Below are 72,089 nucleotides of genomic sequence, written 5' to 3'. Positions count from 1 at the left end.
CTTTTTACAATGTCTATCTATCTCTTTTTGGGAGGGGGTGTCCCTTTCTTTAGAGACTATTAAGATGCCAAGACATGGACTTCTGTTCAGTATGAACTAGTGGATCTAAACCCGGGGGTATTTTGAGAAAATTTAATCATTAAAATTACTTCTGTTTTCCCAGCCCTAAAATTTTTTTAAAATGACCATTACAGCCGAAACCGGTTTGGCTCAGTGGATAGAGCATCGGCCTGCGGACTGAAGGGTCCCGGGTTCGATTCCGGTCAAGGGCATGTACCTTGGTTGCAGGCACATCCCCAGTGAGAGGTGTGCAGGAGGCAGCTGATCGATGTTTCTCTCTCATCGATGTTTCTAGCTCTCTATCCCTCTCCCTTCCTCTCTGTAAAATATCAATAAAATATATTTAAAAAAATGACCATTACAACTCCAGCAATTTTCTGAATAAAAAACTAACATTTGAGGAAACCACATCAACTTGCTTGCTCAAATTTGCTAAAAGCTTTTACTTTCAGATAGAGGAATAAAGGCAAGCTCAGATCTGCCACTTCTATGATGAACACACGTGCATACACACACGCACACACACATTGCTGACATTTCTTGATCACCACTATCTTCCAGTACTACTCTAAACCCTGTAAGTCACATATAGTCTTTGAATATATATTCTTGGGGTCCTAAAATTTCTGAGATTAAGAACATTTAAGGTTTGTTTGGTCTAATCCTGAAAGGGGATAGACTTCTAATTTCATGCAGAACTCAAGACAGGATTGACTGAAATAAAAGTATAGAAAAGCACTACCCATGATGGCTAACACATGAGAATCAATCTATAAATGTTATTTATTATTGTCATTTACAATCTTCTCTAATTAATACTTTAAAATCTAGTTACATGTGTTGCTTTAGATCTATGCTTTTCCAAATGTTTGTGCTTTTTCACTCATTTTTTTTTTTTCATTCACCCAATAAATATTGAGCACCTACAGCCACCAGCTGCCCAGCTGCTATGCAAGGTATTGGGAATGTGTGAGAATAATGCAGCCCCTATCTTCATGGGGCTTACAGAACAGCATGTGTGCTTGAATCTATGTATGTACTATGTATGCATATGGTTGACATTTATATTTTTGATAATTTGCTTAAAGTAAAGCATTTTTATTTAATCCTTTAGAGTACAGTCACAAACTATTTTGGGTTATTTTACATGTGGCAAAAAAAGGGAAAATGACCTCTCTATAAGTATCCTTTTTAATATCCTTTGATTTTCAGAATTTTGCATTTTGTTACTTCACCTTCTTCTTAATGAAATAGCCAATGACTGTTGAATAGGATGGAATAGAGGTCAATTTAGATAGTCAAAATAGTATGTTTCACAGAAGGACAGCTGAGATAAGGCAATCTGGAAAGCTGCCTCAATTCGTACATCACAGTCCTGAACCAATTCACATCTCATTGAAATCTCTGACCTGCCAAAATTGGGTTTGTCTTTCTGCATGAATAATTTATATTTTCTGGAATGAAATTGGGGACTGCTTAGAAGAGAGGGTCAGTAACCAATGATGCTATTTTAGGTAAATGATACAATCTACTGGGTTGCATTTCTATTTCTCCAAAAGGAATAGACAGAATTCTGCAATCTGTAAATAATTTCACAACTCTGTGGTTTTATGGTTCTAAGTAATATAGCCATACCGGGAGCTGGTGTACTAGCTCTGAAATTTATTGGCCGTAATTTGTATTGTGCCAGTGATTGCTTGAACTAATGCTAAAATCAAAGGCCTCATTTCCTCCTTTATCAGTAGGTTTCCATTTCAAATGTTTCTAAACTACATGATTTCTACTTATAGAATGCATATGCCTTATTTCTTTTTCAAGTACTCTATCCATATAGCCAAGTTTTACAGGAGAAGACAGTCTGTAAATCTAGAAGACCTGAGGTTTATTCTACCTGCTTTTTCTACCATTACTGGTTGTTTTTTAAGCATTCTCTGATAACTCTGTGACTTTAAACTTTCCCATCTGTAAAATGGGGAAAATTATTTTCATCTAATAGAGATATTATAATTGAATAAGATAGTATATGCGATAACATATAGCACAGCACCTGATATATAGCTGGTTTCTCAATAAATATGATTTTCCTTCTTGTAGTGAAGACTAGACTCATACCATCAAACTTCAGAGAAAGTATAACAAATAAGTAAAAACTTGGGTTTCAAATAATCAAACAGATTTGAATCATAGCTTGTTATGAAAATGCCTCCGTAAAATAATCTAACAAATCCAAGCCTCAGTTTTCTCATCTGCTTGGAATTTGTTGAGCTTTCTGAATCTGTGAATTTGTTTTCAACAAATTTTAGGGGGAATATCAGCCATTATTTCTTCAAATATTATTTCTGTCCCCCCCCCCCTTTTTTTTATTCTGGGACTTCAATTACGTATATGTTAGACTGCTTGATGTGGTCCCAAATGTACCCGGTCCTATCTATAACTATTTTTATTTTTTATCATTGTGTTTCATTGTGAATAGTTATTATGCTACTTCCACTGATCTTTTCTTATACAGGATTTCATTGGAAGTTAACTCTATTTAGGGCACTTTTTATTTCTGACATATTAACCTCTAGCTCAAGAGTCAGGGAACTATTGCTCATTGATCAGACACACCCTTTGTAAAGACACCATTTATTGCAGCATTCATTTAGATATTGTCTGTGGTCGCTTTTGTGCTACAAGGAGAGTTGAATAGTTGCAATGGAGATTATATGGCCCATAACCTTGAGATATTTACTATCTGCCCTTATAAGGAAAATTTTGCCAGACTTTCTAGAGCCAACCCATTTCTAGAAGTTGAATTTGATTATATTTTTTAATTTTCCATTTTTTGAATCAGAATATTAATATTTTTCTCTACCCTAGTTCCATCGTTTCTATCTTTTTTTTTGTGTCCATTTATAATGACCATTTTCTCTTCATTATGGGTTTTATATTCCTGTATGTGTGTTTTTTTAACCTGGTAATTTTTAACTAAATGCCTGACATTTTGTTGGTTACTGTATTTTATTTTCTTCCTTTTAATAGTGTTAAAATTTGCTCTGGCATGCAGATAGGTTACTGGAATCAGTAGGATACCTCTGAGGCTTGATTTAAGCTTGGCTCAGATAGGTTTAGATTAGCTTGTGGTACAGGGCAAACTTAGGCTCACAACTAAAGTAATGTGCTACTGAGTATTCTACAGGATGAGCATTGCATGGCAAGGTCTTCCCACTCTGGCTGTGTAGGCACAACCATTCTCAGCCCAGTCTATATTTCAAATCTTTATGGGTGTTTCTTTCTCAGGCGATGGGATCTTTTTCTCAGGTATGAGCTGGTCAGTACATAGCCAGAGCCTCAAGTGGATTCCTGCAGACTTCTGCAGTTCTCTCTGTTTGGCTCCCACTTCTGTAGCACTCCGCCCTTCCAATTCTATCCATCTTTGCCTCCTTAAACACTGATCGCTGGTGCTTCAATTAGGGTTTCCACTACCTGAGCAGTGTGTGGCCTCTTAAAGCTGGCCTTCCTGAAAGCTGCCTGTAGGTCATAAGCTCAATGCAATCAGGACTGGCCTGGCCTGCTTTCCTCTTCTCAATGATTACAGTCCTGCTTGTCTTCTAATAGCTGTCTTACATTTTAGAATGATTGTTACTTTTTTGGATTCAGTTTTATAGTTGTTTAAAGCAGAAAGCAGCAAAGGACATCCAATCCTCTTTACTTCATATCTACCAGAACAAACATCCTTTCAAACTGGTTTCATGTTTCTCAACAATTCTCAAGAGTTAAGATCATGTGACCCCTGAATAAATGTAACATCAATTTTGTAATATTATGAAGTAGACTTGACTTTATACTTAAAATTAAGATGTTAACAGAGTTCTGTTCAAGCATCAAGTACTTGTGGTTCAAGTCTGGTATAATAATTTCTCAATTATTTTGTGATCAGTAATAAGTCAAACTATGTAGATCATTTAGAAAGTTCTTACAATGAAGACATCTGAAAACTTTCCTTTCAATTTCTGTTATCAAGTTATCAGTTGTGTGAAATTGGATGCATTTCTGTTTTTAGTTTCTGGACTTAAATTTCCCATCTGTAACAAAAATAATAATACCCACCTCATAGGGTTGCTATTAGGATTAAATGAGATGGGTTATTTTAAGTATTTAACACAGTACCTGGAACTGTAAGTACCAAACATCTGACAGTCAATGGTTTCTGTGAAATTATTTGCTATAGAGTCAAACTCAGAAGCTCAGGCTTAATACTGTTCCTTTGTCAGTGCTTATTCCTGAGTTCGCCCCAATTTTCATCAATGTAAGTTCTGTAAATCATCAATTTGTTATAATTTTTCAGGTTTGGACATAATGAGAAAGTATTAATGTTTTTGTTGCATGCCTTAGCGTGGGGAAAATTAATAATTGTTTATGTTTGACACAGCAATATACTCTGTTTCTTAATTTCAGTATATGTTGAATCATATTTTGTATTATAATATACAGAGCATTCATTTGATTTATAAAATGCTTGTAGAATCAAACTTTAGTGTATGTAATTAGTCTTATATGTGATGAACTCCAGATAACTGAATTAAAACTCTGTGCTAAATTGTTGGGCTATCATTAGAACTTCTGTTCCTTATTCCCTTTGTGACATGTTACCAGGGAAAATTCATTGCTTTGAATAGTAATGAGCTTGAGACAAATTTAGCTTTTGAAAGCTGATTAATTTATTCCCCTGTTATGAACACCCAATATAAAACCACCTTTGCTCCCTTTTACAAGGAAAATTTAATGTCCATTTTTCTATGAATTTCTACTTATTAAGTATTAAGATGTGCTAATTTATCTTTAAAATGTTAATATAGATCGTGAGATGCAAATGTACTAGAGCTGGTGAAATATGAAACCATATGTGAGATGATTATATTAATATTCTACTAACTATAATTATTTGAGTTTTATGAGTCATATGAACTAAAACTGTCACACATTCTCTAATAGTTTCAGATGAAATGACTTTTTCAGCTTTATATGTTAAAGGTATATAGTTTTCAAGGTATAATGAAAGGTCTTGTGAATGTCTAGTGACTTTTAGTGACCTTATCATCACAAGCATTCTTAGAGTACACTACAATGAATGGAAAGCAATCCCAGCATTTATGTTATTGAGATACAAATATTTAAGGTGAATTTATGTGCTGAAAGTTTATAAAAATGTATATGGGACTTCCTAACTTATTTTGGGTGAGGTGGTAGGTTTCTAATACTATTAATCATGATATTAGAAGTTAATAATTTGTTAAAAGCAATTGTGCTAATAACAAAGGTAGTGATTATGGGGTTATTTGGATAACAGTGGATAAAATTTACAGTAATAATAATCTGAAAGGTGATTTTATGCCATAGGCCTGTTAAAATTATGTAACACTGCCAAAACCTGTTTGGCTCAGTGGATAGAGCGTCAGCCTGCGAACTGAAAGGTCCCAGGTTCGATTCCGGTCAAGGGCATGTAACTTGGTTGCGGGCACATCCCCAGTGGGAGGTGTGCAAGAGGCAACTGATCGATGTTTCTCTCTCATCGATGTTTCTGACTATCTATCCCTCTTCCTTCCTCTCTGTAAAAAATCAATAAAAATATATTTTAAAAAAATTATGTAACACTGACTTATGAATGGAAACTTCATGAATGGATAAGAAAATTTTAAAATGTCTAAATAATACATGGCTGAAAATTGCTAATCAATCATCAGATGACACAGATCTTGAGAAATAGCAATACCCTGCTGGAATGAATTCCCTTGAGTTGGTAGATGGAGTAATTCAGAATCAACTGATACCACAGATATGATATAGAGACCTTCCACTGATTACTGATAGGTCAAAATGCAAAAGCATTAGGCTTTCAGTATCTACTCAAAACCTACCAGGGTTTCAAGACTATTAGTGGAAGTATGGTTTAAGGGTGAGTCCATAAATGGCTCTAAAAATTGAACTGTTTGAAAACATTTATCTGTGTCCACAGAAGATTTTAATAACTCAAACATCCCCTTAGAGCCAAGTATTCTATGTCCAGCTACCTAGAGTAATTGTAGGTTGAAGATATGTTTTTGTGTAGGTGTGGGTATATGTGTTTGAGTAGGTATATCTTTCTGTGGGGTTATGAGGATGCAGCCTTGGACCATATGACTCAGTTAGTTGGAGTGTTGTCCTGTATACCGAAAGGTGGTGGGTTCAAGTCCCAGTCAGGGCACATACCCAGATTGTGGGTTTGATCCCCGGTTGAGGTGTGTACAGGAAGCAACAGATCAGTGTTTCTCTCTCTCACTCTCCCATCCTCTCTCTAAAATCAATAAAAAAAATATCTTCAGGTGAGGATTAAAAGAATAAAGGAAGAAGATATTGGATATTTAAGTTCCTTCTTTGATTTAATAATTCTACTAAATCGCAATTCAAGACTTTTAAATAAATTTTCATGACCATTATCCCTATGTCAAATTCCAAAAGATCTTAGTGTTTTAACTTGATACCTACATGGACATATATTAGAGCTAATAAGTTTTAAAAAACACAAAAACTAACACTCAAAGGAAGACAGAACAAAACTGCATTTTTAGTATAGATTATCCCTCCTCTTCACTTCCACTACTTCTATACTAGTGTGGTTCAGGTCTGGTATAATAATTTTTAATTGTCTTCTTATTGCCATATTATCTGCACAAAAAGTTTTGCACCCAATATATAATCATCTTATATTTGGCTTTATTGTTTCCCTCCAAAATTCTCTATTGCTCTCCAAATCTTAATAACCATAGACTACACACCTTAATTTAGCATTTTGAGTATTCCACAAGTTGTCTTTTTTCCATGGGATCTTGGATCTTTCTAGAAAAATCTATGCTTCAGCCTCTTCAGACTATCTTATATACCTTAAATGTGCCTTATTTTTTTTTCAACAAATGGATCCTTTGAATTTTCCAAAAGACCCCACTTTACCCACTCCCCAACCCACCAACATACTGTACTCTTAATATTCCCCATTAAAATTTTATTTGTTGTTCAGACTAAATTTAATTTTTTATGTCTATGACCCCACTCCTAATAAACTGAGCTAATAGCAAACGTTTCTGTCTGAATTTTTAGAACATTTGGCAACACGCAGGGCTTAATACTAGGCCACTTGAGGTCTTTGTATAAATTGGAAAAACTCACTCCATTTGAGCCAGCAGTCCCACAGGGACACAGCTTAGTGAACAGACTGACTCGAAGTGAATTAGAAAAAAGGAACTCTTTTTTTTTTAGAGGAATGGATAAAGAAAGCTGTGGTACATTATACAATAGAATACTACTTGGCCATAAAAAAAGGAAATCTTACCTTTTGTGATAGCATGGATTTACCTAGATAGTATTATGCTAAGTGAAATAAGTCAGCCAGAGAAAGACAAATACCATAGATTTCACTTATATATTAAAAAACAACAACAGGAAATCTTAAACCTTGCATATGCAAGGATTAGCGAATGGAGATTCACTAGATTTTAGTTCTCTTTTTTGTCACTGTCTAGCTGAGTGACCTTGGATATATTGCTTTACCTCTCTAGATTTAGTTTTATCCCTTATAAAATAGGGATAATAATATGGAGTTCATAGTGTTGGTAAAAATATGACATGAGATAATGAATGTAAACTGTTTACTTGGATATTTGACATATACACGCCAATCAGTAAGTAGTACTGACCTTTACAATTATGTTCTATGCTGCCACCCTTAGTTTCAGGACTAGTCTGTTGTTTTTCATTGAATTGAGATTTTTGATATGGAAATGTAACATATTTGTAGACACAATGCATTCTTTGACTAAAATTTTTACTGATGATCATTATCAGGCCAGTACCTCTTAAATAAATATTAGCACAACTACATTTCTTAAACGGTGATGCATTTTTATCTGCTGTTGGCATTAGCTAGACACATATGTACATAAGAACCCAGTGAGAGACAATAAATATGAGGAAGCTAATAGTCTTATTAATACCCTGACCTTGACTTAAGATTATGATGAATTTTGAGAAAGACATTTGTTAGCATGATCAATTATCCCCATTCAACTAATGAGAACACTTTCCATTTTCTGAAAGACAGTTTGTGAAAAATTATCAGATCACTGACCACAAAAACGTCAAAACCACCTAGTTATCTGAGGTGTGTGTGGGGGGGAGGCAATAGAGATGATTCTCCATACAACACCAAAGTAAAGGGCTTTAGCTGTGACCGTGGAGACTGCCTTCAAGGCAATAAGGTAATTTATTTTTTAACCTAGACTCATTCAAATTCTTGTTTTCTCTGGCAATATAGCTGCAGGTTATATTCAGTGGACCAAATTCCTATCAGTCTTTTAACCTCTCCAGAGCACTTTGTAACAGCATATATCAGCTTTGAGTGGAGCTTTTCCTATTTCATAATTGGCCTCTATATGCTGAGAAACCTTTGGGGGATTTGGAGGGGCAGCCAGGAAAATTTGAATGTAGAAGGGAACTGGGAAAAGGGAAATGTCTGTTAAACATTAATATACTTGCATGTGCACGATGTAATTGACTTTGATATTTTGGCTAGGCTTTTATTTACAATATATCAAAATCTTTATGTGGAAAGGAAACATTTGGGCAAAATTGAAAATCCAGGCAAAAAAGATAAATATTTAAATGTTTACAGGTATTTAGATGTTTCCAAATTGCTTGTTATACAGTTGGAGACTACAGATAAGAAAATATGCAATGTGAGCATTGTTTGATTCCTCAGTGTTCTATCTGCATTAGGAATATGGTAGGAAAAAAATGAGTGTGATGAATGTCTTTAATCAGATATATGGAATTATTTTATTTTTAGTTTATTCTTAATTATAATGTTATGCTGTTTTATTATCCATTATTATTATACTAGAGGCCTGGTGCACGAAATTCATGCACGGGAAGGGGGTCCTCTCAGCTCAGCCTGCACTCTCTCCAATCTGGGACCCCTCAGGACCTCTGGCTCCTAACCGCTCACCTGCCTGCCAGCCTGACCCCCCTAACTGCTCTCCCCTGCTGGCCTGATCCCCCTAACTGTTCTCCCCTGCCTGCCTGATTGCCTCTAAACTCCTCTGCCTTGGCCCTGCCAACATGGCTTTGTTGGGAAGGATGTCTGGAAGGACATCTGGAAGGTTGTCCGGAAGATGTTCAGTCTAATTAGCATATTACCCTTTTATTGGTATAGATGCCACCTTGTCCTAAAAATGCAGGTTGTTCTCAGGTTTTCCTATCGTGGAAGGGGAGCCCACAGTAGCATCCTGGGTTCTGATCAGGGCTTATACGCTTGTGCTTTATCTCAGCAGATGCGATTCCTAGTAGAAGACTCTTGGATGTACCTTGAACATTTCTATTGAATTTACCAAATCATCCTCCAAAAATGTTGAACCACTTTAAACTCCCACTCGTAACCATGTGTGTGCCCTCCATCCCACTTGGATGCCAATATCATTGATTTCTCCCTAGAAGCTTCCCTCCCATCAGCCGGGACTGCTTGGTACTTGAGCCAAGCTCATTGTTCAGCTGAGGACTTGATTTCCTGAGATAGAATTATGGAGGAGGAAAAATAGTTTTCCTCTACCTTTCTGAGTTCTTAGTGGAGGCCCTTGTAGTGAAAGACCGATCACCCAGAGAAAAACAAAAGTTCATTAACATGTGTACCGCATGTATATGTGGGAGATCCCAGGGGAAAATGAGTAACTCCTCAAGGTGGCTTAGAATGCAGATTTAAATACCTTCTTCCTAGGGAAAGGGGATGGGAGATGTAGGCCTCTTAGAGGAGAGTAAATGATATTTAGGAAAGATGAATGGGGGTAGGGGAAATAGTTTGTAACAAAGTTTGGGTGTGATGTCTTCTACTCTCCTGTCCTGTGACAGGAGTCAGTCTTCTCTGCCTGATGACACTTCTCCCGTCAAAGGGACCTATGACATTTAAGCTCCTTTAGGGGGGTCCGATTTTAGGCAGATCAGGAGACTTCAGTGAAAGCCTCTGCATGCATTTGCTGTTTTTCAAGCATCTGCAGCTCAAGATCATCAATATAACAACACAGCATATGTTGGGGTAGCATGTTCTCTGACCTTCAGAATAAACCCAAGAAAAGCTTGTTTTTTCTCTTAGATGATTTGCCACAGTAGCATTATTCCCTGGAGACGGTATTCTGACCAGACCTTCCTGGGAGTGGTCATAACATACCCTGTGCTTGTAGAAAGGTGTGGGCCACATCACTAAATAAACCAGGGGCAGTTTCCTCATCTTGTGGAAAGGGAGATAAAATTATAATAGTTTATCTCCCTTTCCACAAGTTTCTTGCGGGTTTGTGTCTCCGCTGCCTCCCTCACCCCCCAGCAGCCCCAGCACTATGGTTGCGGATCTTGGGGCTGCTGGGTGCCGGCTGCCTGGCCGCTATGGGTGTGGCATCTTTGTTGGGTAATTTGCATACTCACTCCTATTGGCTGGTAGTGTAGCGGAGTGATGGTCAATTTGTATCTTTCTCTTTTATTAGTGTAGATTACTTCAGACAAGGTCTACATAAAGGTAGTGAAAGAGCTAAAGTTTGTGAGAACTTTTCTTATATAGAATCATTCTGTTTTATAAAACTCACCAACAGTTGAATATCAGTGACCTTGATACTTAACCATATTAAGTTCTTCATGTACTTCATGTTTCAAACCAAAATCAGAAGTTTGAATTACTAGCTTTTCATAGGTCATGTTCGGTGTGTATGAGTCAATGCATCTTTACAACTGAAAAATAAGTGACTTTAAGCTATAAAAATAACTCCTTTATTTTTGTCAGAAATGAAAATTTACCAACAAAGCGGTTCTAAACCACCAAATGTAGGAAGTCTCTTTCCAGTGAAATGAAATATTTCAGCTTTTTCAAATGCTTAGATCAATTGAACCTAAAGTAGCAGCCTAGCTTGGATAAAAAATTCAGTTGTAGCATTTGGAAAAAATTAAATAAACTGAAAATGTCACTTCATTATGGGTTACATCATATAAAATGTTTTACATTTTTAAATTCTTTGTGGTTATCAAATATTTTTCACATGCATTATTTTATATAGTTGTTATTATAAATCTGTAATATAGTTAAGGCAGGTACGGCTTAATATTTGCTTTATTCAAGCTAAAGCCTCTTTTAATTAAATTAAGTATCATACTTATATAAATGAAATTTAAAGCTAATTCTTTCCTGACATTCATTGCTCTGGCTACTGAACCTATTTTCAAATAGCTTGGATGAAAGGAAAATGCTGGAGGTATAATCATTCTATTGTCAACCTTTTGTTACTTCCACTTAGTTCTTTTTGGGTGTACATAGCAAGTTGCCTTCTGAAATGTGACCAGCACTCAGTAGGTGGCACTAATGAGACATAAAATACTGAACTGTCACCTACTGTCAAAGATTTATTTATTATTGTAGTTTAGTAATAAGGATGTAAGGGGTAAAGACAGGCTGATCATATTGTCTTCCATTTGAGGCATGCTGATGCCACATCAAATTATTTTAGAGATTTATTCAATTCCTACTTTATACTGGATTTGAAGATAGTGTTGTCTTTCTTGTTTACTTCATAATATTTGAAAAAATATATAATAAAGCACCTTCTTCCACTGAAAACTAAGCCTAGTTGTTTGCCTACATGAGCTGCCTTCCGGTCATATGTTGCAAGAGGGGGAAATAATTGATCACATTGTGGTGATTCCATTAAACACAAATATAAAATTCAAATGAGATTCTTAGGAGCTACTAACACAAAAAATTGTAATCCTGTTTACCTTTGAGAAATACCTAGCAGATTACTAGGCCAAGGGTTTCAAGTTGGAAAATTTCTTTTGATTTTTGGCTCCACAACATTCAGAATGAAAATCAGATGTATTGTGGCAATTAAAAGGACCTTTCTGAATAAGAAAATACTATTTACTATTTAACTAGAAAGGATTGAAGTATTTGCTTACTTTGTCAGTATAGCAACACAAATAACATGCTTTTGTATTAGGTATTGCCTTGGTGGCTTCTGAGCAAGTTCTTTGAGAGATATTCCACTAAGAGAGAAAGAGCTGAATTTTAAATGGGAATTCAGAGGAATTTTCTAAGAACAGACTAATGCATGTTTCTACACGAATTAAATTATCATTGACATTTCTGGTATCCTAAGGTTTTCAATGTTTAATTTTTTGCTAATAAAACCCAATGTCATTCCAAGTCTATGTTCTAATTTGCATAAGGTAATTCATTTCAATTTTTTGAATCTTAATTGAAACTAATGGATAGATAATACTATTTTAAATAACTTTCCTCTTAAAGGACAATGGTTAAGAGACTACTGCATAAGTGAAGGTCTAATTAATTTTTTTATAAGTAATGTTAACAATTGGAAAAAATCATAGAAATTGCAATATTATATAACCAAAGCAAATTTTTTCTTACTGAGAAAAGTATTTAATGTTTTGGGTTTTTATTAACATCTCGGAAATTGACTGTTGCATTTATTGCCTCTTCCCAACAGAAATGACCCCTTCCCAGATACCAGGTTTTGTTGTGTACAATGAGTAAAACAAAAGCCGCACATCAGTGAAGTCAAGGTACAAATATTTGTGGGCGTAGCTACATATCTTTTATCATTTTACAGGATTCATTTGAAATAGTTTCCCTTTGGGAGGGGTCTTCTAAAAGAGTCAACCAAGTTCTCAGTGGGATTATCCTATATAATAAAAGCCTAATATGCAAATTGACTGAACATCAGAATGACCTATGGAACAACCAGTTGCTATGACATGCACTGACCACCAGGGGGAAGACACTCAATGTAGGAGCTTCCCCCAGCCTGTGAGTGTGAGCAGGGGCCCTCTGATCGCCCTGCTGGTTGCCCCGCAGAGGAAGGCAACTGGCGGTGGCGGCGGGGGGGTAGGGCCGATGAGCGGGTGGAACCTGGTCAGCCAAGGCGAGTGTGATTGCCCCACAGATCAGCCCTGATCACCAGCCAGGCCTAGGGACCCTACCTGTGCAAGAATTTCATGCACTGGGCCTTTAGTCTGAAATAAATTTACTGTAATTCCTGTCCCACATGGTCAACAATTGTGTGTGACTTATTTATATTTATTCTTGAAACCAAGCTGGCAAGAAGAATGATGTGAATTACATCCCTAATTTAGAAACTTCCATAATTTAATGGCTTCATAAATTTTCTATAATGGAGTAAGCAGTAAATATGATAAGTTGATGACCCTCTTCTTTCTCCTCCTCCTCTTCTCTCTCCTTTTCTCTTAACACCTTTATTAATATATAGAGGCCCGGTGCACGAAATTCATGCACGGGGGGGCGGTGTCCCTCAGCCCAGCCTGCACCCTCTCCAATCTGGGACCCCTCGAGGGATGTCCAACTGCCCGTTTAATGGGCAGTCGGACATCCCTCTCACAATCCAGGACTGCTGGCTCCCAACTGCTCACCTGCATACCTTCCTGATTGCCCCTAACCGCTTCTGCCTGCCAGCCTGATCACCCCCTAACCACTCCCTGCCAGCCTGATTGATGCCTAACTGCTCCCCTGCCAGCCTGTTTTCCCATAACTGCCCTTCGCTGAAGACCTGGTCATCCCTAACTGCCCTCCCCTGCAGACCTGGTACCCCCCAACTGCCCTCCCCTGCAGCCCTGGGTTCCTCCCAACTGCCTTTCCCTGCAGGCCTGTTTGCCCCCAACTTCCCTCCTCTGCCGGCTTGGTCACCCCTAACTGCCCTCCCCTGTAGGCTTGATCGCCCCAACTGCCCTCCCTTACAGGCCTGGTCCCTCCCAACTGCCCTTCCCTGCTGGCCATCTTGTAGTGGCCATCTTATGTCCACATGGGGGCAGGGTCTTTGACCACATGGGGGCAGCCATCTTGTGTGTTGGAGTGATGGCCAATCTGCATATTACTCTTTTATTAGATAGGATAGAGGCCTGGTGCATGGGTGGGGGCCAGCTGGTTTGCCCTGAAGGGTGTCCCAGATCAGGGTGGGGGTTCCCTTGGGGCATGGGGCAGCCTGGGCGAGGGGCCTGTGGTGGTTTGCAGGCTGGCCACACCCCCTGGCGACCCAAGCAGAGGCCCTGGTATCTGGGGTATATTTATCTACTACAATTGAAACTTTGTAGCCTGGAGCAGAGCCAAGCCTTCTGCTTGCTCTGTGGCGGCAGCCATTTCTGTTGGGATTTATGTATCTTCTATAATTGAAACTTTGTAGCCTTAAGTGGAGGCCTGAGCTGGCCAGGGCTGCAGAAGCTTGGCTTCCTCCATCACCGGGGGCAACCCTAGCCTCCTGCTCTTTCCAGCTCCGTGGCTGCTGCCATTTCTGTTTGGGTTTATGTATCTTCTATCATTGAAACTTTGTAGCCTTGAGTGGAGGCCTAGGCCAGCAAGGGCAGGCGGAAAGCTTGGCTTCCTCCATTGCCGGGGAAATCCAAGCCTCCCTCCTGCTCTCTGTGGCCATAGCCATCTTGATTGGGTTTATTTGCATATTCGCTCCTGATTAGCTGGTGGGTATGGCTTGTGGGTGTAGTGGAGTGATGGTTAATTTGCATATTACTCTTTTATTAGATAGGATAATTAATATACCATACCACTAACACATTTAACTATGAATATATTATAGAGCATTTAATTAACAAACACAATTAAATGCTTTATAATATATTCATAGTTGTGTAACCATCACTACAATAAATTTAAAAATTGTTACTGCTCTCAAAACCAAACCTATACCCACTAGCAATTTTCCAAATTTCTTCCCATTTTTCCCCAACTTCCCAGTTAGAAAAATACTAAATTATTTTCTGTCTCTATAGGTTTGCTCATTCTAGACATTTTGTATAAATTTCATGCATTACATTTCATATACATACTAGAGGCCTGGTGCACAAAATTTGCGCACTCGGGAGGGGGGATCCCTCAGCCTGGCTTGCGCCCTCTCGCAGTCTGGGAGCCCACGGGGAGTAGGCCTAAGCCATCAGTCCGACTTCCTTAGTGCTGCCGCGGAGGCGGGAGAGGCTCCCGCCACTGCCACTGTACTTGCCAGCTGTGAGCCTGGCTTCTAACTGAGTGATTCTCCCGCTGTGGGAATGCACTGACCACCAGGGGGCAGCTCCTGCATTGAACGTCTGCCTCCTGGTGGACAGTGTGCATCATAGCAACCAGTCGTTCTGGCGTTTGGTCGATTTGCATATTATCCTTTTATTATATAGGTTATGGAATCATACATAATGTGGGTCTTCTCAAAAGTTTATTTTGTTGTATGAGTCACACTTTCCTAATTTTTGCATTTCTCATAATTTTGTTGAGCCTTGGACATTTTAGATAATATATTGTAGCCACTTTGTATACTAACCCTTTCCCTACCCATAACACCCACTTGTTATTGTTTGCTTATTTATTTGTTTAGTGACTACGTGGGGCCGTTTCAATGTTGTCTGTTTACCCTGCATCGTGCAGCCTCTGATGTCACTCCTTACCAGGCACAGCCTTTGGTGTATGTACAGTCACACTGGGATGAAGTGGTTTTAGCAGTGCTCTCTTTGGCGTTCTCTTTTCCTGATCCTTATGTTAAGCTATCTGCCTCTGTAGGTACAACATGGAGCTGTTAGCCTCCGTTAGTTGCTGTCCGTTTGCTGCCTCGTTTTCAATAATTCCTTAGTGTCATAAATCTGCCCACAGTATGTTCCAATTAAATCTGGCCTCTTTGCAAGAGCATTCTTTAAGACTTGCTTTTTATGTTTGTTTCAACTCCAAAAGGATCCTTCTTCGCTATCTTTCTCCAGTTGTAAACTGGTACCTGGGTTACATTTTATTTTCTTGCTCTTACAACCAGCCTCCTCTTAATTTCTTCTCACTATAATCTCCATTGTTTTCAGGAGCATTCTTTAGCTTGAATTTACCCATACTCTATTCCAAGTAAAGTCAGTTCCCTGAGGAAAAGCTTTGGAGTTCATTTTGGGGTCAGAGACTGTGACTCTTTTTCTTTGAGTGACACCCCTGGTCTATTAGCATGGCATTGGGCAGGGATGGTAGCTTCTGGTCTGCTTGGCTTGCCTCTTCCAGCACAGAATCTCATCTCCCCACTACAAGCTAGCTGGGGTGAGGGGGATTGGGGCGCAGTATTCATACCTGCTGCACGTGGGGTAGAATTTCTGCCCTGGTAGTAAGAGTTGAGTGTGATAAAGATAGGTCCAGACCACTCAGCTGCTTTTTTTGGGAAGAGAGCCTGGAAACGAGAAGGATGAGAATTGCTCCTGTCCTGCCTGCCCCTTTGGGAGGGATACCACCACACCTGATGGGGAGCTTTGGGGAGAGGAAGCCCTGTGTTCTTGGCTGCTCGCACATGGAAAGTAGCTTCTGTCATGCTGAGCTGGCAGTATAGGGGATGAAGTCTCAAATTGAGTCCTAAATGCCAGACTTTGGAAGTTTTTTATTGAGATTTAGTAGATATTATTGAATAATATATTTTTTTCATTTGCTATATGCAGTTTGGACAATTTCTAGAGACATTAAATAGCTTCTTATGTTTATTCATAATTTTAAACAGTTCTAGATGTTTCACTGGAGCCCTTTATGCTGCCATTCCAAAAGTTGTCCTCCCACCCTGAGCTGCCTCTGCTTCCATTTGTAGGGGTATATCTAACAGCCCTGCTGGATTCAGACTACAAGTGCCTCCCACCATTTTGTTCAGTCATGTTTTCTTAACATTTATTCCATTTACTAGTAGAAGAATTTAATTAAAGCTTCTCTACCAGACTAAAAAGCTTGCTATTATTTATCCCTAGAACAGGATAACCATGGGGCATCTTATCTTGGCAAGAAATTTCTATCCTCTTAATGTCTCTATATTAATGGTGAACTTTGTTAGTGCTGATTTTCTTATGCCTAGTCCTACCTTCTCTAAAAGTCTTTATGATCTGATATTCAATTTTGCTTTATTTACCACATATGTTGTATTCATTGTATGCTAACTGCCCAAATAAAATTATGAAATGTTATTTACACACAAAATTGTGTTTTCTAAGACAAACTCATGCAGTAGTGGTTACCCCAAAATATACATTTATCTATGTATGCCTGAGGGTCTCTCATAGACCACCTGAATTACAGGAGCTGTAGTTAGTCTCCATTTTGTGAGTCCAGTTGTGTTTCTCATGAATCTGTCTGCTTGAGTAATATTCATGTTATATATTCTTTAAAAAAAAAAGTAAGATAGAAAGTGTTTTGACATGTAACATTTATGACATGCTACATAAGTGCCAGACAACTTTCAACCATAACTTGGTGTTTTTGTAAGAGATGGTCATCAAAATTTATAGTTACACAATGATCTTTAGCTCAACTATTGAATAGGCCTCTTAAGTGTTGATCGGGAGAGAAGTCATTCCTACAGATGTTCCAGAAGGGTTTGTGGTAGTGCATGCCATCTGTAAATTGAGAGACAACAGGTAATCACATTAGTGTCTCTTCATTTAGCCAGTGTAAGAGTTTCTGTGGTTTTATCAAATAAACTAGAGGCCCGATGCACGGAATTCATGCACGGGGGTGGGGGGGGTCCCCTCAGCCCAGCCTGCACCGTCTCCAATCCAGGACCCCTTGGTGGATGTCCGACTGCCGGTTTAGGCCTGATCCTAGGGATCGGGCCTAAACCGGCAGTCAGACACCCCTCTCATAATCCGGGACCACTGGCTCCTAACTGCTCACCTGCCTGTCTGCCTGATCACCCCTAACTGGCCCCCCTGCTGACCTGGTCACCCCCAACTTCCCCCCCCGCCAGCCTAGTTGCCCTTAACTGCCCCGTCCGCCAGCCTGGTTGCCTCTTACTGGCCCCCCTGCCAGCCTGGTCACTCCCAACTGCCCCCTCACTGGCCTGGTTGCCCCTAACTGCCCCCCCCCGCAAGCCTGGTCACTTCCAACTGCCCCCTCACCGGCCCGGTCACTGCCAACTGCCCCCCCCCCCCCCGCCGGCCTCGTCGTCCCTAACTGCCCCCTCTGCCGGCCTGGTTGCCTCTCACTGCCCCCCCCCCCCCCCCCGGCAGCCTGGTCATCCCCAACTGCCCCCATTGTGAGCCTGGTCACTCCATGCAACCTGCTGCTTGGTCATTTGGTCGCCCTCACTAAGCCCTCTGCCGGCCTGGTTGCCCCACGCGGCCTGTTCAGTCATCCGTTCCATTGCAATGGTCGCTTAGGCTTTTATATAGATAGATATGAACTAAGTCACTCTAATAGCAATGTTTCACAGGTCTGCTGCCCCTCAGGCCATGGCATTTTGTTGCAGTAATGGCAGAGGCTTCCGCCAAGAAAGTAATTTGCCCTGATAGAAATAAAATTCAAGATTAAGAGACAAAATTATTAGTATCTTCCTAAACATATCTCACAAGGCACTGGAGTTATGTTTACTTTTTTCCCTTGAATAATTAATTTGTTAGCTCCCTTCTTCAAATTATAATTCACCTTCTTTCATTAATTTGCATAATTTATTTACCTAAACATTTCCTCCCAATGTAAGTCCAGTTTGTCAGGTAGATTTAGTTTGGCAGCTGAACTACCATCTTTTTGGTACCCCAACCCCTATACATTTCCTATCATATGCTTTAACAAATCTTTATGTCTTTTCACTGATTTTCTTGCCTTAGTGCAATAGCTAAAATCATTAAATTAGATGTATAAGAGCAGATACTCTTTCTCTCTCTCTCTCTCTCTCTCTCTCTCTCTCTCTCTCTCTCTACCTCAGGAGAAAGACATTTAGCCTTTCATCGATAAGTATATAGTGCTCACTACAGGTATTTTTTGTAAATTTTAAAAATCATATTGACATAGACCCCTTCTATTTCTTGTTTGCTGAGAAATTTTATTGTGAATAGACATTGGATCATTTCCAATGCCCTTTCTGCATCTATTCAGATGTTAATATGGTTTTTCTTTTTTTAGTCTGTTAATAGTGAATTGCACTGATTTTTGAAGTGATAAGCCAATGTTGCAATCCAGGGATAAACTCTACTTGGTCATCATGTAGTGTCTTCTGCTTAAATGCATAATTTTGAATTTGATTTACTAAAATTTTGTTAATAATTTTCATATTTGTATTCATGAGAAATTTTGGTCTACAGTTTATTTTATTTCCTTGTACTTTGTACATCTGATTTCAGTATCAAAGTAGTGCCAGCCTCTTAGAATGAGTTGGGAAATATTCTCTTCTCTTCCATTTTATAGAATATTTCATTTAAAATCAAGTCATTCCATCATATTTTCTTGTCCTGATTTATTTCTTGATAGGATTTTCTTTTTGTTTGTTTGTTTGTTTTACTTATTTGAATAATCTTTTTTTATTTTATTTTATTTTATTTTATTTTTTTAAAATATATTTTATTGATTTTTTACAGAGAGGAAGGAAGAGGGATAGATAGTCAGAAACATCGATGAGAGAGAAACATCGATCAGCTGCCTCCTGCACACCCCCTACTGGGGATGTGCCCGCAACCAAGTTACATGCCCTTGACCGGAATCAAACCCGGGACCCTTCAGTCCGCAGGCCAACGCTCTATCCACTGAGCCAAACCGGTTTTGGCTTGAATAATCTTTTTTTAAAAATTGGCATTATTTCTTTCATAAATATTGGTAAAATTTAGCAGTGATGTCATCTGGACCTAGAATTTTCTTTATGGCAAAGTTTTCAAATGTAATAGCCTATTTAATATAAGACTATTTAGGTTATTAATTTTTTTAATACTGTCTTTGGTAATTTGTTTTTTTCCAAAGGAATTTGTCCATTTCTTCTCAATTGTTTAAATTATTGTCATAGAATTACTCATTGTATTGTATATACTTTAAAAATATCTATAGAATGTATTGACTTCATTACTGATATTTCTCATTTGTGTCTTCTCTATTCTGATAAGTCTGGCTAGAGGCAAATCAATTTTATTGATCTCAAGCTTTTGCTTTGATTGATCTTTCTACTGTTCTTATGTTTTCTGGATCATTGAATTTGCTTTTACCTTATATTCTTTCTTCTACTTACTTTGGGTTTAATTTATTATTTTTGTTCTAGATTTTTAAGATATAAGCAAAAAGCATTGATTCTGCTCTATTATAGGCATTTAGTGCCATAAATTTCCCTCTAATCACTCTTCTATCCTATACATAGATTGTGCTTTTGTAAATTTTATTAACTGGAATTACATTCTACTTTGCCTTTTGATTTATTCTTGGAATAGAAATGTTTTATTTTACATAGATTTGAAGATTTTCCAAGTAACCTTTTATTATTGAGTTCTAATATAATTCCTTTGCTGCTATTGAGCAGAATTTTAAGTTTTGAATTCTTTTATATGTCCTAGAATATATTTTATCATTATAAGTTCTCTGTAGGCAGTAGAAAAGAATGTACATACTGCCCTTGCTTAAAGAAGTAGTTTATAAATGCTAATTCATTCAAGTGGGTTGATAGTATTGCTATCAACCTACATAGCCTAATTATCCCAGTCAGTTTGTCCCAATCAATGTTCAAGTAATATTATACCATTTCATATATAGATAAGAACATTGCAAGAATATACTTGCATTTCCCCTCTCCCTTTTCTTTGTTCTATTATTATCATGTTTTACTTCTATGTATGTTATAATTCACATAATATGTATATATTTTACTTTTGCTTATTCAATTATTTCTTAAAGAGATTTAAATAAAAACAAATTAATTTACATACTTAGCATTTACATGATTTTATTCATATTTGAAGATAAAGATAGAATCATTTTACTTACACCTGCAGAACTTCTTTTAGCCTTTTAGTGTGAGTCTGCTGGTGATAAATTTTTGACCTTTTGTATGTGTGCAGTTATGTATCAAATCTTGTTTTTCAAAATTATTTTTTTTAGTATAAAATTTCAAGTGACATTTTCTTTCCTTTTAGTATTTTAAACATCCTGCTCCACTGTCTTGGGCTTGCATTGTCCCCAGTAAAGTATTTCCTGTCATTGTTTTATTTGTGTCTCGGTACATGGTTGTTTGCTTATTATTTTATTTATATTAATGGCTGATAGTAATATTTTTTATTTGTCATTGTGATTTGATTATGATGTTCCTTGGTACAATTTTTTTTAAGCCATAGGTGTAGTCTATTTAAAATTAAAAACAAACTCAAGTCCCAGCCGGTGGGGCTCAGTGGTTGAGCATTGACCTATGAACCAGGAGGTCACTGTTTAATTCTGATTCCCAGTCAGGGCACAAAACATTAACAACAACAACAACAAAACATCAAGTAAGGTTTCTCTTGACAGTAAAATTTAAAGCAGATAATCCTAACAAGTAATTTTCATAAGCATAAATATGTAGGTAAAATGCAGCACCTTATTAGATAAATATAACTTTTTTATATTTATCTTTTTAAAAATTAGACTTTAATTTTTAGAGCAATTTAAAAGCAGTTTTAGGTTCACAAAAAAAGTGAGCACAAGGTACAGAGATTTCCTATAAACCCTCTTTCCTCACACATGGATAGACTCCCCCACTATCAATATTCTGCACAGAGTTAATGTACCTGTATTGACAGAGTATCATCACCATTTGCATTAGAGTTCATTCTTGGAGTTGTACATTCTATGGATTTTGACAAATGACACGTTCCCACTATTATGATGCCCTACAGAGTAGTTTCACTGTCCTAAAAGTCTTCTATTAGCTGCCTCTTCTTTCCATCCTCCTTAGGGTAACCCCTGGCAACTATTGCTCCCTTTATTCTCTCTGTAGTTGTGCCTTTTCCAGAATGTCATACAGTTAGAATCATGCAGTGTATAACCTTTTAAGATTGGCTTTTTTTCACTTACATTTCCTCCATGTCTTTTCATGGTTTGTTAGCTCATATTTTAAAGCTGAATAATATTCCATTGTCTGTATATGTCACAGTTTATACATTCACCCACTAAAGGACATCTTGGTTACTTTCACATTTTGATAATTATGAATTATATAAATACCCATGTGCAGTGAAGGATTATGTGTAAAGTAAGTTTTCAACTCATTTGAGTACATATCACAGGGCACAGTTACTGGAATGTATGGTAAAGGTATATTTAGGCTTGCTAGAAATTGCCAAACTGTCTTCCTAAGCGGCTGTACAATATGACATTCACACTAGAAGAAAATATAGGCAGTAAAATCTTGGACATATCTCATAGCAATATTTTTTTTCTGGTATGTCTCCTTGGGCAAAGGAAACAAACAAACAAACAAACAAACAAAAAACAAATGAGTCTACATCATTGTTGTTTTAATTTTCAATTCCCTAATGACATATAATATTTAGCATCTTTTCATATGCTTGTCATCTTTACATGTTCTTCGGTAAAGTGTCTGTTCAGATAGATCTTTTGCCTATTTTTAAATTGGGTTATTTGTTTTCATACTGTTGAGTTTCAACTGTTCTTAATATATTTTTCTTCCAGTCTGTGACTTGTCTTCTCATTCTGTTGACAATACTTCTTGCAAAGCAGAGTATTTAATTTTGATTAGCTCATTAAGTCAAGCTTATCAATTCTTTCTTTCATGGCTTGTGCCCTTGGTTTGTGCAGCCATGCGGTGCTTAACAAATGGAAATGCATTGTTAGTTGATTTTGTTGAATGAACATTACAGAGTCCATTTACACAATCCTAGATGGTATAGCCTCCATTTTCAGAATAGGGTTTTATCCCTACTGAATATTTGCTCTTGCAAGTAATTTTCCTCCAAAATCAGCTTATCTAAAATTTTCCAAAAATTCTTCAGTTGCTTCTACATCAGCACTCACAGACTCACCAGTCACATGCACATTATGTAATAAATAATAATTCTTGAATTGTTTAAAGCACCCAGTACTAGCAGTAAGTGTAGCATTGTAGTCAGGTCCAGACTTTTCTTTCAACATCACAAAGACAAACTTTTTTATTTGATCGTGATTGTCATGGTGCTGTGAGAGATATATTTCTGTGTCTGGTCTGCAATCCAGGTCATTAGCATTTTGTCCAAATTTGATAGAGGATCTTTCTGAACTTTCTTAGTCTCATTGCCTTCAATGAAGCATATCCTTTAACAGCTTCTATCATTTTCTTCTTGTTCTCAAGATCATAGCTATGGTGGAATGGGACATGCCTGACTGGTGAGCCATAGCAATCACAAATTTTCCAACTTCCTAGTTCTTAATCACTTTTAATTTCATTTCCATGTCAATCGCTTGATGTGGCCTCTTATTGAAAACATTAGCAATGGATTTTGTGTGCTTAGGGGCCATGATAAACTAAACAGCACACGACTGACTCAAGCACAAGAAAAATAATGCAATCAAGAGCCATGGTAAACAGGAGATGTATGAAGTTGCTGCTGGTCCAGCATCACATAAATTAGTGTTTTACAGCAAACTCTTTTTATAAGTAGAAAAGATATACTTTAAAATAATGACAAAAAGTATAGAATAGTAAATACATAAACCAGCACCATGGCAGTTCATTATCATTATTATCAAGTGTTATGTACTGTATATAATTGTATACTATTATATTAACCCTAGAGGCTCAGTGCACGAAAATTCATGCACTGGAGGGGGGTGTCCCTCAGCCTGGCCTATCCCCTCTCACAGCCTGGGAGCCCTCAGGGGTGGGAGGTGACCTGGAGATCAGGGGAAGGCAATGCCCCATCACACCTCAGCTGCTGCCACTGCTGGCAGCGCAAGCCTCAGCCAGCCCTGGTTACCTGAGCCTCGAGAGTCCCTGGGCAGCTGGGCAGCCACCATCCTAGACTTACCTGCACCTCGGGCTGGCCCTGGGCGGTAGGGGGGCTGAGGGGATGGGGGAACTCCGGAGGCTGGCACGCGGAGTGGCTGGACCCGCCTGGGGGCGGGCCCGGTCATGCCGCACACCTGCCACCCTGATGGGGCTGAGGGGACTGGGCGCCTCCATATTGTGGCTGTGGGCACCACCATCTTTGAGGGTGTGGCAGTCAATTAGCATATTCCCTCCTTATTGGTTGTGGGCACCGCCATCTTTTTGAGGGCATGATGGTCAATTAGCATATTCCCTCTTTATTAGATAGGATAATGTAGTACATGGAACATTGATTAATAAAAAAAATCTTATTTCTTCAATGGATGTTTATTTCTGATATGCATTGATTCTATACAATTGAATAGAATCATGTACTTATACATAATTTGGTGATGAATCTAAGTAATATGAACATAATTATAATAACTTCATAACATTTTAATAAAGTATTAGTAAGGCTATTGCTATTAAAACATTCATTATATTCTCTACTCCCATTAACTCAAAGCTTTGAGTAAATACATGTGAATTCACTAGAAATGGAAACAATTCAATAACCCAGATGCTTATTTCTATAATGCCAGACAGTTGGATATTTGTTAATCCAGTTTTTAGGCTCAATAATTTTTTTCATCTAAAATAAACAATTTGCATAATACGGAAAACATTAGAAGAAAATATATATGTGTATGCAGCAATATAGACTGCAATATGTTTTCATATAAAATAGATTAAAATAAGATGGTTGTAGTTTGAAAGTTTGAGAGATTTCATCATTTAGAAGATTGCTTTAATAATACAATTTGCATAATGTGATTGGATGTTAAAATAATAAATTTAAATAAAGATAAAATAGTTATAGACTCTAAAATTTATATTTATGATAATCTATAACAATAAAAGAGTGATATGCTAATTAGATGGGGCATCCTTCCAGATGTCCTTCTGGAGGTCCTTCTGAAGACATTCCGGATGAAGCTGCAGCAGTGGGGGCTGAGGCAGAGGTGGCAGAGGCAGCAGAGGCCCTGGCCGCTGCGGTAGGCAGGGGCTGAGGCCGCTGTGGCGGCAGCGGGGCCGAGCCCCTTGCACGAATTTCATGCATTGGGCCTCTGGTATTTATATATAGTCAGTTTTATGTATATAAACGTTCTATTTAGCCAACTTTCACTTAGTAACATTATTTTAAGTAATGAAATCCAGAAGACTTTATTGAGAAGAGTATCTAAGAAGAGGAGATTGAGTTAGAAAACATAACGTTGATTACAACAAAAATGTTTGCCTTCTCCAACATATATCCTATATAAAAGAGTGGAATATGCAAATTAGACTGGGACTCCATAATGTCACAACAGCTCAGCAGGGGGTGAGGGGTGAGGGGTGAGGGGGAACTGGGCTTCAGCAGGGTCCTGAGCCTGTGGTGCCTCCTCTGGAGTTGGGGAGCTAATGACCCATGGGCTGCGGTCCTCCTCCAACAGCCCTTTCCAGCAGGCATGGGGTTGCTGAGACCCAGGCCGGGCCGCTGGCCACAGATCCATAGCTTCGTGGAGACCAACTCTACCAGGTCACCTGGAGGCCATGTGGCTGGGCCGCAGGGTACCATTCAAGATGTGACACAGAAGGAGGTGCGGGAAGAAATCCAGAGAATGGGATGTGGGGGTTCATGACTCACTTCCTTTGGGCTTTGTCCTTCTTGGCCTTGGTCCTTTTCTTTCGGGCCTGAAGCGCAAGCACTGCAGGAGAGAGGGATGGATGAAGGCTGAATGTGGAAGAAAGGAGGTGACCCAGGTGAAGGTAGAGACCTAGCAGAGGTGCGAGACCGGACTGTGGGGCCACCTGAAAGGCTGCTCCCGGGCTAGCGCTGCGGCTTTGGCAAAGTGGCCGGCCAGGAGGTGGGCGGCCCAAGGGGCGCAGAGTGTCTCTGCACCATCCCTCTATGAGGACACCCCACACAGGCGCTGCCTTCACCAGCAGGCTCTGGGCGACATCTGCAAATGCGACTGCAACCTCTAGCATTCTGGGCAAAGAACTGACCCTGTGCCCCTCTGGGTACCAGGCTTGCTAGGAGTGTACTGTCACCAATGCCATAGATCAAAGGCAAAAACCTGGCGAGGCGGGGTGCACCAGAGGGGGCTCGGGCTGGGGCAGGGCACCGGAGGGCAGGGATCTGCCTCGCCTGCAGAGAGAGAGGTTCTGCAGTGGCCCCAAGACGCGGGTGGGCTCGACCAGGGATCAAGGGGCATGGAAGGACACCGAAGCGGAGGGGCTTAGACCCGCAGCCCTGAGGTGCGGGTTGAGGGGTGGCGCCACCTCAGTGGAGGGGTGCCACACTGCAGGGTACCCGACTGACTGCCGTGATTCATAGAAGCTCCCGGTGCTAACGGGGCCTCACCCAGGCGGACTTCCCACTTCAGAGGCAGCGATTACTGCTCCCGCCTTGGCCCAAAAGCAAGCCCGCGCCGCCCTGCCCCTTGGCCAGCGCACACCTGCTCAGTGAGTGCAAAGCTTACCACCTGCTCCCCAGAAGGGAGGCCAGTAAAGAATGGGGGCTGGCACGGGGGAGAGGAAAGAATGTGGAGCGTCCACGATGAAGAGGTGCTTGAGAATGAGGCTCGGAAGCCTGACGGGAAGGTTTGTTCTGTTTGCCCGGCGGCTGCCCCTTAGGAAGGGCAGAGAGCATGGCTCTGAGGGCTCCCTGTGCGCTGAGTCAAGTTCCACAGCCAACTGGAATTGGCCTCAGTTTCCTGGTCTGTAAAATGGATTAAGCCTGTCCCAGTGCCTTCACTGAGCTTTGATGGCCAACTGAGATCCTATATAAGGAAAATGAGGGAAGAAGTGAGAAAGAAAAGGAAAGATGAGCAACACAAAAGTAAGACTGGTAGGAACCTGTAAACCCATTGTCACTTAAATAGGGAATATAGTCAATAGTGTTGTAATGATGGTATGATGCCAGGTCGGTACTGGAAATATCAGGGAACACTAGGTAAAGTATATGATTGTCTAACCACTGTTCTTTAATATAAAATGTGAAACTAATACAAAATAATATTAAGTGTAAAGAAATGAAAATAGGAGTGAAATTTTTATAAATTTCAAAGTTTAAATAAAGGCTGTAAAGGAAGGAAGGTGGAGAATTAAAAATAGTGTTTTTCATTTTACCACTTTATTGTCTTTTCAGTACATGAAAAAGACAGTTGTCTTTATATGGTGATTTTATACTTTTCTAAGTCATTATCTCATTTGATGTTCAGGGCAACTTAAAGACAAGATAATTATTCTCTCCACTATTCAAAGAAAGGAAATCTTGGTGTCTGGCCCCAATGATTCAATCGTCAAGCCCTTATTGTAAAGCAGGGTTAGTAAAAATTTCTGTGAAGGGTCATATCTATACTAGTAAAAGCCTTGGGGGCGATCAGGCCAGCAGGAGAGCAGTTAGGTGTCAATCAGGCCAGCATGGGAGCAGTTAGGGGGCAATCAGGCTGGCAGGCAGAAGTGGTTTGGGGCAATCAGGCAGGCAGGCAGGCAAGCTGTTAGGAGCCAGCAGTCCCCGATTGTGAGAGGGATGTCTGACTGCCGGCAGTCAGACATCCACCGAGGGGTTCTAGATTGGAGAGGGTGCAGACCAGGCTGAGGGACACCCTCCACCCCCGTGCACAAATTTCGTGCACCGGGCCACTGGTATATATATATGGAGAGAGAAAGAGAGAGAGAGCTGGCATTACAAAGTCATGGGCATACATATGTTTAGCCTTAAATAATATTGTCAAGCAAGATTCCAAAAGAAAAGTTGAAATTTGCTTTGAAAAGTTGTCAATTTCTGTTAAAGTTGAACATAATCATTGTAACCTAGCAAATCTACATCTGGGATTCAAATATGTACCAGAAGAGAGGCACAAGAATATTTAAAGAAACACTTTGAAGTAGCTAAAACTATAAAGAGTCCTAATTTCAATAGCCTTAAATGGGATAAATAAACAGTGGTATATTTACAATGGAATATTATATAGCAGTGAAAAATTCTACATACAAAAGCATGGGTGGATCTGACAAATATAATGTTGAGTGAAAGAATTTAGTCACAAGATTACATACTTTATAATTCCATTTATGTTATGCTCAAGAGCAGCAAACTAATCTTAGGTGATACAAGGCAGAACCAGTACTGGTTACCTTAGGGCCAGTGTTTAGCTTGTAGGTTCTGAATGGTGGTTAGCTTGAGCTGTACATTTTATGCATGTTATATTTCAATAAAATATGAGTTTAATAACAATATTCCAGCTGTAGGAAATGAGAAAATTGGATCAAGGAAGAAAAAGTGGGGAGAGAATTCCATTCATTTACTTCATCCTTTGTCACTCATTCTCTTCTCCAAATTCATTGTTACAGCATCAGACACTTGCCAGCCTCCCAAATCCTTAGAGTTTCACAAACTTCTGGCTGGGGCTCCTCCTGCTCAGAGGCTGGTATTGATGGATGGCTGTAGGGACACATTGTGAGACAGAGAGCGCCCAGATCCCCTCCAATCCCACACAATACAACAGGAACTGCGAAAACAAGCCGTGGGCTGAGCAGAGTACCAGCCGCCCCACGCTAGTTCCCAGTGATTCAGCCGCGGTTCGCTGGACAGCGACAGGATGACTTCCTCCCCTCCCAAAGAACAGGCAGGCAGGTACTTCCAGTAATCCCAGAGGGATACGTCTTTGTTCACCAAAGAGCCTTTCTCCAGTGGAGACTGAAACAAAGACGCAAATTGCTTTGCTCTTTTTCCCTTTTTTTTTTTTTTTTTTTTTAATTCGGAGCCAATGTGCCTCTTCTAGAAGTGAAGCGCAGGAGCCTGTGGACAGATTTCTCACACGCCCGTCCCCTCTGGGACGCGCAGTGTGACGCGTTCCCCACAGGCAGTAAACTAGTCACGGAAATCCACTTTTCAGGGCACCTGGGCGCACGAAGACTCCAGCGCACGCCCCTGGAAAGAAGACCATGCCCCCCAAGTCTCTTTGCAACGTCTCCCAGACCGCCGGCCTGAATCAGAGCGGTTTCTTTCCCGGGTTGTCGGACGGGGATTTCCTGCCCGCCTCCGAGGGGACCACCGCCGAGCTGGTGATCCGCTGTGTGATCCCGTCCCTCTACCTGTTCATCATCACGGTGGGCTTGCTGGGCAACATCATGCTGGTGAAAATCTTCATCACCAACAGCGCCATGAGGAGCGCCCCCAACATCTTCATCTCCAACCTGGTCGCCGGGGACGTGCTGCTGCTGCTCACCTGCGTCCCGGTGGATGCCTCGCGCTACTTCTTTGATGAGTGGATGTTCGGGAAGGTGGGCTGCAAACTGATCCCGGTCATCCAGCTCACCTCCGTGGGGGTGTCCGTGTTCACGCTCACTGCCCTCAGCGCCGACAGGTAAGGGAACAGGTATCAGAGGGGCGGCCTAAAAAGTGATGGAGGTGGGTGGGGAGTGCACCTGGGAGAGGGGGCAGAAAGAAAAGTCTGGGAGGAGGAGATGGAGAGTGTGTACCTGGGAATTAGAATAAAAGAAGGTAAAAACGACTGAGATGTGAAGCTTGAAAAAATATGAAAATTATTACTTTTAAAATAACTAAAATTGCATTAGTTTGAAAGTAGTTTTAAAATTGCATATCCTACTTTCCCTCTTCCCTTCCACACACTTTGGGAGCTTTTATTCTATTTCATAGAACAGCTATAGAATGTATGGGCAATAGTGTAGCTACCTTTGCTTTTTTTTTAACATTACAAGTTCTTCAGCAACTAATTATTTTTTTAAAATATGGTTTTATTCGTTTTTAGAGAGAGAGGAACGGAGAGGGATAGAGAGATAGAAACTTCAATCGGCTGCCTCATGCATGGGCCCCACTGGGGACCTCGCTGAAACCCAAACCTGGGCATGTGCCCTGATCAGGAATCAAACCAGGTACCTCTTGGCTCATGGGTCCATGTTCAGCCACTGAGGCACACTGGCTGGGCCAATGTAGCTGTCTTGTATAGGTTTTCTCTGTGTGCTTAAAAACTTAGACGTGCAGTTTTCTTATTTGGTAGCTTAACAACCTGATTAGTAAGAATGTCTTCCTTAATATTAGGGAAATGCTTGATTTTGATTTTTTTCCAAATAAGGAGAAACATCATTTACACTTAACAATGAAATTATACTATTTACTTGAAGCACAAACAACTAGAATAGTAACTGTTCTTCTGATAGATGAGTTTACACATTTGTTTCAATACCTCAAGTCAAATGATATGTTTGTTTTTTTCACAAACAGGCAGGTACCAAATACTTGTATTTTAAAACAGTAAAAATACATCTTTGGTATCGAATCTGCTTTTCACATATTTTAAGGGTGGGAAGTGTCCATTACTCTACCTTGCAGATCAACTAGTCCAACTGGACTATTTTCCAAGTAAGGATGTTGAGGCACAGGAATGTAAGTTCCTGGGCAGAGCTGGGAGGACAACCCAGGCCTGCTGAACCTGGATCCAGTGCTGCTACTACAGGTTCTCTAGAACCATGCTTTTGGGCATTTAAACAGGAGGGATGAACTGGATGGGAGTGGGGGCAAAACTGGGCATGTCCAAATTTGGAGTGATGTTCAAATGGGCATCTTTGCATGAAGCTATAGTCTAATTCTCTTGAGGATGGGCTGTTGACTTAAGCTATTTAGATAAACTGTTGAACTCTGATGATTAAGGTGGTGTTCATCTTCTTCTTTAATTTACATATTGGGCTACTAATGAAAAAATAAATGCATCTAAATTTCCTGGTATTTGCAGTAATACCCTTACATTACTTTGGTTTTAGGAGTTAATTTTAATGAAAGGAAGAAAATATTCAGTGGCGATTTGAGAGCTATTGTCTTTTTAAACTGAATATTTTTGGTTGGCTTTTTGGTTTGTGTAATATTTTCTTTAAAACCACATTTCTATGAAGATATGTGCCTTTGGATAAATTACCCACCTCATTTTGATTGACATGATTTCTATTATCTTTTTTTGGAAAGTTTTCTTTGTATTCCATAATTAAAATGTGAGTTTTTATTTTAACTGCTGTTCTTTAGGGAACCCATTTTAAATAGAAAGTTTGAAGAAATACTAGGTAAGGATTGAGATAAAACTTAATAGTTATTACGACAATAGTTAAAATTACAATCATTATGCTTTCATTTTTAAAGGTAATATTAGGAACAAGATCCAGGGCTTAAATTTATTTCACACCATTTTTCTCTCTTATCATGGAGACACACAGATAAATTGGCTCTGACAAAGGTCAGAGAAAATGCTATTCCTCACACATTTACTGACTTTTTCAGTGTGTTATGTGAATCATGTACTCTGTAAATAAAGCATGGATCCTTTAATAATAACGATAAAGAAAAGTGGATGGTCTCTTTTCCTTGGTCCAGAAGCTACTCTTGCCTATCAGTGTGTGTTTTGGAAATATAAATTGAGGAACTGAAATCACTGGTGGTAAAATCACACAATGCATTCTAAAAGTCACGTAAATGGCTTGGGAATGTTTTGTTTTATATTGTGTATACTTCTGTTGTTCTTCTAGAACATAGTAATCTAGGTGTTGATTTGGACCTGATCTCCTCATACTTTATCTCTCTAAATATTTTCATTTCTTGTGGATTTGGAAACAAGAATATGACAAGTTGCACACAGCACTGTGCTAAGTGTTTTTGTGTGAGTTTATTATCCTCACAATACCATGAAGTAGGCACTATCATCATTATCATTTTAAAGTAAGGAAAATTAAGGCTTGAAATTAAGCAACATTTTCCTGATCTCACAGTGGAGTTAGTATTTGAAACCAGTTCAAAACCTGCAGTCTTCACTATTAAGCACATTATTACATTTCCAGGAATAAGAAATTACTAATTTTTTTTTCTATTTAGTGACAGACTAAAAAATTACATTTGAAACATAGCACCAAGATTTAAAAAAATTGCAAAAGCTTATTCATTAGATTCAATAAAATGGAAAAAAATGTAATAAATGTAACTGCCAAGTACAAAAACACACCCTGAGTTCAAAATGAAGTAGTAATTGTAGCAATAGGAAGACTTAAAAAAAAAGCCATTATTAGAGTTTTTAAACAACAAATTCAATTGTTTGTTAAACCAAACGAAATATTTTATCCTCATGAAATGGCTTAAATAAAGGTAGAAAAAGAAACAGGCAGATAATTAGACTTTAGCAAGCATATCCCAATGTGAAGTGGAAAGTTATTTATATGTCATTGATGACAGTATCACCAAATAGCAGAGACTGAAATAAAAAATAAATATTTATGAATCTACCTTGAGGCCTAAATCACCTTGCTTGATGTGGGTGGTATGGATAACACTGTGTGGTAGTTCTGGTTATTAATCTTGGACTTCCCAAATTCTTTTGAGGAGTTTCAGCTGATTCATCCTTAGGAAAGATCATTGTGCCCACTGGGAATGTACCTCAGAGACATTGCATAACCAGAATGAGAGGAAAGGCTGTGCATAATCTGAAATGGTGATAGTGGTGCTACCAGTTTACTTTTAACTTTTATGTTGAAGAATTTTTTGTTAGTATATAAAAAATATACTTCTTTTGCTTGCTCCCATTAAATAGCTAATTAAAAGTATTTGCATATTCTGCATTGTCTCATTTGTACCAGTTTTACACACACACACACACACACACACACACACACACACACACACTTTCTCCCCTCTCCCACTTTGAGACTTGTGAGCTATGATACTAGGTAGGGGGAACCCCATAAGCCACACTTTGCTTATGATTGGCATTACAGAAATCTTCTTTACGACCTATTACAGTAGCTGCATTCCAAACTCGGATATTCTTTCTTGAACTCTTAAAGACATTTTGGCCCCCAAAATCCCATATTTAAAACGGTAGTCATTTTTAAGAATGAGTTCTCTTCTTCCCTTTATAGCAAAAAAAAAAAAAAAAAAAAAAAAAAATTCCCACAGACTCCTAGTGCTAAAGTATGAACTTCATTATTTTGTGTACTTACAAATGTAAAACTAAAATAAATTTCTTATGCTGTCTTTTAATATAAATGTTAACTAAAATGCATTTACAAATTTAATTCTAAAATTCTATAAGACAATAAAAATGAAATTAATATTAATTTAATATATCAAGTTATGTTGTTTTTCTGATACTCTATAGCCATGTTGGATTGAATACAAAAATAATATTGCATCTAATCAGACTAAAGTGCTGATGTATTAATTATTTCAAGCCTTTATTTGATAGTTAGGATAAACATATTTAATTCCATAACTGAACTCGTGCTCTTAGGTATGAACCTTGAATCATTAACATTATTTACACATTATATCAATGCAAACATATATTTCCTTTACTATAATTATTTGTTAAAATACTGAAACAGATCAAATGTGGGCCCTATGTCTAACACTCCCGAGGCCTTAGGAAGCTTTTTTTTTTTTTTAAATATATATTCCATTGATATTTTACAGAGAGGAAGGGAGAGGGACAGAGAGTTAGAAACATCGATGAGAGAGAAACATCGATCAGCTGCCTCCTGCACAATCCCCACTGGGGATTTGCCTGCAACCAAGGTACATGCCCTTGACCGGAATCGAACCTGGGACTTTTCAGTCCGCAGGCTGACCCTCTATCCACTGAGCCAAACCGGTTTTGGCTAGGAAGCTTTTTTATCAGTCTTTGTCCAGTGGTGAAAGGGAATGCCATTGTCTGTTTGCTGGTTTCTCACCAAAGCTCCTTACGGAAGCTCAGGTAATGATTGAATAGCTGGCTTTTGTTTTGGTTTTTGGTCTGTAGCCTGGGGCAGTGTGCTGAGATTGGCTCTCAGAGTGTGCTTCTAAAGCTCTTTGGAGGAGTTTGGGCTGGCCATGCATACCTAAGGCAGTAATCCGCACTCACCCTACCAATAACCCCTGTTTCCAGAGTGATTGTTATCAGAGAAAAAAGTGCCTCGTCTTCTCCCATTGCTAGTGGGAGGTGGGTTCTTGGAGTACCACTGTAAGAAGCATTCCCAGAGGCCCCCATGGGAGAATGAGATATGGCAGAAAGCTTTATTTTCATGGAATATATCTCATTTCCCTTAGTCCAGTCATAGAAGTGTAGCTATTCAGTAAAGCTAACAGCAAAACTGTTGTTTCCTTTCCATATTGGAGCTGGGTCCACACCCAATGCAAGAGAGCAGGAGCAAAAGAGCCCCACAAGCCAGGAGTCAAGTGCAACACACCACGGGGACTAAGAAAGCGACCTCCTTTGTGTAGGAGTTAGTATCCCAAATCTTCATGGACTTGCAATGGCCGTGCCCATCTGGCCAATGACCTCTGCTCCCAGGTGTGACTGACAGACCTCAGCTTCCCTAGTCATCCAAACTTTACTGGACAGGCAGCTATCTTTCCTTGATCCAGTCCCCTCCTCTCCCCGCAATGTTTTGCAGAGAACATGCCTTCCATGTCTCAATAGTGGGAGAGGGTTATTTCCCTTTGCTCTTTTCCTATTATTAATAACTAGTTAATTACAAAGGTATCATGATAACTTATTTATTTTCAACTTATTCCAAAAGAATTTAAGGCATCTAAAAGATAAAGGTACAAATATGGTACAATGAGTATAAAAAAAGGAGGAAAACCAGGTATCCTATATAATAAAGAGGTAATATGCAAATTGACTTTCACACCCTCGCACAAGATGGCCGCCCCCATGTTGTCAAAGGTGGCCACCACAAGATGGCCGGCAGGGGAGGGAAGCTGGGGCGATTGGGCCTGCAGGGAAGGGCAGTTGTGGGGGACCCAGGCCTGCAGGGGAGAGCAGGTGGGGAGGACCAGGCCTGCAGGGAAGGGCAGTTAGGGGTGACCAGGCCTGCAGGGGAGGGCAGTTAGAGGTGACCAGGCCTGCAGGGGAGGGCATTTAGAGGTGACCAGGCCTGCAGGGGAGGGTAAGTTAGGGGCAAACAGGATGGCAGGGGAGCAGTTAGACATCAATCAGGCTGGCAGGGGAATGGTTAGGGGGTGATCAGGCTGGCAGGCAGAAGCGGTTAGGGGCAATCAGGAAGGCAGGCAGGTGAGCAGTCGGGAGCCAGCAGTCCTGGATTGTGAGAGGGATGTCCGACTGCCCATTTAGGCCCGATCCCGGTAGGATGTCCAGTAGGATGGGGCCTAAACGGGCAGTTGGACATCCCTTGAGGGGTCCCAGATTGGAGAGGGTGCAGGCTGGGCTGAGGGACACCCCCTCCCCCATGCACGAATTTTGTGCACCGGGCCTCTAGTCCTATATAATAAAGAGGTAATATGCAAATTGACCCTCACACCCTCGCACAAGATGGCCGCTCCCATGTTGTCAAAGATGGCCACCACAAGATGGCCAGCAGGGGAGGGTAGTTGTGGGCGATCAGGCAAGTAGGGGAGGGCAATTAGGGGCGACCAGGCTGGCAGGGGAGGGCAGTTAGGGGCAATTGGGCTGGCAGGGGAACAGTTAGGCATCGATCAGGCTGGCAGGGGAGAGGTTAGGGCAGGGGTGGGCAAACTTTTTGACTCGAGGGCCACAATGGGTTCTTAAACTGGACCAGAGGGCCGGAACAAAAGCATGGATGGAGTGTTTGTGTGAACTAATATAAATTCAAAGTAAAGGAGCGGAGGGGAGAGCAAGAGAACCGGATAGAACAGCCAGATCCGGCCCGCGGGCCGTAGTTTGCCCACTACGGGTTAGGGGGTGATCAGGCTTGCAGGCAGGCGAGCAGCTGGGAGCCAGCAGTCCCGGATTGTGAGAGGGATGTCGGAGACTGCCGGTTTAATCTGGCAGTTGGACATCCCCTGAGGAGTCCCAGATTGGAGAGGGTGCAAGCTAGGCTGAGGGACACACCCCTCCCCCCCAGTGCATGAATTTCATGCACTGGGCCTCTAGTAGGGAAATAAAAGTTGAAAAACAGAAAGTGACCCATACTTTCACACAATGTGATTCCTATGGTACATTTGTCTAAAGGCTTTCTAGCTGGCAGTTCAAAAGGAAAATTTGTTTTGCATAACAAGTGCCCAGTTGTTGTTTTTACATAACCATAGAAACAGGATGAATTGTAATCTGCACTTAATTTATTAGTTAATTTGAATTTATATGGCTTCTCATTAGATAAAAGCTGTTATTTTTGCCTCCAATAATCAGATATATTTTACTCATTAGTCTCAAATACTTCTAGCTTATTTTCTTTTCCCTTCTAATTCACACATTAAATTAGGTGTTGTATAGTCCTCATAATATTCACACTACTGCTATTATTTATATATTACTATATAGGTTTTAAAGATTATTCATCCACCTTGATGTAAAACCTTTGGAACACACTATGTAAATAAAGAGAGAATGCACCAGTCTGGGGCTTATGGCATCAGGGTGCTAGTTCTGACTCTATTAGGTCCAAAAGTTCAAGTTGGAGAAAATGATAAAACGGCACTAAAGATATGCCCACAAGAAGTATTTTATTTGTTTGCAAAATAAAAATAATGTCTTCAACTGTAGAGCTAAGGGTCCTAAGATGGGACCCTGTTACCTCCTCTCTGAGCATTGAGCAAACGGTGATGCAAAGAGAGCAAGGGACAGTGATAACTGGTGAGGCAACCCAATGCTCAGTCCAGTGCTCCAGTGCTTGCCTGTCGCACTCTTCCATGCCACCACATCTCAGACAAGCCTCTCACTTAATAACTTGTGCTAGTTCTATTTGTACACTTCTCAGTGGGAAAAAGGACCCTCTAAGATGTCCCTCTCAGTCTCTTGCCTGCAGTAATGCATTTGACATCTGTTCTGGCTGAGCCATAAAGTCAGACAGTCAAGTTCAACATTTTCCTTCTTGTTAGTTGTCACTGGCAGTACAGTTCCTACTGGTGTTTTTCAAAACCCAAAATAACTTACCATGGCCCTTTCAAATGCAGATTTCTCAGGAGAGTTCACCAATTTCCTAGGTCTTGTGTAGGTTTTGGATCATAGTGTATGTAACCAGATTACTTTCAGCTCTTTGTATTTACAAAGTTTATTTCTTTTCTGTACCAAAGGACACATGTCTTCATTAGACATCCTTTTATTTTTAATTTATTTTTAATTTTTGTTAATCCTCACATGAGGATATTTTTCCACTGATTTTTAGAGAGAGTGGAAGGGAGAGGGAGAGACAGTGAGAAACATTGATGTGAGAGAGACACATTGACTGGTTGCCTCCTCCATGCACCCCAACCAGGGTTAGGGAACCTGCAACCAAGGTACTTGACCTTGGCTGGAATCAAACCCAGAACCCTTCAGTCCATGGGCCAACGCTCTATCCACTGAGCCAAACTGGCTAGGGCAACATCCTTTTATTTTTTATCGTTTGTTGTTCTTTTTTTCTTTATTATTATTTGTTTTCATATGATCAAGGTTATTTTCATTTTTATGCTCTAAAGTGATGATCCAGCTTAATTTTGCTTGCTTCAAACCTAATGAGCTATCTTAACTTATTGTTTTAATTATTGATATAAAATATTAAGTGTTATTAGTCCATACCCTACTCCTTATGAACACTACTGATTTATTAAGGCTCTTGGCAGTATCTTCTATTTCCAGTTACTCCTAGGTCTCATGGGGAGGAGAAATAAACACTAAACCTTCACTTCTCCCTAGCACTTCCCTTGACTCCCTTGAGTTTTAATATTTTTCTTATACAGATTTTCATTAAGAATATTTTTAAACTTTCAATGTAGACCTCCTTCACATTTATTTGTGAAATTTTGGAGGGAATATCTTAAAAATTTAAATTTTATTAAATGTGGTTGAATTCAAATTAATTTTTAAAAAAGAACCACATTTTAAGAGAGAACCAAACATTTAACTTCTCATTTGGAACCAGACTTAGATTATGAAAGCACAACCTACAAATGATTATAGACATTTATATAGAATCTATGAAAATGCAGTTTTAAGAGATGAATTAAAAGAATATGAAACACTACTTGCTGATACTGTTGAGGCTTAGTTTCTCTACTATAAACATAATCAATTAAGAAAGCATAATTACAGATATAAGTTAAGTCTTTGCAGTTAAAAATGCCATTAACTTTATGAAGATAGGAGATCAAATGTCTAAAAATTGAGAGTAGATAAAGCATTTAGTGCTTCAGTTGTTTTCTCTGTAATATGCTATAGTTTAAAACATATCAAATCTATAATCACAACATGTGAGTGAATTTTGAGTTTTATGCTACTGGCTCTGTAATCATTTAAGCATCATGTAATCCCTTAGTCTTGATAAGCTTTTCTGTGAAATGAGCACACTAATCAGTTTAGCAGCACAGGACTATTTTAGCAAATGAAATAATGTGAAAGCATTTTAAGCTGTGGGTTACTGTGTAACTACTTCCATGTCACCTATGAGTCAAGATGACAAATGACTCACTAATTCAAATCAGTATTTATTCACACATGCAGTTAATTATCAGAAAATAGGCACTGAAGTGGAGAGCAAAATGGTTCTCTTGTAAAATTAATGATGATAATCTCTTCAGCATCTATAGCCTTTCCTCAATTCCTGTATAATCATAGACTGGCTAGTTCCAATCATTGTCTTCATCAACATAAGTTGTCATTATCATTCTCCTCCTTATCAAACATTTGTGTCATTTAAGTCATACATTTTAACGAATTAAGAACAAAGTGATTTTTCCCCCTGGTGAAGAACAATTAGAATCGCTGACCCCTCTGTAACGAGAAAGGTATTTCTCATCCTTTTCTAAGTGACATCCATATATTACATTATTTTTAATATGTTATTTATAGTTTTAGCCATTCTATTGTATGATGATGCTTAAATATTTTTAAATGATAAATTTAGTAATTTCGTTCAGAATAAGTATTACTGCTGAAAGTTATCAATACTCTTAAAACATGATATGACACACTGTGAAGGCATCTGATTCTCAAACACTGAACTTCTGCTGGGTTTCTGATCCTCACCGATGCTGAATGTGTACGCCTCACAGGGAGCCTGTGGAGAGATGCTCACTGCCACGGTCAGTCTTCCGCAGAGGTGGTTTCTAAACTTGGTTTATAGTGAGAATCACTTGAAAATCTTATAAAATGCAGAATTCCTCCTTTTGCAGGCTAGAGACTCTGTGCTGGTAAGTCTTGGAGGAAATGTAATAATACTCTATCTATTTTAGGTGGTTCTGGGGATTGATCTAGCTTGGGCATCAGTAGACTAGACTGTTCCCATTTCTCACTTCCATACTCACAGCAACCTAATAGCCAGCAACTACCACCCCACTCTACCAAAACTACTCTTAATAAAATCATCTCCTTGTTGCTCAGACCAGGTTTCTACAGAAGTTCAGTAAAGATTTATTAAGAATCTACTATGGGTCAGGCATTGGGTTACACATTACAGATAACAGCAGAGAGCAGGACACAAGCTCTGTTTTCAAGAGGATTTTTGTCTACTTTTAGAGTATTTGACACAGAGGTCTACACTTCTTTTTGAAAGTCTTTTTTTTTAATACATTTTTTAAAATATATTTTATTGATTTTTTACATAGAGGAAGGGAGAGGAATAGAGAGTTAGAAACATCGATCAGCTGCCTCTTGCACACCCCCTACTGGGGACGTGCCCGCAACCAAGGTACATGCCCTTGACCGGAATCGAACCTGCGACCTTTCAGTCCGGAGGCTGACGCTCTATCCACCGAGCCAAACCGGTTTTGGCTAAATACATTTTTATTGATTTCAGAGAGGAAGGGAGAGTGAGAGAGATAAAAACATCAATGAGAAGAATCATTGATCAGCTGCCTCCTGCACTCACCCTCCCCTCCCCCCATGGGGGATCGAGCCCACAACCCGGGCATGTGCCCTGACTGGGAATCTAATGGTGACCTCTTGGTTCATAGGTCAGCACTCAACCACTAAGCCACGCTGGGTGGGCCTTTTTGAAATTCTTCCTTTTGCTTCCATGAAATCCTCTACTTGTCAGATAGTTCACCTTGGACTTTGTTGGTCTCTGATAAATAAAAGTCTGGTATAAAAAAAGAAACTATGGGTGGTATAACTTTGCAGACATTTATAGATGGAGATTTTTAGATGTCTTGATAACTTTATATGAGCTAAAATTATCTAATTTTCATTATATATTGTGTAATATGATTTAATTTAATTACCTCTTTAGATTTAATTAAGACTGTATACAAATATAATAAGCAATATTTAAAACAGGCATCAGTAAAGAAGCTTATATATTTACTGATATTTAATATGTGAATGATGATTATGTTATCTTTATATGAATTTTGATTGATTAGTTTCTAGTTAAAGATATCTTTCTGAGACTATCTGCATGAAAAAGCACACACACTTTTTATACATACTTTTATGCTACTAAATTCAATGAGATAGAATACTGAGGGACTATTTCATTCCTACATTTTCATAAATATTTACAGGGAATATGATTAAACATGTTCATATTAATTTGCACTATGTATTTTTACTTTAAAAAATGCACATGAATTATTGGTTGGTGTATAACGTTATCTGACAGTTATAAGCTCTGGTTTGGTAGTAATAATGACCCTTCAGTAATCTGTGTTTTTAACTATAATTTCTGACTTTATAACATTTGGAATATTTTTTGTTGTTGTTAATCCTCACCCGAGGATATTTTTTCCATTGATTTTTTTTTTTTTTTTTTTTTTTTTTTTTTAGAGAGAGAGAATGGAGAGGGGGAGAAAGAGAGAGAAAAACATCAAAAACATAAATGTGAGAGAGACACCACGACTGGTTGCTTCCCACATGCAACCTGACGGGCCCAAGGATTGAGCCTGCAACCAAGGTACATGGCCTTGACCAGAATTATACCCGGGAAACTTCAGTCCACAGGCTGACGCTCTAACCACAGAGCAAAACTGGTGAGGGCAATACTCTTTTTGATCAAATGTGCATCATTTAGTGGAAGATCCATGGGCTCTATTTTCCCTTTCCTGCAGGAGGTGGCTAAGAATCATCCCTACTGAAAACGTGTGCCCTGACTCCCACTAGGTCTCTTACTCCTTCTCCACCAAAAACTCTGGATGTGTTGCTAGCTTTACCATGACAATCTTATCAGGACAAGAGAGTCATTACTTTTATTCCTATTTGAACTTTTCCCATCATCCTTTATGATTGTAGGGCTTCTGCTAATGTGCTTTGCTATAGGGTAGGGGAGAGAGTAGGGAATTGACCTTTTCCTCCCTTTTAAAATCATGAAAGCCCTAGCTGATTTGGCTCAGTGGATAGAGTGTTGGCCTGTGGACAGAAGGGCCCAGGGTTCAATTCTGGTCAAGGACACATACCTCAGTTGCAGACTCCTCTCCTTTAAAATCATGTGTTTCTATCACATTGATGTTTCCTCTCTCTTCCACTCTCCCTAAAAATCAATGGAAAAATATCCTCTGGTGAGGGGTGAGGATTAACAACAACAAAAAAACATAAAGGAAAATTCAGAATATACTTTGTTCTTTCTAACAATCTAAAAAGAAAGTCTAGTTAACTAGTCTGTTTGAGTGATCAACAGAACCCTCCTCCCGCCCCATATTTCTGTCTTTCCCTGTTCTTTCACATACAAAAGAATTTGTAATCAGCCTTTACTTAGTTTGATCTTAAATATGAATTGTCAGGCAATAAATATTTAACTTTTGAGGAGGGGTTCTGGAATAAAGAAACTAAACAACAGCAAAACAAACTTGAAACTATTCTAGAAGGAAAAGAAAATGAAACATTTTCTGTATTATTTCCATAGCCATATAATAACTGGAAAACTAGAAAGAACTTCTAAAATTTGGGCTATAAGGGGTCAATGGGAGAAAAAAAAGGAGACATATGTAATACTTCCAACAATAAAAGTTAAAAAATAAAAAATATAATAAACAGTCTAGAAGAAAGGAAGTAAGCTAAAGCTAATAAGACAGCTTAGAAAATAAAACCTCAAAGAAGACAGAGATGAGTTTGATAAAGTAAAACATTAAGAAAGAAGAATAATTGAGATTCAACCACTGGGACTCCAATTATTCAGGAAGTTGGTGAAATAGCATTTAGAAAAGGATTAAATTCAGGTTAATGGAAAATCATACAAATGAAAAAATTATTAAGTAACAACTCTAGGAAAATCAGACATGCATATAATAAAGAGAATGTCATAATATACTACTTAACTAGGCAGTGAGTGATATTTGTTTAGTCATAATAATCTATTGACTATTTTATAAACGATATAACTTACTAAATCAGGAAGTTGGAAATGGGGGAAATAGAGGTTGCAGGGAGAAAATCTTCAATTACCACAATGGGATATCAAGAACTAATATCTGTAATATTTGATTCAGGAGACAGTGGCAGAATTACATTTCCTGTATACTAGTATATGGAATGATGTGAAATTTGTTTTAACCCAGGAGCCAGGTCTGAGATGTTAATTACAAGGGACTTCTATTTATCTTTATAGTACTCTTAGTGCTCTCTGAGTTTAAAAACAAGCAAATAAACCTCTTTGAATGTTATCAAGCTGATCAAAAATTTAAAAAGCAGAAAAAATAGCTCATTCTAGTTACTGATTGTAATTAAGTTTCTTAAGAAGAATGTACAAGTAAACAGAATAGTAAATAAGATGCTCTGTGTTAAGTCTGGGCAAAATGCATGACTCATGCTATTTTACTTAATTTGGTGTTGAGGCCCTTTGCTGTTGTTCTACTTTAATTTCCATGTTTCCTGCTTCACATGGGAAGATCCTCCAGATCAAAATGCAAATGACCTTCTTTCTTTTGAGGACCTGGGGGTGACACTTTGATTCAAGCCCCAAAGGAGAAAGAGGCTTCCTCAGAGTGGGATTGAGGCTGAGGGCGCTCTTCCTCTCCTGGGGGAAATAGCATCCTTACAGAACCTGAAGGAGGCCGTAAATGATTGTTATCCAGCTTGAAATATTTTGAATTTTTAGAACATCAGACTAAATAAAATGTAAATAAGGAGAAGGTACAGGGTCATCGCATGGTTAATATCTGCTAATTGCCAGGCACTGTAACAGGTACTCTATACACTTTTTTCTAATCATAAACTTTTGAGGGAGATGTTTTTGTCCCCCCTCCACAGAGGAAAGGAAAAGACCTTAAGTGATTTTCCAGTGGTTATCAGAGATACAATAACACTGCAGATTTGTTTGACCAAAATCACTTTTAACTGTATCTTGTTAACCCCTAGGTATACTGTAACTAACATATCTTCAAAGACAAATGTAAATAGTGGGAGGTGTACATACAATTTTGGTTTGTTTGCGTTATTATTGCCCCAATGTGCTGACTGAGTTAGCTGCAGAGAGTTTGGATTGCTGAAGCCCTTATGCCCTGGAGTGGACCCTTTACCACTATGATGGTGGCAGGTGGGAGGAGAGAGGACTTCATGAGGTCTCCACATTAAATAAACTTGAAATTGAAAGATAGAATATTTCTCTCAGTCCTTATAACAGGATGATGGAAAAAAATTCCCCATTTTAATTAGTCTCTAAGATTTACAGATCCTATATAATAAAAGGCTAATATGCAAATCGACTGACTGGCAGAACGACCAGTTGCTATGATGTGCACTGACCACCAGGGGGCAGGCACTCACCACAAGAGCTGCCGCCTGGTGGTCAATGTGCTCCCACAGGGGGAGCATCGTTCAGCCAGAAGCCAGGCTCACGGCTGGTGAGCAAAGCAGCTGTGGTGGGAGCCTCTCCCGCCTCTGTGGCAGCGCTAAGGGTCCCTCAGGGGGATGTCCGATTGCCAGCTTAGGTGGACATCCCCTGAGGCAGGCGGACATCCCCTGAGGGGTCCCAGACTGTGAGAGGGCGCAGGCTGGGCTGAGGGACCCCCTCCCCCAGTGCACGATGTCATGCACCAGGCCTCTAGTATACTTCAGAAAAAAGTGGGCGACTCAGGTTTATAAGGTAAAGAAGTGTATCAAGGTAGAATTTAATAAATATTTTGTGGGCATTTTATATTTTATGGTTACTGCATATTATAGCAATTATAGTAGCAATAGATTTTTCAAGAATAATAGTATTTAATTAAAAGTATTCAATAAATAATGACACTTATGTGTAGATTTAGAAAAAAACTTGTGAAAGCGGTAAGCAAATTACTGCAATTTGGGAAATAACAATTTCAGATATTTCCCTCTGTCTTCTTGTCTTCGTTGCTAATAAGCAGTAGAATAAGCAGACAGAGACACCAGGGGATCTTAGTACAAAACAGCTAGGGCATAATGGGGTTTGGCATCTCTCTCTTAGCAGGTAAGATTTCTCTTTCCTCCCTCACTCCCTTCTCCCCTCCCTGCCTCCCTCCCTCCTTTTTCACTTCCTTTCTTAGGAGTAATTTGCGGCATGTTGTCTTCGCAGGTACAAAGCCATTGTAAACCCCATGGACATCCAGACGTCAGGGGCGGTGCTGTGGACCTGCGTGAAGGCCGTGGGTATCTGGGTGGTCTCGGTGCTGCTGGCTGTTCCCGAAGCCGTGTTTTCGGAAGTGGTGCGCATTGACAGCCTGGATAACGGCAGCTTCACAGCGTGCATACCCTACCCTCAGACTGACGAATTACACCCAAAGATTCATTCAGTGCTCATCTTCTTGGTGTATTTCCTCATACCCCTTGCTATTATTAGCGTTTATTATTATCATATTGCAAAGACCTTAATTAAAAGTGCACATAATCTTCCTGGAGAATACAATGAACATACCAAAAAACAGGTAAGCTCGGTGTGTGTGTGTGTGTGTGTTTGTGTGTGTGTGTGTGTGTGTGTGTGTGTGTGTTGGGGGTGCCCTGGTCAGCTGCAGTACTGCTATTTGGGGTTCAGTTTCATGGGTTCTCAATACCAGGAGGGATGATAACTGAGACAGAGGGCACTGGGACATGCACTGGCCTAAACTGGAATGGGCCTTGGGGGTCTCTAACATGTGGCCATGTCACAGCTCTGAAAATTGCCCACGAAGGTCCTGCTACTGTGCTTTCTGGGCCTACAACCATTAAAATGTAATGTCTGAGAAGAATTTATTTTACATGCAAGTGTTTATGCAAAGTACCACACAATGAAACAAAATTTTCACAGTTTAAGTATACACTTATTTAATTATTGTCTTCTTCCATTAGCCCACTAAGGTAAGGCTGACAGGAAGTCTGGGAGAAGGATGAACCCGGAAAGGGCTGTAGGACACTGCCTGGGTCTGGGGATGAGGTTTGGTAGGATGCCACAGGGGGAGGCTCTGGATACAGGGCAGCAGAACAAGAGAATGACCAAAGGGAGCCTGGTGTTGAAGTCATACTTGGTCTAATTCAACTTTATAGATTTTCCTATAAAGATTGTACATTAACTTGAAAATTGCAACATGTACCTTACATACTCTTTCTTCCTTAAAGAATATGCAGCCCTAATATAAGGAAAATTTATGTTAATCCACAAAGGAATGGAAAAACTATACTTATGGGACAAAGTTTCAAATTGTGCATTTGTGCACTCCTAGCGAGGACCTTCTTCCAAAGGCGCAAGGAGGTTATAGGTGACTGTTCCCTAATTTGAATGAAGACAAGTTGAATGGCAGATCATTAGAATTTGCAGGACTGTAGATGAAGATACAGGCTGGGGCTCTGGGCACTTTAGCAACAGCAGGATCTCATAAAGGTTTCTATCGTGGAAGGTCGCCTCTATTTATTGATGACCGTCAACATCAGAGATCCACGTCTGCTTGAAAGCCTTGAAAAAATCAACCAAGCATTAAAGCAATTGTTAGATAAGTTAATAGATTTTTTTTCTAAATATATGGCATAATTGAAGCAACAATGTCCAGGTCATGTGCTTTTTCCTTTTTATATAATTCTTTAATTCAGAGCCCTGGGAGCTGGTTTCTAAAGTTGGGTTCCTCTTACCCTCCCCACCATCATTTTTTCATATTGGCCTTAGTTCTGCCTTGTTTTTATAAATTTCCCTAATGGGATTTATAAACTCAGGCTGGGTAATTGTGCTTGACATCTGTTGAGAAGTAATCTCAATGCCAACAGCCTGCTTGTGCTTTTGACCGCCCAGGTATAGAGTGCCATGAAATTCTTGCACCCAAGCTCCACCTGCTAAGAAGGACACGGCTTAGTAATATAAATTTTACATCGACCTTCTTAAGGGTCGCCTAACATGTCCCAGGAAAACATCTGGAGTGCCACGTTCTGCTTTCTAAACTATACTCCTTTGCACTTTGCCCCTCCTTTGCTGTTGCCACTAACTACTTCTCCCCTATATCAGCCCTGTTTGATTCCTAAACATTTCCAGTCTCCTCTGGCATATTCTAGTTGACTACCCTTAGTTTTAGCTCATGTCGCTTATTATCAATATCTTTTGATAAATTGTTTTCACATTCATGTTGGCTTATTTAAATATTTGAATAAATCAGGCAAATATCAGCTAACCTTGGACTCTAGAATATTGGAAAATAATATTTAGATTTAAAAAGATCAATATCTAATATTTGAATTATGTCTATTTATCACATTCCTGAAAACCTGCCTATAAAGTAATAAACCCAGTATGTAAATTTTATGAAAATAAAGAAAACTATATATTCATTTTTAAAGGTAACTAACCCAGTAATACTTATTGACAGTTATGTCAGGTGTTTTGAATTTATGAGTCTGGAGTTAAATCCCAAGGTTTTTGTGTGAGTGCAGTAAGGGTTAAAAAAGTTATACCTATTTTATTAGATGTATTTTTCCTATTAAAATACCCTGATTTTAAAAAGAAATTCTAAGGTTGACTATATTCTATGATTCATTAATCCAGTGGATTTAATACAAATAGAAGAGGTTTATAATTAAAATGAACAAAGCTAAAGGAAAGTATTTTAAAATAAGAGACTTTTTAAGATCACAGTTTTCACATACAGACATAGCCATTTCTTAATATTTTATTATCTAGTCTTGTATAAACTGTAAAATTTTATGAATGGAAACAGTGTAGTGACCACAATAGGCTTAATCAAACTGTTGAAACCATCCCATTGTTGAGGAAAATAAATAATTTTGGTATTTTGGATGTGTTAACATGCTATCATAAGTTTACCCCTATTATGTCATGAGTTTTGGATGTGGCTGGCTCCCCTTTCATTTTAACCAATGGGCCTTTTCCTTGTATTTGCAGATGGAAACCCGGAAACGCCTGGCTAAAATTGTGCTGGTCTTCGTGGGCTGCTTTGCCTTCTGCTGGTTTCCAAATCACATCCTCTATATGTATAGATCTTTCAACTATAACAAGATTGATCCATCTCTGGGCCACATGATTGTCACCTTGGTTGCCCGGATTCTGAGCTTTTGCAATTCTTGTGTCAATCCATTTGCCCTGTACCTACTCAGTGAAAGCTTCAGGAGGCATTTCAATAGCCAGCTCTGTTGTGGGAGGAAGTCCTATCCAGAGAGATCAACCAGCTACTTAGTCAGCTCCTCTGCAGTGCGTATGACATCTCTGAAAAGCAATGCTAAGAACCCGGTGACCAACTCTGTTTTGCTAAATGGGCACAGCATGAAGCAGAAAATGGCACTGTAATTTTGGCCATGCAGTTTACTACCTGGAAATAACTTACTTGTTTTATTTCTATTGAGCAGAGCAAAACTAAACAATTTTCTTTCTTAATATTTCTGAGCGAATTCATTAGACAATTTATGATTGACTTAGGAAAGGCAAGACAAACATAGCTAGCATTTTTCTCTAAAAAGAACTTTAAATTACATAAATATATATGTATATACATATTGTTAACATTAAAAGGGATTCAAACACCAATTCTACATGAATATAAATCAACATTGCTTCAGGATTTAAGCTGTTGCTAGAGCCAATGCTAGTGTTATCTTAAATTTGTTTTAACTTGAAGCAGGCAATAAATTTCTATGTTGACTCAATGATTTAATGAGTTTAATATTCAAACTCCTAATATTTAAAATACAAGTCATTTTTTGGTGAATTTTATTTATATTTAATGCATGTATATATTTCCTTTGTTTGAATAAGATAATAGAAAATCCAAAGGTAGAGCTTAATCAGAAGCCAATATTTATTGTGATTCTTTGTGTGATAAACCATGATTTCTAGAAATAACCTATCTGTAACTTCTAGGTTTTCAGGCAATTATATCATAAATAGTAAAATAGAGGTCACCTGAATAAGATTTACGTTATGAATGTAAAATAGGTATCATATGTTCCAAATGTAAAACTGTGACACAAAAATTGGCATGGCCTTTTTTGAATGTATTGCCAAATCCCTGGATATTTGGATGATTCTGTACAGCTATGATAAGTTTTGTGTAATTCTGGTGAGTTCATCCATCTACTCATCTTTTCTAGTAACAGCCACCTGACAAGGCAACTTTACTCTGCCTGGCATCATAGCTTTCTCTAAATAAAAGTCTTGGATGTTTTTTGTTTTTTTTTGCCAAAATAAAAAGATGGTCTTCATTAAATTCTAAAGCTAGCCCTTCTAAGTATGATCAATAAGTCTAATATTTGAATTAATGTATTTCATACTATTTCTCTTTCCAAAATTGTTGAGTAGAAAGAAAACTTGGTTAGTATGCTAAGCCATTTCTGAAACAACCCTAACCTACACTATTTAAAACTCTCAATTGTATGTAACAATGGGAAGAATAAACACACACAAATTGCCTATGATAGTTGATAATCATGAGAATGAATATTAATCAAATGTTTTCTGTGTTCTAAACTTAATCCTAAAGCTTTACATGTACTATCATTTAATCCTTAAAAAAAAAAAACTCCTGAGGTGAAAATGAGAAAGATCCAATATTGGTAGTGTATGAAGTTACACAATTTGGAATGTCTCTGTTACAAAAAACACACACACATATTGCAAATTTTACAAAAATGCTTGATGATATGAACACATTTCCAAGGCTCTGAATTTAAGCTTAATAGACTTCATAGTAAATCCACTTCTGAAATATGTCTTGTTATTATCTTTATTTTTAAAATTAGGAAACTGAAGCTCAGAGATATTACAAAACTTAGTGAGGATTACACAGCCATAGAAAGGTGGGATTTAAGACTGGTTACCACAGTGTGGAGCCTGCACCCACTATTCCACCACCACTCAGTTGTGGCTTTCTTTTGTCTTGAATAGTTGTTCTCAATCATGGAGAAAGTTGTAGATCCGCTCATCAGAAAGGTGCAAGATATTGCACACAAATTTTGTATTGACTCTGGGTATTATACATTTTTAAGATTCATCCATTAAAATTTAAAGAACCAAGGCTAATCCTTGGCCAATGTGGAATCCTTTTTCTTGCTGATATTACATTGATGATAGAAATATACATATGAAAGATTGCAAGATATATACATTTTGCAAGACCCTTTTAGTTTCATATATATACTGTGTATATATACATACAAATTACTTTATGTAAGTATATGAGCTAAGGGACATACGTACATCTTAAGTATAAAGTACTGATAATTTAAAGTTTGAGAGAAATTTTTCAGATAACCTTTTATATGATTTAATTTTCAGGAATGAAATATATTTATTCATTACATACTTTAGAAGATTTTATTTAGAAAATATTTTGTTAAAAATGTTTTTCTATAATGACACTAGTGAAGTAAAAATGGCAACACAAATTTCAGTTTTCCTTTTTAAAAAGAAAAATTTTAACAGTAGCCAGATAAACTCTTGGATGCATTTAAAATTTTTCCTTCTGGTCACTATTTATATTAATAGTGAAAGTCAGACTTTCTCTTGAGGTTGATCCCTGTTTTGTTAGAATCAATAAATACTTACAACTCTGTTCATGAATTAATAGGTAGAGGACTGTGCAAACTTTTTTTGAATCTGGCTGTTGTACTCTACTGCCGAGTTAGAATTCCAGTTCACTCACTATTATGATTTCTTATTTTCAAGAAGTCCTGTGAATTATACCATTTTTAAAAATATGTCCTATCTTAGAAATGGATACCTGAGAGGTAATATATTAGTACATATTATATATTTAGTATGACAAAGGCAAATATTTAATACTAGAGGCCTAATGCATGATATCTGTGCAAGGGTAAGCCTTTGCAGCCCTCACAGCCCCGGGTGACTCCCAGCCCCGGCTGCTGCCTCACGGCTGGTCCTGCCCCCCGCCTGCACCCGCCTTGGCCTGGCGCTGTCCCCATCTGCCACCAAGCACCCTGGTTCCCCAGTTGCGGAGCCTCCTGATCAATTGCCCCACAGAGGGTGGCCTGGGCCTCCCTCTTTGGGGCGATCGTGGAGCACCCCCCATCGATTGTCCATCTGGCCCATGGCCTGGGCCTCCCTCTGTGGGCGATTGTGGGGTGATGGCAGCCCCCTGACCAATCGCATTGCACCCACCTTGGCTAGCCTGGCACCAGTGCATGTCATAGTGTGGTCGTCCTGACGGTCAGTTATTCTGCTGTTCAGCCATTTGGTCAATTTGCATATTATGCTTTTATTATTATAGATTTTCTTTAATCATATATATTTCAAGTCACAAAAAACTCTGTGCCTTACACACACAAACATACACTCAGACTCATATGAGAATGAGTTCATTTTAAAATTGAACTTAAACTTTAGCATTGATAGAATTTTACATGTTTAGTTTATATATACATGTTTTACATATTTATTGTCGAACTATTTATTTCTGAGCATTTAATGATTTTATTGTTCTTCTTATTAAAGAATAACATAAAAGAAATAACCCCCTGCCCTGACCGGTTTGGCTCAGTGGATAGAGCGTCGGCCTGTGGACTGAAGGGTCCCAGGTTCGATTCCAGTCAAGGGCATGTACCTTGGTTGCAGGCACATCCCCAGTAGGAGGTGTGCAGGAGGCAGCTGCTCGATGTTTCTCTCTCATCGATGTTTCTAACTCTCTATCCCTCTCTCTTCCTCTCTGTAAAAAATCAATAAAATATATTAAAAAAAAGAGAAATAACCCCCTAAATTTATTGGTGAAATCAAAATACAGGAACAAATCAAACTAATCATGCGTATTAGTGAAAGTATAACAAAAATGCCAAATTTCAAATAGAGTGAAATGAAATAGACCTTTAAAAAAGTAATCAGCCGAAACCGGTTTGGCTCAGTTGATAGAGCGTCAGCCTGCGGACTGAAGGGTCCCAGGTTCGATTCCAGTCAAGGGCACATCCCCAGTAGGAGGTGTGCAGGAGGCAGCTGATCGATGTTTCTCTCTCATCAATGTTTCTAACTCTCTACCCCTCTCCCTTCCTCTCTGTAAAATATCAATAAAATATATTTTTAAAAAAATAAAATAAAAAAGTAATCACTTTCCTGATTTATGTAAGTCAATCTAATGGTGTCTTGAGTCAAGAAAAGGTTAGGAAAAACCTTGGCTAATATGGTAGTATCTGCCATAATGGAAGGAGATATCACCAAATTATTATTTTTAATGTAAGAACAGGATTTATCCTTTTATGTCAATTTTCTCTTTAAACCAGGAGTAGTTGAAAAGAACTACAACATGATAAGATCCTTAGAATGCTTGGACTGGAGAATGTTCCCCCTTAAGGGTCTTGTCTATAAAATAGTTTAACATTATGTGTTAAATTAGATACTGCATGTTAAGTATTCATTTGGTGCCTGACACATTAGTAAGTTTTCAGTAAAGGTAGCTTTTATCATCATGTTTTAAAGTTATTTTCCTCATGTAACAAAATAGTAATAAAGTTTATTAAGCATTTACTATGTGCCAGATCCTATGTTATGTCCTTCACGGGAATGCTCTTGTCAGCTCACAAGGCAGGCATTATCCTGATTTCCAGTCCATGAATGAGGAAACTCGGGGTAATAAGCAGATAATATGAGGATGGAAGAGCCTGTTGCTGAACTCTTGTCTATCTGAATTTACATTTATATATTGTTTTAGAGTCAGTACTTGCAGGAACCTGGAGTTTATATAATTCATTGGAAGATAGAAATAAGCATGTCAACATTTTCCTCTCTGAGATGCAGGCATTACCTGAAGATAAAGCATAAAAAAGAATGGTTCTCTTGAATTTACTTTAGGTAATAATTATAAACTAAATTCCAGGTCACCCATGTGAATAACTTTACAACCACAAACTTGTTTCCCCATTTTGTGCTTGCTATATAAAAAGGGGGGAAGAGAATAATAAAAATTAATAGAACATTTTTTGATACCAAGGCAAATTTTTAATTTGATTATTGCATGTTAGGACATGTTTTAAATTTTTATATGATTCTATAGAACTGTAAAATAGTTAATGGATTTTGAACAAATATAATTTTTCCATTTACTAATATTTTATTACTAGTTTAATTGCACACAGAAAATATTTCTATTAAGCTTCTGACAAATGAAATGTTTCAAGCATCAGGTTTCTCTTAAAATAGAACAAGCATGTGTTCTATTTTAACTCCAAATAAGTTAACCTGTGTGCATATTTTACTCACATTTTTTCAAAACAAGAGGTCAAAGTGTGAGTAAATACGGTCAGTTTTGTTACAGAAAGCAATATTTAAGTCATTGCAGAAGAATGACTTAAATATTGCTTTTGCAACAAAACTAAATGCTAAAGAAAGTCTGGCTTCACTGTATCTTTAATGATTATTGGAGGAAGTGTTAACTATAGACAGTGGTTATTTTACACCATTTTATTTTCTAAATTATTTTATGAAGTTATTCCAAGAGCTCTATTTTTCCATATATTGTATTTGAAGTAGTGTACAGGAAAATTTAACCAAGATTTCATTTCTAGGAACTAACTCTCCTCTTGGGCAATAAACATAATAATTACTCTGCATAGTAGAAAAAGAATATAAATTTAAACCACTTAGGGATTTAAAAAGTATGTTAATGGCACTTAATAGAATTATTTGAAATGGGAAACCTGTAATCTTTTTGTAAGGTTCGAGGCTCAGGAAATTGGAGTCGGGGACCAAGGCATGTTAAAGAGGAGGTTTATTCCGCACTAATGAGCGAGATTCATTACAGAGGAGGGTAGAAAGACCAGGATTAGAGGAGGGGGAGGAAGAGAAGGAGGAACCTCAGCAGGGCTACCTTGCAGACTGGGAGGGACAGCAACATGTGCAGTGGTGAACACGCCTTTTGAGGGGAGGAACAGGAAGGGGTGGGGCCCAGGGCACTTGGCACCCACTGATTGGTGGTTGAATGTCTGGGGGATGTCCCAGCACAGACACCGATTATGTCATAACTCCCCCCACCAGTTGGGGGAGGGAAGATCTACCATTTTTGAGGTATCTTAGCATTGTAGTTAACCGAATCTGAAAGTGAAATACTTGAACATTTATACTGCAAAAATTTAATTGGGGAATATGAGCCTATGCTTAAAACTTCTAATTTTCTGATGAATATTAGAAATGTACACATTTGCTTTGAGTGTGTGGTATTCAGTTATATTCTTCAAATCAAAAAGTGTAAATGCTCAGCAGTATGACCCATCTTCTACTATTTGCACATGTTTATTTATGTGCATGTATAATAAAGAAAAAGAGTATGTAAAGATGGGTCATTTTAATATGAACCTGTTATCTCCATTGGACCTGTTTATCCTCCTAAGTTCTAGTTTTCAATTGGTAAGGCTTCTTTACGGCAATGGAGGAAGAGTTTGGTTAAATAACTATATGGTATCTTGCAGATACTTAATACAATCTAATAGGAAATTGAATTTAGTGACACTCCTAATTCGTTTTAAAAAAGCAAATTTATCCATATAACAAATTGCCAAGAGTAGTGTTATTTCTGCTTATGTGTTCAATTCAGTAAATCTCTTGGAATCAACAAGGACCATATAAAAGTGTACGGTAGATTTCAGGTGTGCGTGATCTGCCTGCAGTAATTTCAGCCTAAGCTATAACAAGCTGTCTAGAGTATTTAAAAATTAGAACTGGTTTCTCCTTTCCAGGCAGTTTTCCAAGAAGCATATTAATGAAGTGTATTACTGTTGGGAAAAAAATGATCTGGCTTATATGACTGCATGGGACAGGAAGATACATTTCTTTTGGAGAATTTATTATTAATGAGTGAAATAAAAAATAGAAAATAAAGATACATGTTCAGACACTTTTGATGCTTCTAGTTTTTTATATTGACCTTAGTTTTAGAATACCACATTAGCTTCTTTTTAATTAATAAAATCAGGGTGGAAAAAGTACATATTTGAAGACAAAAATCACAAAGTTCTGGAGTTCAGTTCTACAGTCTGCTTAGAACACTATTTTGGTGTCCAGCAGAGAACTTTCCACTTAAATTCTCTTGTAATTATATGCTTTCCTTTACTATCATTTCCTAATACCATTCAAAATCTAAATATTACTATACATGTAATTTTAGGTTAAGATAATTATATAATTTGTAACTTAAAACTAAAATCCTGCTAAGTACTTGTGAGGATAAACTTCCCGGGTGCAACTGTAGAAGCAAGAGTTAGAAAGGGAATTGGTGTACACAGTTTGAGAGGCACACCGCCACTGGATTCTGTGTTGCAAGTCAAGGGCAATCACTGACATTGAGCAAAGGGATGCTTTAAGTGGAGTTGTTCCTTCAGGTTATTAATATGACAGTAGCCTGGATAGTTTGCTGAAGGGAAAACAGTTAAAGACAAGATAGAGATTATTGCTCAGAGTAGTGCAGATTAAAACTGGGAAGACCTGAGCTAGGATCTTGAAAGTGGGAATCAAAAGAAGACGGTGAGTGCCAAAAATAATTTTAAGATAAACTGAGCCCACATGCTGTTCAATGCAGTATATAGAGTTGTGCTCGGTACTTATTCTTTACTGTAATAATTGCCTGTATATAAGACTTCTGACTGGTACAATTAGCTTTCTTATGGAGGGAACCTATGAAGTAGACGTTTTCTGGATCTGGAAAGAAAGCAAGGGCACCCAGACTGAGACTCAGTTTTCACACAGTGCAGAGAAATCTACGAGCATCACCAATTGCAGGTAAATGTTTGAAGCCTTGCCAGTATAAACTAACCAGATACTATTAGAAATGGATCAGAGGTGGGGATTCATGCTGGGACAGCACTGATCAAGGAGCCAAAACCAAGGGCTAACTATAGTATTTCAACTCTTCTCATAGGGGTATGATCTGCGGTAAGTGCTTTAAAGTCCCATTTTGGTCTTTTTGAGTCAGTTTTACTTGAGGCAAGTTGCCTGAGGCTAAGACCCACAAGTAGTTAGCATAATTATGTGAGAAGTCCCTTAGAAGGCTAATAGACTTTGATATTCAGCAAGGGTTGAAAATCAGCATTGTATTACCCTGCTGCTGGCTAAATGGCTGAAGGCAATCCCTAACCTGATAATCCTTTATTGTTTACCAAACCTTACCATTGATATATCTGTTTGCTTTGCGAAAGGGCAAATGTGTATTCTAGTAAATAAAAAGCTAATGGGTCCTGGAACTCGGGGAACCTCTCCACTGGAGAGTAAGCTTTCCGCCGGGCTCCCCCCATGCCTTCTAAATTTATATTTCTTGTCTAGTATATCCATTTGTATGCGGCCCCTTCTCCAGACCTTGAGCCCTAGCCATGCTGGTCACGGCCTCACAGCAAGTGGTAGTGATATTGTTCAAATAAAATAACAGTTTACTACTACCACTGCACATTATAATGTTCCAAAGTTACCTCAATTAATCTATTATTGATGAGCACACTCTAGCTCACATTTGGGACAGCCTACATATAATCTTCCAATTCATAAATAAAAGGTTTCATGGAACCATTTTTACTTTGTGAGTCTGAAATTCCACAATTGCACTGGATTTAATCATAGGGAAATGTTTTTCTTTTAGGAATGGTAACATCAGTATTGGAATAAGTAAATTATTCATTCAAATAATTATGTGTTGTGCCTAATATTGTAAAGAGCAGATATTGCAACAATAAACTATTCTGGTAGAATATATATCTGCCTTATGCATTTAAATTTTAATTTACTGTTATGTCTGAAATAATGAAAATTCAGTGTTGAAATATATATACACTAATTAAACTACTCTTTACTCTCTTTACTCTTTGATTTGGCTGGCATCTTAACATTTTGGACTGATGATTACTTGCTACCCACAGTATTTAGTTTCAATGACTGTGTCAACTTTGCATACATTTTAATCAGCTCTTGTACCATGTTGGAGTATAGTTCAATTCTATTAAATAATTTAATTTGCCATTAAATTCACCTCTCAGTAGTGGTGTTTATTAAATATGGTGTCTTGGAGAAAATCCATATTACTAAACGTTCACTGGTGACATGAATTATCTCCCGAAGATGGTGCTGTGATTCGATGCCATAAGTTATTTGGACAGCTCTTACGGTAACTCTGTTTTACTCTGTAACACCTCATAACTCACCGCTGTCAGCTGCAAAGGGTGGGAGGAAGTCCCCAGATCCAAATGCCCTCTCCCATTAGTCCTCTGTGCATTCTTTCCTTGGACAGAAACACTCTGTCATAGTAATCACTGGCAGAATTTCCCTTTGAACCTCAAGGCTTATATGCTTTAAGTTTTTTAAACTAAAACAATTAAATAACCTCTTGAAAGAAGTGGGAAGACTCTGATCCTTTCAATCCCCAGTGTATCCATCTTTCAACTTTCTGGAACAAATATTTGCATGAAGACATCCTCACTTCTTCATGCTCACTTTGGGACAAAAGGCTTATTTGCAACTTGATGAGGTCACTCATGAACTGTCTGAGTGTGTGCCACCTCATTATGCTGTTAGACATAGCAGGAGAAAATATGGGGGGCGGGGGAGAGAAGGAATCTTACGGTTAAGATGCAGAACTGATACAATTATCTGTCATTTCAGACAAATGCCAGAAGATGGCAGTCCTATTTGTTCAGGACTTTATGAATTTTGCAAGACCCATGGGTCCTCTCTGGTTTCAACATGATCATAGCTCATGAAGAAACCCAGAAATTAGTTTTTGTTACTATAGAAACCAAACAGAATGATTTTTTTTTTAAGAAACAGTCTCAAAAAATTCAAGTAAAAATAACAGAGTACAAGATTAGAGAGAAAAAAGTGACAGTGAAAACAAAACACTTTATTTTTTTACCCCCTATAGCAGCATTATGAAACCCTTGGGCCCTTAAAAGTTCTTTTGGAGAGTTTCTTTTCTGTGTGTGTGTTTTTTTTTAAAAAAACAGAAATATGTTCAAAGTGGCTTTTGAAATAGGCTATTCCTTTAAAACAAATTAATTTAATTTGTATTGTTGTAAGTGCAATAAATACACAAGTAGGAATCTGAAAAGATTTGTTTCACAACAAGATATCGATTAGGATACTTTTTATGCTTTTGAGTATAATGGCTTTCAATAAAGAAATAATTTAGAACAGTGCTAAATTTAGAAAACAAAATTGTTTTGTTTCTTCCTCCTCAAGATATTAATAATTCAGATAATGGCTTTCATTGAATTTTCTATGTGATCTACAAGGAGCAATTGATCAGTTTTGACTACTCCAATGAGCACATTTAACATTAAGACACTCAAGATCTCTCTTTATATTTAGGATCCGCTGGGGCTTATGTCTTATTACCTTTAAATTTCACATGGAATCTACTAGCAAGTGATCATAAGTAATACATATAAAAACTGCACTTTAAGGAAGTGTCTTTCTTTTATATCTTTGGAGTAAACAATGACATGATTGTATCATATCAATCACGACAATTCTTACAATCCTCACATGTCACCCAGGGACAGTGACAATTCATGAGGAAGATATGCTCTGTAGGATAATCAAGAGCGGCTAGTGCAAACAAGTTGTATAATGATTATACTCTGAAAGACTCCCAGCCTTTAAAACCCTCCCTTAACCTCACCTGGGGGGTATAACCCTCCCCTAAATGTCTTAGACCCCTAGTCTATCACGTTCCAAAGACTGGATTGATCCCAGTGTTATACAGTTCAGCATTTTCGCCCCTAACTGGGGGTATTGTGCTGTTTTTTTTTGTTTTTTTTTTCTGTCTTTAAAACATACCTCATAGAGTACCCCTCATTTATTACTTGGGCTCCTTCTTGCCTCATATCATAACCCTTGTTTAGGTAATCTAATATTCTTATTTATTAATACTAAGTCACTGCTTTATTCTGGGGAGACAAGAACCCTGATCTTGAATTATAGCTGGGATGTTGCTCACCGCCTGTTATCTGATGGCTGATCCCAGCTACACTCTCTGTGACTCTGCGTGTTATTCCAGGACTACCCCCCTTCTACACCTCTCCTTCCACATCTCTTGAGACCCATACCCTACTGCCTTGGTCACCCCTGGGCTCACGTAGACTGTGATCTAGCAACACAAATAGATTCTTGCCAGTGTTTTATTTTCTGATGGAATCTTATAGTTATACTTGCAACTTAATATGCTCCTAAGTTGTGCTCACAACTTCTATGCAGCACTCCTAGCTCCAGAATTTGGCTTTGCGGCTGTAAGTGGAAATATTACACCATGGGTGCTACTGCACGTCTCTTATCTATTCTGTGACATCATGTTGGTACCTTGAAATCAGCCATGGTGGGCTCATTTACCCATGTGAATTGGGGAGCTCTGTGCCCCCACACACATACTGCATAAGAGCAGGTGTTAAACAATTACGAGAAAAATCACTATCTCTCAACCTTCACATGGCCAACATTGCCCTTTCCCTAAAAGTGATCCTTTGCCAGTGTTATTGAGGAAAATATCCCATTCACCCAGGGGTTCAAGCCAGAACCTCAAGAATAATCTCTGACATCTACCTTCAAAAAGCTCTTCACTGACACCGTGTTCCTTCTCTGCTGCCTTGCTTGTACTGTAGCAACCGCTTCTACATATCCTCCCACTTCCTCCGCTTGAAGTCGTTTCCCACTCTATAGTAAAATGAATTTTCTAGAAGAAAGTTTCTCCCCTGTTGAAAGGTCTTCTGAGGTTTTCCTCAAAACAGAGGTTCTCAAAGAGTAAGTGATCACAGTCATCAACGATTCCTGGGCATTTGCTGGCATTGCAAACTGACCCCAGATCTATTGTAGCAGAAACTCTGGAGGTGGAGTCCAGTGGTCCATTTGGAGAAGGCCTCCAGGTGATTCCAATTCACACCCAAGTTTGAGAACCACTGACTTAGGATGCCCTTCAAAACTCCTTTCATGGTTATAGTCTTTTTTTTTTCTTTTTAAAATACATTTTTTACTGTTGATACTATTACAGATATTTCCCATCCTTCCCCTTCTGCCAGCTCCTCCCCCTCCAGGTTTCACCACCCTATTGCCATGGGTTATGCATATCTATAATAATAAAAGCATAATATGCTAATTACACTGGATGTCCTTCCGAATGTCCTTCCTTCCGGACAAAGCCGCAGTGGGCTGGGCGGGGACCCCAGCAGAGGCCTCAGAGGCCCCCAGCCTCAGGGCAGCAGGCCTGGCCTGGGCCAAGGTCCTTGCATGAACTTCATGCATTGGGCCTCTAGTAAGTATATAAGTTCTTTGGTTTATCTCTTCTCCTCCCCACATCAAGGTATGCCAGACTGTTCCATGCCTCTATGCTTAGGGTCTTATTTGGTTATAGTTTTTAAAAGCCCGCTCGGATTTACCTTTCCCCTAACCTTTCTTTCATCTCTCTGCAACTTGAATTCTTTGCTTCAGCAATATAAAAATACTTTTAGTTCTTCCACTTAGAGTCATGTTTTGTTTCATCAGGTTCTCTTTGCATATGCCAGTGGTTGGGTTTTTCTCCCTCTCCTTTTCTTTGTCTTTCTGCCTGAACATTTTTCCTTCAAACTTTAATCCTCCCCTCCCTTTATTTCAGAATAAGGCTTATTCTTTTTTATATTTCAGGCTTTTAAAGACAATTGCATGTCCAAATATAGCAAGATGGACTATGACCCAGTTTTATATCTTATTTAGCATAATCCTAAAATTCTTAATTTTATATTTCAAATTAACTATAACTATAACTTTTTTTTAATAATTAACTTTTATTTATTTATTTTTAATATATTTTTTATTGATATTTTACAGAGAGGAAGGGAGAGGGATAGAGAGCTAGAAACATCGATGAGAGAGAAACATCTATCAGCTGCCTCCTGCACACCCCCACTGGGGATGTGCCCACAACCAAGGTACATGCCCTTGACCGGAATCGAACCCAGGACCTTTCAGTCCACAGGCCGACGCTCTATCCACTGAGCCAAACCGGTTTTGGCTATAACTATAACTTTATATGTCATATTGCTACAGAATAACATAAGCAATTAAAATAAATTTATTCTTTTTATATGCATTTATTTTAATACATATAACCACAAACGGTGCAGTCAAGTGTATAACATTATAAAAATCACTTTATTCTTAATATTAAAATAATACCCATTCCCAAATTATTAAAAACTATATGGTTACCAAAATCTCTGGTAATAAATTTAGATATGATAAATTTAGAGATGAATGAATACAATTTCCCTTTAAAATTGATTATATAATGAAAGAGAATTCAATTGATGTAGAAACATAGGCATTAGCAGCATGGTAACATAGTTCTCAGATTTGTATTAAGGTCTTGCAATGAAAAAGAAAACAACTGAAAATGAGCTTTGTATTTTTGAAAATAGAAAACCATATACTGAAAAATTTGATATAAGAAAGAGATATAATAAAAGAGGAAGAAACACTGTCTCCTTATCATACTGGAAAATTTAATATATACAGCCTTTCAAAACGTGTTGATTTCTAAAATCACTCTAATGTCTGGCAAATGCCTTTGAATGTCTTATGTCTGTTTTGAAGTACTTATTTAAAAAATGTACAAATATAATAATTCTTGCTTATTGCTGGAAGATGGCTCAATAATTTAAAAAATCATACTTTAAAGCAAAAAAAAAAATTGAATCCCAACAAACATTTTATAACAGCTGCAAGTTTACTGGGGGAAAAACAACAGTAATAAGCAGCACAGGCCATTTCAAAAGTGAAAATGTCGCTAAATGGCACCTAATGCTCTCAACATGAGCCTGTCTTTATACTTTTTCTTTGACATCTTAAAATGAGATATTTTTAATACTTCCAACCAACTGATAGAATCTGGGAAAAGATTACACCAGCCATCAATGTGAAGAAAAAAAATAAGTTCTTGATTTGGAGCATAGAAAAAAATGAAGACAGAGTAAAAAGTGAAAGGAAGAAAATTTCCCTTTATCCTTTATAATCCCCAGTGATTTACGGAAAAGTTGTTTTGATTAATGGTATTATGATTGAATTAGGTTGACCTTTCCTGTTTAGTTCCAACAGCTTATAATTCTAGCTGTTGGGCACTCTTTTAACCAGCCAGCCACCTGGACCATTTCAATGGAATCCTGCCTCCTGGATTTGGAGTGATTCCCTGTAATCTTAAAACAAACTAGAGCTAAGCGGATGCAAAGAACAGCTGTACAAAATCAGACTTCTCGTTATTTAGAAGCATTTCTAAGACCTACGAGATTCTGTTCTCTTTGTTGCCCACACTCTTTAGGCACACAGAAATAAATGAACTCTCTCTTTGTTGTTAGCTCATTCTATGAGTCAAATAAATCAACACAGGTTAATGCTCTTAGAATAGGGCCTGGCACATTGTGTTTTCTATTATTTTTATTCAAATCGGTAACATTTTTTAAATTACTTCTCCTGCCACTAAGTGGACTACCCAGGAAATATGTGCCAGGGTTCTGCAGACCCCTCCTGTGTCACAAAGTGGACAATTACTGACGCGGTATGTATAGGCACTGGAGAAGCAGCACCTTCATCTTCCTGTGGAAAGAGACTTAGCTTTTTTTTCCCTCAAGGCCTTTTTTTTTTAATGCATTTCAGCCTATAGCCTGCAGCTTCCAGCCACTAAACATTTACAAGTTTATTCTTTGTTTGAAATACTTCTTTTGACATACAATATTATATTCGTTTCAGGTGTATAGCCCAGTGATTAGACATTATATCACTTACTAAGTGATATGCCAATAGATACAGTGCCCATCTGACACCATACATAGTTATTACAATATTATTGACTATATTCCCTATGTTGTATTTTACATCCCCATGACTATTCTGTACCAATTAGTACTTCTTAATCCTTTTAACTTTTTCACCCATCCTCCTAACCCCTCTTCCATCTGACAACCATCAAAATCTCTGTATCTAAGGGTCTGTTTCTGTTCTAGTTGTTCCTTTATTTTGTTTTATAGATTCCATATGTAAATTAAATCATAAGGCACTTGTCTTCCTCAGTCTGGCTTATTTTACTCAGCACAATAACTCTCTAGGTTCATCCATGTTGTGTGGATGGCAAGATTTCATTCTTTTTTATAGCTAAGTCATATTCCATGTACATAAGCACTACTTCTTTATCCATTCATCTGTTGACAGACACTTAGGTGGCTTCCATATTTTGGCTATTGTAAATAATGCTGCAATGAACATGTGGATGTATATTTCTTTTCGATTTTGGGTTTTGGGTTTCTTCAGCCAAATCCCCAGAAGTGAAATTGCTGGGTCCTTCTTATCTCTTGTTATACAGCCTTTGTTTTAAAGTCTATTTTGTCTGGTTTAAGTATTGCAACCCCAGGTTTTTGTTTGTTTATTTGTTTCCATTTTTTATGAAATATCTTTTTCCATCTCTTTAAGTCTGTGTGTGATATTTGTGAAAAAAAATGAGTCTCTTGTAAGCAGCATATGTAAATGTTTTGTTATCCATTCAACCTCCATATGTATTTGATTGGAACATTTAATCCACTTGACTTTAAAGTAGTTGCTGATAGATCTGTATTTATTTTGCCACTGTATTATTCATATTTTACATTTTTTTTTCTTCTTTGAGAAGACCCCTTAACATTTCTTGTGTTACTGGCTTAGTGGTGATGAACTACTTCAGCTTTTTTCTTGTCTGGGAAGCTCTTTATCTGTCTTTGGATTCTAAAAGATAGCTTTTTTGGGGTAGAGCAATCTTGGAGAAAGGTCCTTGCTTTTTGTCACTTTGAATATTTCTTGTCAATCCCTTCTGGCCTGAAAAATTTCTGTTGAGAAATCAGCTGATAGTCTATGTGAGCTCCCTTGTTGATATCTGTTTTGTTCTTGCTGCTTTTAAGATTCTTGTTGTCTTTAATCTTTGGCATTTTAATTATGATGTGTCTTGATGTAGGCCTCATTGGGTTCATCTTGTTTGGGACTTTGTGCTTCCTGGACTTGTATTTCCTTCACCAGGTTAGAAAAGTTTCCAGTTGTTATTTCTGCACATAGGTTATTATTTCCTTGCTCTCTCTCTTCTCCTCTGGCACCCTCATGATACCAATGCTGGTACACTTGAAGTTGTCCCAGATATTCCTTATACTATCCTCACTTAAAACCAATTTTTTTTTCTTTTTGCTATTCTGATTGGGTGTTTTCTGCTTCCTTCTAAATCTGTGATTTTATCCTCTGTTTCATCTACTCTACTATTGATTCCCTGTAATGTATTTTGCATTTCAACTAGTGTATTCTTCATTTCTGACTGATTCATTTTTGTTTTTTATATCTTTTTGTTTCCCATCTCTTTGCTGAAACTCTCAATAAGTTGATCTACTCTTCTCCTAAGTTCATTGAGCATCCTTATAACCAGTGTTTTGAACTCTGCATCTAGTAGATTGCTTGTCTCCATTTAGTTTAGTTTTCCGCCCCCCCCCCCCCCCCCCCCGGAGTTTTGTTCTGTTCTTTCATTTGGGATACATATCTTTGTCTTCTTATTTTGGCTTCCTCCCTGTGTTTGTTTCTTTGTATTAGGTAGAGCTGCTACATCTCCCAGGCTTGGTAGAGCGGCCTTATGAAGTAGGTGTCCTGTGGAGTCCAGTGGCACAGCCTCCCCAATCACCTGAACTGGGCACTCCAGGTGCACTCACCTTGCCCTGAGTGGGCTGTGTACACCTTATTGTAGTTGAGCCTTGATTCCTGTTGACACCTCAATTGAAGGAATTTACTCTCAGGCTGATTGACTTCAAGGACCAGCTACAACCACCCCAACCACCCTGGAGGATCGACTGTGCAGGGGCCAACGCCACAGAACAGGACTTACTTAATGGGGCTCTGGTGCCTACAGAGTCCACTGTTCCTTGAGTGTGTTCCTTGTGGAGGAGGTTAGGTGGTGCTGCAATGTAGTCTGAAACTGTCCACCAGGCCTGCTGGCTCTGGGGCCTGCGGGGAGGTGCAGGACAAGGTCAGCCACACCCGTGTCTTTGCCTGAGTTACCCAGCATAAGCTACAAATAAATCTGCAGATGGCTGCTGATACTTGTGCTGGGCTTGGGGATGCCCAGGAGAGGCCTCACTTCAGACCCATGTCAGCTACAGGCAATGCTACTCCTGGAGCCACTTGGAGAGAGATACATGGCATGCTGAGGCCAAATGCTGCTTGTTTGAGAGATTTTAAGAAAGTTGGAAGCATGAGTGAAATCAAGCCATTTGTTTGAAAAAGCGACTGGAAATGGCTTGGGCTGGGGCAGTGGTCGGCAAACTCATTAGTCAACAGAGCCAAATATCAACACTACAACGATTGAAATTTCTTTTGAGAGCCAAATTTTTTAAACTTAAACTTCTTCTAACGCCACTTCTTCAAAATAGACTCGCACAGGCTGTGGTATTTTGTGGAAAAGGTACACTCAAGAGGCCAAAGAACCGCATGTGGCTCGCGAGCCGCAGTTTGCTGACCACGGGGCTAGGCCCACAAGTTGAGTGGGGCAAGGTCTCCGGTAATCACTAGGCAGCGAACAATGTGAGACAAGTTGATGGAGACTCAGATACAGTGCCCACTGCTGGCTCGCAAGCATGTCAAACTTCCGTCAGGTGAGGCACATGACTCATTTATTTAAGAGGCAGGGCCGAGAAAAGAAACAATGGCCTCTGCCAGCAATTCTGTCTGGAGAAAAACTGCTCCTCTAGTTCTTGCCCCAATGCTAGCAACTCAGTTCTTCCCAGTATGTCCCTGGTACCTTTCAACTTGTTGCCCCAGCAATGGAGTCGGAGCGAGTGAATCTGAGTAAGTTTGTGCATGGGCCCTTTAAGAGGAACTTCTAGGATTCCAGCAGTCCTCCTCCTCACTAAGACACAATGCCCACTGGTTTTTACAGCCAGGACTTATGGGGACTCTCTTCCTGGCACTGGAACTCTGGGTTTGAGGGCCAGGGTGGGACTGGGGCCCCTTGCCTCCTTGGGGGACCACTGCAGCTGTGATATCCCTCCCGATTTTTATCTGTCACACATGCCTATGTGACCAGCCCATTCCTTGACTCTACTCTGTCCTATCAATCTTGATGCAGCTTCTTTATATCCTCAGTTTTAGGACTTCTGTTCAGCTGGATTTCAGGCAATTCTAAATGATGCTTGTTTTGTGGTTTAACTGTAATTTTGGTGTGGATGTGGGAGGGTTCGAGTACCTCATTTACCTACTCTGCTGTCTTGACTGGACCTTGAGTGAGTGCAGACATTAAATAAGGGGTTCTGGATTGCCTCAACATTTGTATTTAGGTCCAGCAACAATTCTGAATACTTGCTTATAGTCAAGTGCTGGACAACAATTTCACACACATTACCAAATTTAATCCTATGAGTTAGGTGCAAACATCACTGCTTCACTATGAGGAAACTGAGGCCTATAAGGTGGTGAAATTTGCTCAAGATTGCACATATAGCAAACAGAAGAATCTGAATTTTAACCTGGGCCTTCTGACCCCATGTCTGCTGTTATTCTGACTGTGCCTTAGCCACCTGGAAGTTGGCCTTGTCACATGATGTTCCTGGGCTAACTGCTTTGTGTTTCAGCTCTAAAGTTCCCCTGGAGTCCTAAGACAGTGGTCTTATAGTCTCATGGTATCCACTGGCATCGAACCAGTCTGTGAGATGAGGATGGGGGAGGGGAAAGTCCTAGTCACTGAGAGTAAAAGGTTATTATTGGGGGTGTGGCAGTGTCCAAGGGATGGTTCTTGCTTATGAGAACAGTTTTAAGGAGATTAAAATGTTGCATTATGCTCCCTGAATGGGTACTACAGTAATCTGAAAATTTTGTCAATTGTTGGTTCCTAATTGTGTACTTGCTGTGGTGGAAATTATTCTCTGGTATACTTAATATAACAATGTCTTTGCCTGGCTGGTGTGGCTTAGTGGTTGAGTGTCGACCTATGAACCAAGAGGTCATGGTTCGACTCCTGGTCAGGGCACATGCCTGGGTTGTGGGCTCAATCCCCAGCAGGGGACATGCAGGAGGCAGCCGATCAATGATTCTCTCTCATCATTGGTGTTTCTATCTCTCTCTCTTCCTTTCCCTTCTTCTCTGAAATCAATAAAAAATATTTTTTAAAAATGTCTTTAAAATTGCCTAAGAAAAGGAGAGTCTGTTTTTATGTCATTCTTATTAGGATCTAATTATTTTCACACCTCAGATTTTTAATGTTCACTGAATCCTACTTTTTCTGTTCTTGGATATTGCTTCACTGTCTTTTCATGCCATCCTTTTTTGCCCATTCATTATGTCTTTGAAATTTTGCTCCACAGGCTTTATGTTACCACTGACATTGTTTCCTAAGTGAAGCAAATTGGTCAGTGAAACGTACAACTCGTTCACTAAACCACCTGCCTTCAGTGAGTTGATGATGATGGATGTTATTAGCGAAGACCATTTTATCACTGCCCAGATAACTGACTGTATTAAAAACTACCATCCTTAAGCACCACTTAAAGATGAATATTTCTAACAGAACCCAATGGATGGTGTATAAAACTCTAAGCAAATATTAAACCATAAAAGAAGCTCAGTGAATAATAACCAATCTTCAGAAAGAAGAAACCAGGCATAATTTTCTGTCTATAAATTTTATCAAATACTTGAAGTGTGTTAGACCATGGACATATTAACTTGTTGCAAGTTAAACATGATTAATACTTCTCTGGGAACTCTTTCTCTCATGGTTCTTACTCAAATTTTGCACTTTTCCTGAACTTTCTGAAACATTAATCCCTGAAATGGTTCTCAAAATACCATGGATCTAACTGACATGCAGAATTCATTACAATAAAGTGCTGGTAGAAGTGACCAGAGAGAGGGAGGTAATATATGCAAGAGAAGACATCTCTGCTGGCCAACTGGAAAAGTGGACAGTTTAATCCATAATATATAACATATTGGTGATGATATTTATAGAGTTAAAAATCTCAAATAGTGTAGAATCATTGAATGTATGATCCTTGGTATGAATGGGAGGCATTTTAGAAGAGACATTCTTATGTCACATACTTATGTTGAAGTATAGGATGATTTAATGATATTCCCTTCTCCCTCTAACTGGACATATTTATAGTCAGCCATGGGAAGTGGAAACACAGAAGCTACCTTCTGGATTTTGATGTAATTATGGTAATATAAAATTCAAACAGAGGACATGTTGAGACTTATCTGAACTTCTCACTACCTCAGGATTTTTTTTAAACCAGAGAAGTGGCATTGAGGAAGGGATTTCATATCTTGGGAAAAGAAAAGTGATTTCCAGACCCTCTTGACAGTGCAGCTGTTGATTTTCAGCAGTTGTTGTTGCAACACTATCAGCATATCCAGTGTGTCTATATCTTCTTTTTATTCTGGACTCATTCTGCTTCACACTGTAATCTCATAACATCTCTCTTAATCTGAAAAGTTGATCTTGTTTTTTCATAAGGAAGCGGCCACAATTATGGGCAATGCTATATTGCTAGATGCTGCTGTTGTCTCCCTCCTTTGGGCAATATTCCTGAAAATCTGCTACTTGGAACCATCTGTATTCTATCACTTGGTGGGGGCAGTTATAAGATGTTTAAATTTATTAAGCCAGAAAGAATATTTGGAACCTTTAGTTTTAACCCGTGTTCTTAATCTCTTTCTCTTTAATAACAAATGAGAGCCAAAACTATTGGGCCTACATTATAAAGGACCAATGAAGATCATATTCAGGTGTGCACTGGGACAAACTATAAGCTGCAAAGAGTCATTCCTAAAATTTTATTTTATAGATTAGATAAAAGCATAACAGAAGACACATGATAGTGCAATATTACAACAAAAATGAGTTAACAATGTTTTTAAGAATATGTATGCACACTTGCACTTGTCCTTTTTCTTCGCATGCTGTTGCTTGGAAAGTCAAGAGAATCAGTAACCTCAAGTGAGACAATACCTAGGAAAATAATTTCAAAAGGAGTGGAAATACAAATCTTGGATTTTCTCCCCTCCCCTGTGAGACTGTTTGCTCACAACCAAACATGAATTATTTTATCTTGATTGGTTTTCACAAGATCATTAAGTCAGAAGGAGAGTTTTGAGAGGTAGGCCTAATTAGGGATTCAATGATATTATGCACATAAAGCTTAGCAAAGTGGTTGCCACTAAATCATAATAGGAAACACCTCTGTATCATAGTCTATATTACAGAGTATGTTGCCAGGTACTATTCTAACATGTTACATATATTTAATTATTGTGATTGGGCTGGCGTTTTGAACCCATGCAGGCCAGATTTAGAGTCAATACTCTTAAGTCACTCTACAAAAGTGCAACAAAAATGGGTCCTTCATTCTTATCTTAACAAACAAGCAGATGTGAAACATTTCAAAACTTATGGAAAGAAAGAATAATACATAGGGACTAGTCTTACAAGATAATAAAACTTTCTGTAAGACTAAAATAATTAAATGTGTAATTTAAATGATTAAACTATACGATTAGTGGGTGAAAAATGGACTTGCAGATCAATGGAACAGAATAGCTATCATGGAGCAAGATCCTATCATGTAATACATGATAATTAAATCCTGATGAGTCAGGTGAAAGAGATGGATTGTTCAAATGTATTACTGAGAGTATTGATGAGCAGTTTAAAAAATCCATTTTGATTATACTTCACTCTATTTCATTAAAATAAATTATAAAAGGATGAAAGAGCCAAACAGAAATTGAAACTAAAAAAAAACACACAGAAAATATTGGTGAATATTAACAAAATTTGTGAATTCAAACAAGCTTTATGAATCTGAATAAAATTATCCTATGAATGAGTAACACATCTTTCTGTAGGTAAATACTTTTAAGTCAATAAAGCAAAAGAAAAAAAACCAACAAAACTAAATTAAATACAAATTTGAACATGTATCCTATATAATAAAGAGCTAATATGCAAATGGTCATTGCACCCTCCTGCCCTCGCACCCTCATACAGGGCTGGGGGACCTGAGGCCGCACCCCCCCCCACCCCAGCGCTGGGCTGGGAGACCTGAAGCTGTGCCCCCCACCTGGTGGGGCTTGACGGGGGACCTGAGTCTGTGCCCCCTGCCCAGTGGGGCTTGACAGGGGTGGGGCCAGCCAGGTCTGGATCTTGAGCAATTTCGAGGCGTGCGCGGGTGGGCAGGGACTTGACTCTGGGTCCCGTGGTGCGCCCCAGACTCTGACAGGAGGGAGATTTTCATATACATTTTACTAATTTTCTTTCATCTCTGACACTTCTATTATAAAGAAAAGGCAAATAGCAATATTTAAAATATTGCCTTTAATTAATTCTCTTTTAATGTGCATGAATTTCATGCACTGGGCCACTAGTTTGAAATAAAATGAGATAGATTATTAGTACTCAAGTTATAAAGACATAACCCACTTCACAAAAGAGAAAATGCCACAAAGTTAGCTACAGGTAATTGGACAAGGCACATGAACTATTCACAAAAATAGAAAGGCAAATGGTCAATTAACATTTAAAAAAATTACTGCTACTAATAATGAGTTAGTAAATCATAACTATTATATTCCATTTTCAGTAATTATGAAAGAAAATCATTACTCCACTATTTAGTGCTAGTGGATGTATAAATTGAAAAGCAACTTTTTTAGAAACTGTTAATATGACTCACAGTCTAGCTATGTTCACACACTTTCACCCAGAAATACTATTTCTGAATATATACTCTAAGGTATATTCCTAAGAGAAGACAAAGATTAATAGAGTAAGAGTTTAAAATTCCTACTTTAAAATGGCAAAAATTCAGCCAATACCGGAATATTCAAACTCAACAATGGTGTATTTATACAGTGAAAGAATATATAACCTATAAACAGTTTTAGCATTTTATATAACCTATAAACAGTTTTAGCATTTTACATGTAAATTTTATGTGTTTGCTAAACAGTTTGCATAGTGATAGTAAAATGAATTCAAAATGTTAAGGGATAAAAATTTGAGTAATGTTTCTTTATTTTTTCCCTATAGTTCTTTAGCATATCTTTTTCACAGTGAAGGCTCATTACTTTTGCACTTAGAGAAGATACCCCCCTCCTTTTTTTTTTCTTTTCAAAAAGGCATGAGAAGAAGAGAGAAATATTTGGAGACTTAAGGTGGAGTAGTGATATTATGGAAAGATGTGAGTGCTGCTTCTCATGGGGAGGATCACTTCCTGTTGGAGAGACTGTGTCTAGGAAAAGTGAGAAATCTAATGTGTGTCCCCAAAGATGGTCCAATAGGTTTCAGAATTTGCTAACAGAGACATACATTTTTTTCTTGTTCAAAAAGGAATTGTGTCTATTTGCTAACTCCAATCCTATCATTTAAGTGTTTGCCCCTACCAAGCCATTAAAATTGTTCCTATCACTGGTGACTTTCATAATAATACATCCAGTGGCCTAGCATTTGACACAGTTGATTCTCTCTCCTTTTTTCCTGATACACTTTCCTCACCTGGCTTGGTGGAAAACAACATTTTCCTAGTTTACCTACAACCTGGCTTTACCTCTTAATTTCTTAACTAGTTCTTTCTCTGTTTTTCTCAACTCTTTCTTTTCTATCCACACCCACTTGGAAAGTCATTTTAACCCCCTTTAAGGCTTTCATTATCACTTATGTCCTTTAAATTTGTATCTACAATCCTTTAAATTTGTATCTATAATCCCATCTTCTCTGTTGAACTTCTGACTTGATTATCCAGCTACCTATTGATCATTTCCAATGTTACCCCTCCTGGCCCAAGGCAAAACCATCTCTTAGCTGGATTGCTTAGTCCCCTAATTGTTGTCACTCCTTTTACTCTTACTCTCTATGATCTTTCCCATCCACTAGATAAAGTAAATTATAAAACAAATCACACCACTCCTCTGCTCAATATCATTTAATGGCTTTTTTTTTCTCAGTCAGAGAAAAAAAAAAAAAAAGCAAAAGTCTACAATAACCTGAAAGACACTAGATAATTTGGCTGCAGCTACTTCTCTCTAATGTCACTCTGCTCCAGACTCATTGGATTCCTGTTAGAAGGATTCATAATTTCACCAAAGACTTTGCCCTTTCTCCTTTCCTTAGATCACTTTTCCTCAAGCAAGATAAGTGAATTGCTTTTTCACAACCTTTACTTAATTTGCTTATCATTGCATATTCAGAGCTTTCACCAATATGTGGTATGTAGCTGGTATTTAGTAAATATTTGTGGAAAGAATGAATGGACATAGAACTTTCTTAGCCTACCCTCTCAAGATAAAAACCAAGCCTGAAAGGTAAAGCCTCAATGATAAAAGACCCAATCTAGTCTGAATAAGGGAATACTCTTTAAAAACTTATCCTCATCATAATATTATCATTCATAATTATACTGTGTTTTTGACTTCGAGAAAAAATTATTAAATCTTTTTCTTCTCTTTCTAAAAATTAGATTGCCATTGTGTTTTTAAGATTATTTCTTTTTTACTAAAAGGCATGGAACTTTAAAAATCAAAATAATATGTACTGAATTTTTTATGTTAATCTCTTTGTATTAAAATATAAATGAGTCAAAGACAGCTTTGTAATTTGGAATTGTCTTCTCAGGAAAAAAAATCATACTCCTCATTGACGTTAGTTAATACCTTCAGTAAGAGTCTATCATATCATTAAGTATTATCCCCTGGTGTGTATGACAAAAGACACTCTTACAATCTTTATAAGTGATTGTTTTACACTATAGCCAGGACAACCATAATTACATAATGTTAGTCTCAATTTTTTTTGTGGTTCACATCAACTGCTGTTTCACATTGAAGAGCTGTTGTTAGTTATGTCAAGCAAATTATCAAGAGCCACACTTAAAAAAG

General features: G+C 38.4%; 1 protein-coding gene across 1 annotated transcript; it reads left to right on the top strand.

Moving 5' to 3' along the window:
* Positions 1–28,851: 28,851 nt before the first annotated feature.
* Positions 28,852–47,728, top strand: NMBR (neuromedin B receptor). Its single transcript, XM_080666384.1, has 3 exons — positions 28,852–29,302; positions 44,331–44,679; positions 47,112–47,728. Exons 1-3 carry the CDS (start codon positions 28,881–28,883, stop codon positions 47,511–47,513), a joined length of 1,173 nt encoding a protein of 390 aa, XP_080522510.1. The 5' UTR covers positions 28,852–28,880; the 3' UTR covers positions 47,514–47,728.
* The last annotated feature ends 24,361 nt before the right edge of the window (positions 47,729–72,089 follow it).

The sequence above is a fragment of the Plecotus auritus genome, assembly GCF_963455305.1.
Source record: "Plecotus auritus genome assembly, chromosome: 4".
Lineage (NCBI taxonomy): Eukaryota > Metazoa > Chordata > Mammalia > Chiroptera > Vespertilionidae > Plecotus > Plecotus auritus.
This window is presented reverse-complemented; position numbering and strand designations above follow the sequence as displayed.

Bases quoted from the DNA above. Each gene is read 5' to 3' on its own strand.
- NMBR (XM_080666384.1), top strand. From the start codon at position 28,881: ATGCCCCCCAAGTCTCTTTGCAACGTCTCCCAGACCGCCGGCCTGAAT. The intron at 29,303-44,330 runs GTAAGGGAACAG...TTGTCTTCGCAG, and splicing joins ACTGCCCTCAGCGCCGACAG to GTACAAAGCCATTGTAAACC. The intron at 44,680-47,111 runs GTAAGCTCGGTG...TTGTATTTGCAG, and splicing joins ATGAACATACCAAAAAACAG to ATGGAAACCCGGAAACGCCT.